At 45.9% G+C, this 72,089-nt stretch overlaps 1 pseudogene; it reads right to left on the bottom strand.

Moving 5' to 3' along the window:
• Positions 1-14,454: 14,454 nt before the first annotated feature.
• Positions 14,455-31,419, bottom strand: LOC123111419 (probable ATP-dependent DNA helicase CHR719; annotated as a pseudogene).
• Between the last annotated feature and the right edge of the window lie 40,670 nt (positions 31,420-72,089).

Below are 72,089 nucleotides of genomic sequence, written 5' to 3' on the forward strand. Positions count from 1 at the left end.
GGGGGAAGGAGGAAAGAGGGGGGAAGGAGGAAAGAGGGGGGAAGGAAAGGGGGCGCTGCCCCCCCCCCTCCTTGTCCAATTCAGACTAGAGGGGGAGGGGGCGCGCGGCCCTGCCTTGGCCGCCCCTCCTCTTCTCCACTAAGTCCCATATGGCCCATTATACTCCCCGGGGGGTTCCAGTAACCCCCCGGTACTCTGGTATATGCCCAAACTTGCCCGGAACACTTCCAAAGTCCAAACATAGTCATCCAATATATCGATCTTTATGTCTCGACCATTTCGAGACTCCTTGTCATGTCTGTGATCATATCCGGGACTCTGAACTACCTTCGTTACATCAAAACACGTAAACTCATAATACCGATCGTCGCTGAACGTTAATCGTGCGGACCCTACGGGTTCGAGAACTATGTAGACATGACCGAGACATGTCTCCAGTCAATAACCAATAGCAGAACCTGGATGCTCATATTGGATCCTACATATTCTACGAAGATCTTTATCGGTCAAACCGCATAACAACATACGTTGTTCCCTTTGTCATCGGTATGTTGCTTGCCTGAGATTCGATCGTCGGTATCTCAATACCTAGCTCAATCTCATTACCGGCAAGCCTCTTTACTCGTTCCATAATGCATCATCCCGCAATTAACTCATTAGTCACATTGCTTGCAAGGCTTATAGTGATGTGCATTATCGAGAGGGCCCAGAGATGCATTACCGAGAGGGCCCAGAGATACCTCTCCGACAATCAGAGTGACAAATCCTAATCTTGATCGATGCCAACTCAACAAACACCATCGGAGACACCTGTAGAGCACCTTTATAATCACCCATTTACGTTGTGACGTTTGGTAGCACACAAAGTGTTCCTCCGGTATTCGGGAGTTGTATAATCTCATAGTCACAAGAACATGTATAAGTCATGAAGAAAGCAATAGCAATAAACTAAAATGATCAAGTGCTAAGCTAACGGAATGGGTCAAGTCAATCACATCATTCTTCTAATGATGTGATCCCATTTATCAAATGACAACTCATGTCTATGGTTAGGAAACCTTAACCATCTTTGATCAACGAGCTAGTCAAGTAGAGGCATACTAGTGACACTATATTGTCTATGTATTCACACATGTATTATGTTTCCAGTTAATAAAATTCTAGCATGAATAATAAACATTTATCATGAAATAAGGAAATAAATAATAACTTTATTATTGCCTCTGGGGCATATTTCCTTCAGTCTCCCACCTGCACTAGAGTCAATAATCTAGATTACACAGTAATGATTCTAACACCCATGGAGTCTTGGTGCTGATCATGTTTTGCTCGTGAGAGAGGCTTAGTCAACGGGTCTGCAACATTCAGATCCGTATGTATCTTGCAAATCCATATGTCTCCCACCTGGACTTGGTCACGGGTGGAATTGAAGCATCTCTTGATGTGCTTGGTTCTCTTGTGAAACCTGGATTTTTTTTGCCAAGGCAATTGCACCAGTATTGTCACAAAAGATTTTTGTTGGACCCGATGCACTAGGTATGACACCTAGATCAGATATGAACTCCTTCATCTAGACTCCTTCATTTGCTGCTTCCGAAGCAGCTATGTACTCCGCTTCACACGTAGATCCCGCCATGACGCTTTGTTTAGAACTGCACCAACTGACAGCTCCACCGTTAAATATAAACACGTATCCAGTTTGCGATTTGGAATCGTCCGGATCAGTGTCAAATCTTGCATCGACGTAACCATTTACAACGAGCTCTTTGTCACCTCCATAAACGAGAAACATATCCTTAGTCCTTTTCAGGTATTTCAGGATGTTCTTGACCGCTGTCCAGTGATCCACTCTTGGATTACTTTGGTACCTCCCTGCTAAACTAATAGCAAGGCACACATCAGGTCTGGTACACAGTATTGCATACATGATAGAGCCTATGGCTGAAGCATAGGGAACATTTTTCATTTTCTCTCTATCTTCTGCAGTGGTCGGGCATTGAGTCTGACTCAACTTCACATCTTGTAACACAGGCAAGAACCCTTTCTTTGCTTGATCCATTTTGAACTTATTCAAAACTTTATCAAGGTATGTGCTTTGTGAAAGTCCAATTAAGCGTCTTGATCTATCTCTATAGATCTTGATGCCCAATATTAAGCAGCTTCATGAGGTCTTTCATTGAAAAACTCTTATTCAAGTATCCTTTTATGCTATCCAGAAATTCTATATCATTTGCAATCAACAATATGTCATCCACATATAATATTAGAAATGCTACAGAGCTCCCACTCACTTTCTTGTAAATACAGGCTTCTCCAAAAGTCTATATAAAACCATATGCTTTGATCACATTATCAAAACATTTATTCCAACTCCGAGAGGCTTGCACCAGTCCATAAATGGATCGTTGGAGCTTGCACACTTTGTTAGCACCTTTCGGATCGACAAAACCTTCTGGTTGCATCATATACAACTCTTCTTCCAGAAATCCATTCAGGAATGCAGTTTTGACATCCATTTGCCAAAACCCCAAGAAGGCGAAGATCTTGACGAGTTCACTGGAGCATCCCATTGATGTTGTTCCTCTCGCAAGCATGCCATCTAAGGAACTTGTTCCTCATGGCAAAGAATATCAGATTCCTGAAGAATCTGCAGAAGAAGATCCCTCTGCTGCTTCCACAGAGCAGATGGATGAAGAAATTGAGGTTGAAGCTTTCACCTCAACCCCTCAGGTATCTTCACCAATGCCTCAGTTTACAGCTGAAGAGGCTGGCGTTGAAGAAATGGAAAAGGATGTGGACATTGGCTGCACCACTCCCGTGCTGAATGATGATTTCTGGGACAGACAACACCCCAACTCGCCTCTGTTCACACCGATCCAACAAATTTCTCAGTCCCCGGCTCCAACTGAAGTTCTCATGGGTTCTGAAGCAATTCATGCCACCCCTTACATTCCTGAAGAGATTCTAGCCACTAGTGCTAATGAACATGTTGCTGAAAAATGGAGGCCCAGGCTGCCACTGAACCAGAAGCTGAAATTTCTCAGCCTGCGGCTCCTGAAATTGAAGTTCCGGAATTTATTTATCAGATCACTAACACTCCTCAGCCACAGCCGAAGAATCCATTCTCCAAGACTCCCAAGTTCAAGGCGGATGCCTTCTTCAATGAGCATGTATTCTTCACCGAATATAATCCATATGATTTTGCTCGTCTGAGGAGGAAGCGATTCTGGACTGCCGGCCAGGCAAACTTCTATTCTTCAGTGCTATTCAACAAAGACAAGGTCTTCGATCATGAGCATATTCCTCACCTGGATATAGAATCACTGCATTGCTTTGCGCCAGTCCTCACTGCCATTCATGATGCTGGCCTGCTCAATTTCTGCACTGACATATGCGATTGGAATGAAGAACTCATTCTTCAATTCTACGCGACGCTGCACATCACAGGAAATTCTGAAGATGTGAATTCATGGGTGTTGGACTGGATGACTGAGAACACACATTACAAGGCACTTTAACTAAATTGCTTCATGACATGCCAGTCAGTCCTTCCCCAGAAGGTGCGCGTCTGATATATTCTGAAACTGAGCTATCCGATCATTTCATGCCAGTGCTGATGAAGCCACTGAAGCCTGGACAAGCATCAAAGACCAAATTCCTTGTGAAGGAATTGCAGTATGTGTCGAGGACAGTCTATCGTATTCTGATGAAGACTTTGAGTCCAATCAAAGGCCACGACTCAAATGATGAGGAAGTCGTTGGCATCATGAAGAATCTGCTGTTCAACATCATGCACGGTATTCCCGTGAATTATCATGATTTATTCATGAGGACTCTAGCAAATGTCGCTATGTCCCCGTTTGAGCTGAAGCCTTATGCACCCTAGATCATGAGATTCCTCAGAACAAGGTCTTCACTCAACTACAAAGTTGATACGCTCAACCATGGCAGCTTCTTGCCCCCGATTGAAGTCCTCAAACGGACATTTTCCTCAGCTGATGAGAAGGGCAAGGCCACTGCTGTCATTGATGAGGGCATTCTTCCATTGGATGGACAGTTCCGCAAAGCTGCTTCATACTCCACCAATGATGATTCTTCCACTCATGATACTGCCGCAAATGCTTCAAAGCAAAGTCCTCAGGCAACAGCTCCAAGGGTAATGACTGATCATGAGCTTCTCCTCAGTCTTCATCAGAAGGTGGATCGCAATCACAAATGGGTGAAACGCCAGTTTGGTTCCATTCTTCACAATATGACTGCCATTTATAATTCAGTGAAGAAGAACCATTACTACCTCAATGAAATGTTCAATCGCACCTGGGTTGTATTGTCTCACCTTTACAGTGAAGAGGATCTCAAGCAGATGGGTTTCAAGCAGGACTTCGACTGGGCTAAGCCTCCACCGAAGAAATTCAAGAAGGTCGAAGTTCCTCCCTTGGTGCCCAGTTCATATTCCTCGTCCCGCGACACTGATGAAAATGAAGATCTGGACGACACTGTGGCAGGCCCTACTCTAACCGACGACCCCAACAACGCTGGCGCTCCTCCATCGACTTCGTGAAGAAATTCTTCAGTGGCGTTAGTCCTCACTTTTCGTCCCTTATGGTCATTTGATGACAAAGGGGGAGAAATTTGAGTTAGTCTTCAAGCGGGTCTCTATATATATGGGCATTTTTTTAAGTTGCAACTCTCGCTCTTTTGAAGCTTTTGTTTATCGAGTTGTAAACTTAAGTCCGATGGTGACCTGATACTTTTGCTCTATTTTTCTGCATGCTATTTCCTCCTTAATCCTACGCACGCATGCTGAATTACATCAGTCACCATATTTCATCATGCATTTCAAATTCGTCATTTTGTATATTTAATGCGCGTATGAATTACAAGATATAGGGGGAGATCTCCATGATTCTACTCTTCAAGTGTGCATTGCTTCAAAAGCAAAATCCTCACTATGCACATCTTCAGGGGAAATTCTTCTATATCTTGCAAGTAAATTCCTCAATTTTGAGTACTTTCAATTCATATGTCTATCCCCGTTGAAAACTTAACCTATATTGTCATCAATCACCAAAAAGGGGGAGATTGTAAGTGCATCTAGTGCCCCTTAGTGATTTTGGTGTACTGAAGACTTATAGGTTAAGGGACTAATATGTTTGTGAGTGTACACAGGCTCTATAAGTCAATGAGGAGTTTGATATTTACAGTGAAAGTCAACCCCTAAAAATGAATGTCTTTGGCTGAAGACTTTGGTTCTCCTGAAGACTTTGAAAGTGAAGAAATTGGTGTGACCATGAAGACTCGATATTCATGCGAGGAATCTGAAGCGTGAAGACTTTTGTTTTCGTAGTTTCATTTTCTCTTTCTTGAGTCATAGGAAACACCGTACTGTTCAAGGGGGTTGAGATAATACTAAGGAAACAGATTTCCAAGTGATGCTCATCTCAAAATCCTACACCTACCCAATCCTTCGAGTGAAGCCATTGGAAATCTCATATCAACTCAGTCAATTTCTTCAGTGACAGAGACGAAGATCTTCTGGTCTCTGAGGAATTTGTTCTGACTGAGGAGTTAGGAATTCGCCAGTGCGGATTGCCTACACAGTGAGGAACATGATAGCCCTGAGGAATTCGAACCTCAAAATATCCGACTGTTGTTGCGCGCCAGCTGTTCAAAATATCCTACCATCTAACGGTCATATCAGCTAAGGGCATTTATGTCTTATCATCTCGGGCTGCTCCCTAGGCTATAAATAGCCGCCCCCTACAACCACTAGCTGGTTGGCTGCTTCGAGAGAAACTCACACTTGTCATTTGAGAGCATCCCATCCTCCGAGGACTTTGAGAGAAAATCATCGAGTGAGGAAAACCCAAATCCCAAACCCAAACCTACAAACCCCAAAGTGATTGAGCATCACTGAAGAGATTGTTCCTGTGTGGAACCGACGCTTGTTACCTTTGAGGACTGTGTATCCTCCAGTCGGTTAGGCGTCATGGTCTGAGTATCCAAGAGGAATTGTGGATTGCTGAGTGACCGAGTCTGTGAAGGTTTGGAAGTCACTTGTGAAGACTTACCACTACTGTTAGGCGAGATTTGCGTGATCTTAGCTCAAGGAGATACGGTGAGGACTATGTGTCCGGGACTGTGTGTCCTCGAGTTTAAATACTCAGCCGCTCCAACCAGACGTACAACTGTCACAGCAGTTGGAACTGGTCCAACAAATCATTGTCTTCACCAAGCCTACTGGTTCTATTTCCTCAACTCTTTCATTTCCTCAGTTATGTGTTGATGTACCTGATCATTACTGTTTGAAGACATTGACTGAAGACTTTCTCTAATTCGTCAATCCTATTTCTTCAGTCTGTTTGTCTTCATCCTGCTTATCCAGTGTTTACGCTTTCTGTACTCAGTGCTTGTCTTTCATTTCATCATGATGACTATGTTGTTACTCTATTTTGCTTATACATGAGTACTTATTCCGCTGCAAGTAATTCTTCGCTTAGGAGTTTCCTCACCTTGAAATTCCTCAGTGAAGATTTCTTAAAAATCGCCTATTCGCCCCCCCCCCCCTCTAGTCGACGTAACACACTTTCAAAAGTGAATGCAGCCATCTCTAAAGCATAACCCCAAAACGATAACGGTAAATCAGTAAGATGCATCATAGATCGCACCATATCCAATAAAGTACGGTTAAGACGTTCGGACACACCATTTCACTGTGGTGTTCCAAGTGGTGTTAGTTGTGAAACTATCCCATGTTGTTTCAAATGAAGACCAAACTTGTAACTCAAATATTCTCCTCCACGATCAGATCATAGAAACTTTATTTTCTTGTTGCGGTGATTTTCCACTTCACTCTGAAATTCTTTGAACTTTTCAAATGTTTCAGACTTATGTTTCATCAAGTAGATATAACCATATCTGCTCAAATCATCTGTGAAGGTAAGAAAATAACGATACCTACCACGAGCCTCAACACTCATTGGACCGCATACATCGGTATGTATTATTTCCAATAAGTCAGTAGCTCGCTCCATTGTTCCGGAGAACGGAGTTTTAGTCATCTTGCCCATGAGGCACGGTTCGCAAGCACCAAGTGATTCATAATCGAGTGATTCCAAAAGTCCATCAGCATGGAGTTTCTTCATGCATTTTACACCCATATGACCCAAATGGCAGTGCCACAAATAAGTTGCACTATCATTATCAACTTTGCATCTTTTGGCTTCAAAATTATGAACATGTGTATCATCACGATCGAGATTCAACAAAAATAGACTACCCAGCAAGGGTGCATGGCCATAAAAGATATTACTCATACAAATAGAACAATCATTATTCTCTGATTTAAATGAATAGTCGTCTCGCATCAAACAAGATCCAGATATAATGTTCATGCTCAACGCTGGCACCAAATAACAATTATTCAGGTCTAAAACTAATCCCAAAGGTAGATGTAGAGGTAGCATGCCGACGGCAATCACATAGACCTTGGAACCATTTCCCATGCGCATCGTCACCTCGTCCTTAGCCAATCTTCATTTAATCCGTAGCCCCTGTTTCGAGTTGCAAATATGAGCAATAGAACTAGTATCAAATACCCAGGCGCTACTACGAGCATTAGTAAGGTACACATCAGTAACATGTATATCAAATATACCTTTCACTTTGCCATCCTTCTTTTCCGCCAAATACTTGGGGCAGTTCCGCTTCCAGTAAGTAGTCCCTTTGCAGTAGAAGCACTCAATTTCAGGCTTAGGTCCAGACTTGGGTTTCTTCTCTTGAGCAGCAACCTTTTTGTCGTTCTTCTTGAAGTTCCCCTTCTTCCCTTTGCCCTTTTTCTTGAAACTAGTGGTCTTATTGACCATCAATACTTGATGCTCCTTCTTGATTTCTACCTCCGCAGCTTTTAGCATCGCGAAGAGCTCGGGAATAGTCTTGTTCATACCTTGCATATTATAGTTCATCACGAAGCCTTTATAGCTTGGTGGCAGCGATTGAAGAACTCTGTCAATGACACTATCATCAGGAAGATTAACTCCCAGCTGAGTCAAGTGGTTATGGTACCCAGACTTTCTGAGTATGTGTTCACTGACAGAACTATTCTCCTCCATTTTGCAGCTGTAGAACTTGTTGGAGACTTCATATCTCTCAACTCAGGCATTTGCTTGAAATATTAACTTCAACTCTTGGAACATCTCATATGCTCCATGACGTTCAAAACGTCTTTGAAGTCCCGATTCTAAGTCGTAAAGCATGGCACGCTGAACCATCGAGTAGTCATCAGTTTTGCTCTGCCAAACGTTCTTAACGTCATTAGTAGCATCTGCAGCAGGCCTGGCACCCAGCGGTGCTTCCAGGACGTAATTATTCTGTGCAGCAATGACGATAATTCTCAAGTTACGGACCCAGTCTGTGTAGTTGCCGCCATCATCTTTCAACTTAGCTTTCTCTAGGAATGCATTAAAATTCAAAGGAACGGTAGCACGGGCCATTGATCTACAATAACATAGACATGCAAAATAACTATCAGGACTAAGTTCATGATAAACTAAAGTTCAATTAATCATATTATTTAAGAACTCCCACTTAGATAGACACCCCTCTAGTCATCTAAATGATCACGTGATCCAAATCAACTAAACCATGTCCGATCATCATGTGAGATGGAGTAGTTTTCAATGGTGAACATCACTATGTTGATCATATCTACTATATGATTCACGTTCGACCTTTCGGTCTCAGTGTTCCGAGGCCATATCTGCATATGCTAGGCTCGTCAAGTTTAACCTGAGTATTTTGCGTGTGCAAAACTGGCTCGCACCCGATTTATGTGAACGTAGAGCTTATCACACCTGATCATCACGTGGTGTCTCGGCACGACAAACTGTAGCAACGGTGCATACTCAGCGAGAAAACTTATAACTTGAAATTTAGTAAGGGGTCATCTTATAATGCTACTGCCGTACTAAGAAAAATAAGATGCATAAAAGATAAACATCACATGCAATCAAAATATGTGGCATGATATGGCCATCATCATCTTGTGCTCATGATCTCCATCACCGAAGCATCGTCATGATCTCCATCGTCACCAGCGCGACACCTTGATCTCCATCATAGCATCGTTGTCGTCTTGCCAACTATTCTTACTACGACTATTGCTACCGCTTAGTGATAAAGTAAAACAATTACATGGTGATTGCATTGCATACAATAAAGCGACAACCATATGGCTCATGCCTGTTGCCGATAACTTTGTTACAAAACATGATCATCTCATACAAAAATTTATATCACATCATGTCTTGACCATATCACATCACAACAATCCCTGCAAAAACAAGTTAGACGTCCTCTACTTTGTTGTTGCAAGTTTTACGTGGCTGCTACGGGCTTCTAGCAAGAACCGTTCTTACCTACGCATCAAAACCACAACGATTTTTCGTCAAGTGTGTTGTTTTAACCTTCAACAAGGACCGGCCATAGTCAAACTCGATTCAACTAGAGTTGGAGAAACAGACACCCGCCAGCCACCTTTGTGCAAAAGCACGTCGGTAGAACCAGTCTCATGAATGCGGTCATGTAATGTCGGTTTGGGCCGCTTCATCCAACAATACCGCCGAATCAAAGTAAGACGTTGGTGGTAAGCAGTATGACTATTATCGCCCACAACTCTTTGTGTTCTACTCGTGCATATAACATCTACGCATAGACTTGGCTCTGATGCCACTGTTGGGGAACGCAGTATTTTCAAAAAAAATCCTACGATCACGCAAGATCTATCTAGGTGATGCATGGCAACGAGAGGGGAGAGTGTGTCCACGTACCCTCGTAGACCGTAAGCGGAAGCGTTCGTTAACACAATTGATGTAGTCGAACGTCTTCACGATCCAACCAATCCAAGCACTAAACATACGGCACCTCCGTGTTCAGCACACGTTCAGCTCGATGACGTCCCTTGTACTCTTGATCCAGTTGAGGCCGAGGGAGAATTTCGTCAGCATGACGGCGTGGCAACGGTGATGATGAAGTTAGTGGCGCAGGGCTTCGCCTAAGCACTACGATGATATGACCGAGGTGTGTAACTGTGGAGGGGGGCACCGCACATGGCTAAAAGATCAACTTGTGTGTCTATGGGGTGCCCCTTGGCCACGTATATAAAGGAGGGGAGGAAAGAGGTGGCCATCCTAAGGGGGCGCACCAGGTGTGGGGAATCCTACTAGGACTCCTCAGTCCAAGTAGGATTCCCCTCCTCTTTCCTATTCCTAGTAGGAGAAGGAGGGAAGGAGGGGGAGGAGAGAAGGAAAGGGGGGCACCCCCCCCCCCCTAGTCCAATTCGGTTTGTGCTAGGGGGGCGCGTGCCACTCCTTGGCCTGCCTCCTCTCTTCCACCACTAGGCCCATGAGGCCCAATAACTACCCGGGGAGGGTTCCGATAACCCCCGGTACTCCGAAACTTATCCGAAACGACCCCAACCATTCTGGTGTTCTAATGTAGCCTTCCAATATATGAATCTTTATGTCTCGACCATTTAGAGACTCCTCGTCATGTCTGTGATCTCATCTGGGACTCCTAATAAACTTCGGTCATCAAAACATATAACTCTTAATACAAATCGTCATCGAACGTTAAGCGTGTAGACCCTACGGATTCGAGAACTATGTAACATGACCGAGACACATCTCTGGTCAATGACCAATAGCGGAACCTGGATGCTCATATTGGCTCCTACATATTCTACAAAGATCTTTATCGGTCAAACCGCATAACAACATACGTTGTTCCCTTTGTCATCGGTATGTTACTTGCCCGAGATTCAATCGTCGGTATCATCATACCTAGTTCAATCTCGTTACCGGCAAGTCTCTTTAGTCGTTACATAATACTTTTTTTTGAAAATTTGTTCCGTAATACTTCATCCCGCAACTAACTCATTAGTCACAATGCTTGCAAGGCTTATAGTGATGAGTATTACCGAGAGGGCCCAGAGATACCTCTCCGAAACACGGAGTGACAAATCCTAATCTCGATCTATGCCAACCCAACAAACACCTTCGGAGACACCTGTAGAGCACCTTTATAATCACCCATTTACGTTGTGACGTTTGGTAGCACACATAGTGTTCCTTCGGTATTCGGGAGTTGCATAATCTCATAGTCTGAGGAACATGTATAAGTCATAAAGAAAGCAGTAACAATAAAACTGTAACGATCATAATGCTAAGCTAACGGATGGGTCATGTCCATCACATCATTCTCCTAATGATGCGACCCCGTTCATCAAATGACAACACATGTCTATGGTTAGGAAACATAATCATCTTTGATTAACGAGCTAGTCAAGTAGAGGCATACTAGGGACAATATGTTTTGTCTATGTATTCACACATGTACTAAGTTTCCGGTTAATACAATTCTAGCATGAATAATAAACATTTATCATGAAATAATTAAATAAATAATAACTTTATTATTGCCTCTAGGGCATATTTCCTTCAAGGGGTGCCAGTGGTGACGGGTGCACCCGTGGCGGCGAGAGGGGTCGCGGCAGCGGCGGGGCCGGCCGAGCCGGCGGCGGAAGGGGTGACGGGCGAGGAGGACGTCGAGCCCATCGCAGGGGTGGCATTGCCAGCCGGGGTGGCGGGCGGGGTGCCCACCAGCTCAACCTCGGAGGCCCTGTCAGACTCGACCTCAGGGGAGGGAGTCGAGAAACCGGGTGGTGGCGGTAGAAGGCGTCGTGCCGGGGGGCGCTGGGGGTGGCCATCGCGCATCGCTCCAGGAAGGGGACGCGGGGGACGGCACCGAAGGAGCCGAAGCCGGAGGAACCTGAAAAAAAGGGAACACCATCTCGACAAAGTACACGTGCCTCGAGGTATACACATGATGAGTGACAGGATCATAGCACCGGTAACCTTTGGTAGGAGGGTAGCCAAGGAAGATGCACGGGACGGAACGTGGTGCGAGTTTGTGTGGCGTGGTGGACGTGGTGCTAGGATAACACGAGACACCCAAATATGCGAAGACTGTCCTAGGATGGTGGTGTACCGAAGAGAAGGTGGTGAGGAGCGTAGTTCCACCGAGGACGACACTGACGAATGTTAACTAAAAGAGTGGCGGTGGCGAGAGCATTGGGCCAAAACCGAGCGGGCACATCGGAGTGAAAGAGGAACGTGCGAATGTAGTCATTAAGAGTGCAAAGAATGCGCTTGGCATGGTCGTTCTGCTGTGAAGTGTAAGGGCAAGTTAGACGAAAGATGGTGTCGTGAGAGGCGAGAAGTGTGTGGAGAGCGACGTTGTCAAACTCTCTTCCGTTATCAGTTTGGAGTGCAAGCATGGGGCGACCGAACTGGGTGGTGACATAGGAATAAAATACGGTGAGTGTGGCTAAAGCATCGGATTTACGACGAAGAGGAAAAGTCCACACATAGTGAGAATAATCATCTAAAATCACTAAGTAGTATAGATAGTCTGTGTTACTCGCAACAGGAGACGTCCAAACATCACTTTGAAGCAACTAAAATGTAAAAGTGGAAACTTAAGTAGACGCACTAAAGGGAAGACGCACGTGCTTGCCCAAATGACAAGCCTCACAAGTATGCTCGTCGAGCTTATTACATGAGAAAGAAAAACTCCTAAGAATCTGATGCAAAACAGCGGGGTTGGGGTGGCCCAAGTGAGCATGCCAAAGGTCGACACCGGCGGCGAGAGCGACGGGTGTGGAAGTGGAGGCGTCAGCGTGCACGGGATAAAGCTCATCAGGGCTATCACATCGGTGAAGCACCATCCGGGTACGGGCGTCCTTCACAGAAAACCCAACACCGTCAATTCAACAGTAAGAGGATTCTCACGAGTAAGACGACGAACGGAGACTAAACTAGTGACTAAGTCAGGTGAAATAAGGACATTAAACATAGTGATAGGTGCGGAACTAGAAGGAAAACTAGTGCTACCGACATGTGTGATAGGTAAAGAAGAATCGTTGCCAATGGTGATACGAGTGGGAGTGTTAACTGGAGCAGAAGAGGATAGGCTATCGGGATGAGCTGTCATGTGCGCAGTAGCACCCGAGTCCATGTACCAGTCGCCTCCACCTCCGCAGTGACTCGGCGACGGCGCCGAGTGTAGGACGGCCGGGAGGGCGGCGTCCCACGGTGTAGGAACCGGCGACGCCAGCTGGCCTCCATAGGGTGGCGCCTGAGCGGGCGCGCCGTAGCCACCGAGAGGTGGCGGAGCGAGCGGAGCACGTAGGGCTGGTAGGGGGCGCCAAGGAACGCCTGGTGGCCCGCGGGACGAGGACCAAGGAGACCAGATGCGGGGGGCGCGGGGAAGTAGCCGGCCGGCGCGGGCGACGCGGGCTGACGAGGCGCAGCTGGGCCGGCGAACGGGTTCGACGAGCGGGTGGTGGAGGATCCCGGGGAAGACATGGCGGCGCGGCTAGGGTCTTTTTTGTAGTGGAGAAAGGAGACGGGGAGCCGCGGCAGGAGAAGGTGCGGCTGGCGGCGGCTAGCGCGAGGGAAGGGGCGCGAGCGGCGACGGCGGCTGGCGCGAGCGGTGGCTGGCGCGAGGGAAGGAGCGCGAGCTGCGGCAGCGGGAGATGAGGAGCGGTGGCGGCGCGCGCAACGGGAGGCGCAGGCAGCGGCGGCTGGCGCGAGGGGAGGGGTGCGAGCGGCGACGGCGGCGCCGGCGGCGGAGCGGAAGCGAGGAAAGTAACCTAAAAAACCGATACCATGTAGATGGAGAGATTTGCAATACAATGAAGGTTGTATTGATGGGGTGCTGGTGCACGTATATATAATACAGGGAAGGCCTCTACCTCAACTATACAAAATTAGGAGATGTGTCACAACTCCAATACACATGCAATACAAAATACATACTCAACCCGTTCGATGGGTCTTGCTCACACAAAAGTCTCATCTGCTGCGCATGTCAGGTGAAAAAAATGCGCGACTATACTGAATGATCTACATGGGCCTGAAATCATTATACGGCTCATACATATTTAAGTTGCACGAAACACGCAAGAACATGCTGTGTGGATTCCAGCCGCGCATAGCCGTATGTCCACTCGCGATTATTCAAGACGACTAGGACGTGAGCTTAACGGTGATTATTCAAGACGACTAGGAGGTGAGCTTAACGCGAGTTACAGAGAAACTCTAGCCCTACCCCCTAAAATTTAACTCCCTATTTCATCTTCCCAAATAAGTCCTCCAATTTTGAAGTCAAATTTCTGTGCACCTCCTTTCCGTAAATTTAACTCCCTAAATCCTCATATACACAATGACAACTGGCCCAAATCTTTCGCCTCCTTGGTTCAACTTTCTCTCCAACCACGACCTCGGCGGCTTGGTTTGGAGTTTCCTATCAGAATTGCCAACAAGCGCGACGAGAAATGACATGTATGTGCTACAAAGGCTGCTAGACATGCTAGCACAACACAAGGGGCAGCAATTATTTAACACGCCCCTACTTTCTTTTAGAACTAATTAACATACCTCTACCCTCATGACATGAGGAACATTGTTTCTATTTAAGCATCAAACATATCAGGAAACATTCTGAGTTCTGGTGGAGATACAGTTTAATACCAACTAATTCATAAAATATTGCACCAGTCCTAAAGTTGATGAGCTTAGATGCACTTCTGAAGAAACTGTATTAGTTTCTCTACCGGAGCACTTTTCCTCACAAGAAAGCAGACATGCATCTAAATGGCACTCCTATCAGATGGGCATTAAAATGCCGAGCGCCCTTTAGGGTCTGACGACGGATTAGTGGAGTGGCTTGACCTTTTCCTCCTGAGGGTATTCCAGGTGAAGCTACCACCCTGCTGCAAACCACCGGCGGTGACTTCATCTTCGTCGTTGTCGTCTTCATTCTCATCCTTGCTGTAGGAAGAAACTCCAGGTCTTCCTTTCTCTGGTGTCCAGGTTGAGTTGCCTGCGCCATCGGCGCTTTCAGAATATTTGAGCCTTTTTGCCCTATCATGTAAATCAACCTCCTGTATATCGGATAAATAAGCACTCCGTTTTGCTCTTGGAGTCATCTTTGGGATGTCTTCGTATACCTCGTCAGATTTCATCCATTGATCAACATAAGAGTCCGAATAGACAACCTCCTTTCTTCGCCTCTTTGTGTTTATCACAGGATTTTTGGCTTCTTCCGCAAGGAGCTTCTCAGCTAAGGTTTCACTGATATCAAAAACCCATTCTGGGACCTCAGGTCCCTGCATCAGCCTGGATTTATAGTTTTCTCGTCGTCGCCTCTCTTCATCCATCTTCTCAAATAACCAGAACTCCTCCTCAGTTCGAGCAGCCAAACGATTTATTTCACGCTCACTAGGGATGTCAGTTCCAAGTGTACTAGTTCCTCTCTTCAAGATCTCCTGCAGCAACGCTTTCCTATCCTGAGCTGCACGAGAGATCAATACAATATTTTTGTGAGTTCCAAATTTGAATACATCACGGAGAAAAGAGATACAGGAACAGGACAGCCAGCAATGGCATACAAACCTGTGGAGGTGTTGTTGAACAACCCAGCCTGGATAACTTTTGCATCAATACCCATCTTCTGTTTTGCACGATCCAAGATCTCTTCTTCAATTGATCCAACACTAACAAGAACAAATACACGCACTTCATTTTTCTGTCCTATACGATGAGCACGGTCTTCAGCTTGCTGATCCATCTGAGGATTCCAATCACTATCAAAAATAATAACTGTATCTGCAGTCTGCAAGTTCAATCCAAGGCCTCCAGCTCGTGTGCTGAGAAGAAAAATGAAGTACTCTGAGTCCTCTTATTAAAATCTGCCAATAATTTCCCTCGTTCTTCAGTTTTCGTTGATCCATCAAGCCTCATATACTTGAAATTGTACATCTGCAAATATACTTCCAAAATATTAAGCAATCTTGTCATCTGAGAAAAAAGCAGAACCCTGTGACCAGCCCTATGCAGTTTTGGAAGTAGCCGATCGAGCAATTCAAACTTCCCTGATGCTCTAACAATCTCCTCGCGCTGATACATGTTATATTGCTCTACAAATAAGTAAGGATGATTGCAGCACTTCCTAAGCTGCATCGATAGGTTTGCCACAGCCTTTGGTTTGAGTCCTGCACATGCACATATTTGACAATAAAGAAGTGCTTCTATTCAAGAAAGATACAAGGACAATTTAAATGCAAATATGCAATACAGGCAGGAATCCCTTGCTGGCTCTCAATGGTGGGCACGCATGGCTGTGTCACCAAGCACCTGATTAGGCTCCCACCTTCCACTTAAGAATATATCATCGGTCGGTTTATTATTATTTTCAAGATGCAGTGCAGGCACAAGGACAATACTATGCATTATATATGCCATCAATACAAAAGAAGACCAAGTTTGCATTGACACTATAGCATGAGTTTGAAATTTTATGCACAGCTTTCTCCAAGGATCGATCAAACATTACAAATTTATTCAGTCAGAAGTACTTCCTCGAGGGAAGAAAGAATTGGAAGTAAAACGTACCAGATCCTAGGGCAACCTTTCCCTTGCTTGCGACTTGCTCGTAGTATGCTTTTTGCCAAGCTGAAAAGTCACACTTCAGTATTACTTGTGTTTTTGAAGGGAGATACTTTTCCACTTCATCTTTTTTCCTACGGAGCAAAAATGGACGCAAAACCTGGGCAAATAGCAAGAGCAAATGAATAAATATAAAAATCCCAAATATCAGAAGTAATCTTAATTTCATGTGTCACACGTGCTTACACACCGGTTGGTTCCATTGAACCGAAAAGGTGTGAATGCCAGAGAAGTGGAGGTACAAATATCATTATATCAACATGTAAGCTTGTTAAAATCACTGAGTGACTGAGGGTGGATTGGGCAAGCATTACTCACTTGATGCAAACGATGTATGATCAATAGCTCTTCCTCATCATTAATGCTAACATCACATGCAAACGGTGCATTAAACCATTCCTCAAAATTCCCAGATGAATTAAAAATATTTGGCAGAATAAAGTTGAGCAATGACCACAGCTCCTGTAGGCTATTTTGGATTGGAGTGCCAGTCAAAAGTAGTCTGCGGCGGATCAAATATCTACAAGAAAGTATCAGCAATCTATAAGCAGATTCACAAAAGGTCGAGATAAAACTTAACACTTCAGCCAATAAGGACGAACAAAAAGGTTAAATCACAGAAAAGATGAAGGAAAATGAGGCTTCAACAGAAAATTGGGAAGTGGGAATAAGCAAGTAGCCATGAAGCAAAGAGACACTGAAATGTAATGGAAGTTATTCATCTTGATCAAGATATTCTCAAGAAAAACATATTTTTCATACAGAAAGATAAATATTTACTGGCCTACCTGGATAAAGAATATGGTGACTACTTTATCAATTATCAGTTGGGACCATACTGTTGATACAGATAACAGAGCTGTTAAGAAAAATAGACACTGGTTTTCATTTGGTGGGGTTCCGGGGGGGGGGGGGGGGGGGGGGGGTTGGATGCACTCCCATTCAATGTTATTTTCAGCCTTTAACTCACTTTGCTTAAAATATAAGGATAAATGCTTGTACCTTAAGTTTAAAAATCGGGTGCGTTTGGTTTGAGCCCAAGCTGCCCTACCAAAATTTGGCTAGCCAATATTGGTCAAGGAAGTTGCCCATGCTTTGATCAATGTTGGCAAGAAAAATGAACTAGAATTAGCTAGAGGGGATAGGCATGCCAAACTATTGGTACGGTTGGTTTTGGTGATCATCCAAACATACCCTTATACCCAAAGGAAATATGCCTGGTTTTTATGCGAACACGGAGAGAAGACATAATGCTTGTGTACAAAGTAACCTTTTATATTCTATAAAGAACACGGTCACAATTTCCTTAATTGTACTGTTAGCTACTCACGTAAGACTAATAAAACACATGTTTCGGTTGTGTGCACAGGTCTAACCTGCTAAATAGCCTGTCTGAAGACCACAAACTCCAGTATGTAAGTTCCACGAACTATGATATGAACTTATTTCTAAAATATGTACATTTCAAAAAGGCATGCCTATTAACTTCTGTTCTATACACATGATTATACTTTTTCACAAATTTGTGCACACGTACAACATGATTTTGTGAGAAACCTTTGAATAAGTTCAGGTCGTGTCCTAGTCATACTAAGTTTTAACTTTGCTCTTTCTTGCTGATGAAGGGAGAGATCCGTACTTATTTTAACAAACCAATTTATTGTTTGAAGAGTGTAATAACTGACAGGATAAGGTGCTTTTGAGGCTCAATTTGCCAATGCCACCTTATCGGAAGAGGAATGGAAGCTTCATACTGGTCAGCAGCACCAGCCTTGGTTTCTGAGACCTAATACTATAAACAAAGCTGAAAGGTTGGACTTTTTCAACGGCTGTGACTGATACAAACGTGAACTGAACAGAAGACAGGTTGAATAGAATGTATCGGTTGACTGGGGGAGGTTGTGGAAACAAAGTTGGGGCATGATCGGCAAAGAAGGAAAAAAAAAAGAGGAATACTGGAGGTTTATTGCTTGCATCCCTCAATAGAGTACAGGCCCTGCCTTTAATACGGCAGACTGAACATGCTGCACGAGTTCTATGTCTAATTCTATCTTGGGACTCTTTTAACCAGTTACTTTCCTAAACTAATCTAATCTTTCTTCTGGACTACAATATTATTCTTATTCAGACAATAATTCATCTCTTTTTTTTTTAGGGACGGACAATAATTCATCTTTAATGAACTCAAATTCGATCATCTTTCCGCTGTGGCTGTTCCGCAACAGATATTTTCAAGTTTTCTACTCCCTCTGTACCGAAATACATGTCGCTGGAGTAGCTAAACTTCAGCTACTCCAGCGACATGTATTTCGGTACAGAGGGAGTATATGACAATGAGTTATGGAGTCACTAGCGCACAGAGCCATCCTCCGACAGAGGTGCAAGTGATCACATAGAAGAAGCTTCACCAGAGTAAAGAAAAAAAAAGTAACTTATGACCAAAGTGTGTACCCGGAAACTAGTGTGCGAGCAAGAGCACATTCATGATTTTTCAAGCGATGTCCTTCATCAACTATCAAATAGTGCCAGTGAACCTTCTTCAGGAACTTCTTATCTTTCAGTATCAAATCATAGTGTGTGAGCAGAACATTAAATTGTCCTCCAAAATTTGTTTCCCTGAGAGATTTCCTCTCATCTGGACGACCATCATACAGAATTGTACCAATACTGCAAACGACGAGCATATCAGAGTTAGGTTACTTCAATTTATAGCAGGACAACATAGAAATACTGATCAAGCAAATTCCAGTGAAACAATACCTGGGAGCCCATGTTTTGAACTCATTAGACCAGTTTGGTAGTACTGCTTTGGGAGCTACTATTAAGTGAGGTCCTGTGACCTCCTTCTTTTCCAAAAGATAAGCGATCAAAGCTATGGTCTGAATTGTTTTCCCCAAACCCATTTCATCAGCCAGAATGCCATTCAAATTGTTGTTGAATAAAGAAAGCATCCATTGGAGACCCTCTAACTGATATGGTCTCAACTCCCCACCTACAAGGGCTGACGGTTGTTCTGTTACCTGTAAATCCAAAACAGTAGAAAGAAACATTAGTTGCCCCAGAAGTGGAAACATAACAAATTGTATTGTAAGAACAAAATGGCAAAAACAAATTAACAGAACACCATAATACTGAAAATTTTCATTCATGGACCACTGAGCAGCAAAATTAGATCCAAATAAACTGGGACCATCAGTTATTGCAAACAGGCAATAAATTCTTCTGCAGAAAAATCCCCACATTACATGATTATAACACACTAATTATGAGCAGATGATCTCGCAGAATCAAGAATTCACATAATTTATTTAAGCCAGTAGGCATCTAGTAGCAGTAGGGCGCTACCCACTGTATAGCAGTAGGGCTCTACCCACTGTATTATGGACAATAATATTATCTACCATCATCACGAATCCCAGGGGGGCATAACATGAGTGCAGCCAAAAGGTTAATTCGTATTTGATCACACAATCTTACTTGCCATGCTACCAGATTATACGACACTAGTTGCATAGCATATAGAAATCGATTAAAACTGTGAGACCGAGACAACATCTCAAGCAACAAGTTACTAAATACTCCCTCCGTCCCAAATTACTTGTCGCAGAAATGGATAGATATTGATGTATTTAGAACTTTAAATACGTCTAGATACATCCATTTCTCCGACAGGTAATTCCGGACGGAGGGAGTATATGGCTAAAAGTCGAGCTTCAATCTACCTTCTCTTCGATGGAATGGACAGTAGAATCAAGCCTACGGCCAGCAGCATTAAATTTACTAGTATTTGCAGAACCGTGTGTATCTGCATCATCATCTGAAGGAGACTCCTCAGGGGATTCATCAGATTCTGAGTCTTCAGACCCTTCAGGACGACTAACATGCTCAGCATCTTTTTGTCGCTGTACAGCTTTCCCAATTCCTTCTAGAAGCTCATTTGTCTTATCAAGGAGCATCGTCAGCCGTTCATTCTTGCTCTCCTCAACCATCCGCATATACGCTTCTTGATCACCTGCTTTCAAAACTTGTAACCTACTTTTTTCAAGTCGATTGATACGCTGGCGCGCCCGGACATGCCATGCCTACATTTAACAAGTAAAGAAAAAGAAGTTCACGCATCCTTAGATTAGCAAATCAAGGAAATATAATGGGCAGAATAAACACAATGGCGTTCTAATAAAAAAAACTTAAAGGGCAGAAGGGGGCGATAAACATCTTATCTTAAGGCTTGACCATAAACATCCACAAAAAGCATGATATCTCTTGGGCATTACAACATGCACAACACATTTCATCAGATATCTTTTTTATCTGTTGTAAATTCTAATGATTTCATGTATGCTACTACGATGTCCATCTTTCATGTTGCAACCAGCATCAAAAATATCATTCAAAATCATGGCATGGCTAACTGAAGCAAGACAATTGCAGATAGACCAATAGATACAGCATAAAAAAAATTGTAGAGTGATGCTAGAAAAAGCATTTATCCCTATGGGAGACTCATCACTCATGAAATGGTGTTGCAGACATATCAATGAATATTGGAGAAAATAGCTAAATTAAGAAAGCCCTCTAAATATAACAACTAGAAACTTTTGATGCATTGTTCACACCTACCAGAAACTGACAATATCGGGTTATTGCTATCAGCAAATAAGGCGTGTTTCAAATAAACATCACGAGATAAAAGAGAATCATCAGCAGAGCCGAGTTTGTAAACAAATAGGATGAGCTAATAAATCCAGTGAAGACACAAAATTAGGTGATACATTGACCATCTTGTTTGCTAATTCTGAAATAAGGAAACAAATCAAACCATACCTGAACTCCATCATTACGTTGCTTTCTTCGTTTGTAAGTAGCCGATGTTTGCACTTGATATTCCCTAGCAGCATTAAGAATTTCTGTAAAAAATCTTCTCTTCCTGGTCTCAGCCTGGTTCTTTTCCTCCTCTTCAAGCTTTGAGATCCTCTGAAGTTTGTGAACACAAAAAATGAAAATCAAGATTTCAGTTGTATAAAAATTGTCAAAACTGAATATCAAATATGTGAGAAAAAACCTCGGTGAATCTCTTTTTGCGATGGATATCATCGGTATCCATTGAAAAACCATCCCCTATTCCATACATGGTAAAAGGATATCGTATCCTCATCATCCCCCAGTCAAACAATTGCCTCTCAGGATGCGCACATTTCTTGTGTAGCCAGTATTCAGCATTGACATCAGACCGTACTTTCTTCTGCAAGTCTAGTAACTGCAAGTATACAATTAAGTTAATCAATGGTCATCAATACAATAACTCAGCGCCACTATTATACTTCTATATATAGATCTATAGATGCCATGCACATGTTATACTTCACTTCACTTCATAATCACAATGATGCATTATGAAATATATATATAAACAACATAATACACAGTTGATTGTTCATACTACTATTTAGCAAACAAGATATGGTGCAGAACAACTTGCCATATTACACTACTCATTCCTATAACTGGAATAGGTATTGAAAGTTATAGATGTCCTTTGTGCCAAACAACTCAAATATTGTTCATGTGCCCCGATCAATGAGGAAATAGACAATAAAAGATCACATCTGTAATTATCTTTCTCTGTGTTGGAGCATTATCATATTAGAACAACAATAGCTACCAGCCTCCCACAGTAATGAGTACATCAATCAAATGTTCCATTCAGAAGCATGAATACATTTACATTACCACCTGGGAAACACGGATACAGTTGGGAACCAGTGTGTCAGGGGTTGGATACGTCCTGATACCCCGAGATACATATCCTCATACATATCAGCCACTTCTCTATTTTTCAAATAATAAAGATAACCCAAACGCTAGAAAGCGAGCGAGCGCGATGGAGCGCCCGCCGTCCATCGTTTCGTGAGATCGCGCCACGTGGGGAGGGGTGGGCGAAGCGGTGGCTTCTTTTGCCGTTTCCGTTTCTTCTTTTTTTTTGCGAGACGCGCCGCTCACTGTTTTCTTTCCAGGTCACGCACTCGCCGGCGATTCCCCTTTCTCTTCCCTACTGAAATTCTAGGGTTGCCGGCACCTAGTCCCTGGCGCGACCCTGCGCAGCAGAGCGACACAGCCGCACCGTCCACCAGACGCGGCACTGCACAGTGGACCGACATCGAGCATGGTGGATCAGGGAGCGGAGGGATGAGCCCGCGAGCGTGCGTGAAGAAATTGGATGGCAGCCGGCTCCTGGGGGACCTGCGATTCATGCAGTACATCGCCATCCCAAGGTTAGTTTCGTTCTGTACCCTCCTTCTAATCGCAGTAGAAGATGAGTTCGTCGACTCGCGGTGCGGGAGTGACTACTCACACGGGGCATGAGGAAGGGTGTGGGGAGGGAGGGAGGTACCAGGCTCAGGGTAGGTGCTGCAAGGGGGATGGGGGGAGGCGAACAATGAGAACTCTCACAGTTTTTTGGATGATTCCGGGGGGATTGATTCGAGGTGCTGCTAGGGAAACTGCTGGGGACCACGTACTGGTGCGAGGTACAGGAGAGGTAGTGAATCCTCACGCACTGCTAGGAACTTTTGTCAACAATTTTTTTGCGAAGTTGCCACTACATAGATTTCTCACGTGCTGCTAGGAATTTTTCTGTCCATCATCTTGTTGTTAAGTTGCCTGCAACAAAGATTTATCACGCATTGCTAGGAATTTTTCCCAAATTTTTTGTATTAAATTGCCTGCAAATTTATACATGCAAAGAAGCTAAATTTAGGAACACTGGGTGCCAGAACGTACGAACTTGTGAGAGCTTTCTCCAAGTATTGCCTAGTTCGGGTTCTATGGTGCCTAACAGCACTCCTAATTCGCCCACGGATGCTCCTCCAAGTTGCCTAAAAATATGTAGTTTGTGAATCTGCATCGGTGCATCCCCTGGTGCCTGACAGCTGTACTTTTTGAGCCTTTTAGAAAAGTTTGAAGTAGAAAATCAGCAGTCATTATTCAGTGCCAAGTTAGAATCAACAACTTAAATCAATCCAAAATCTAGTTGTTTCTTTTTTCTTAGGAATCATTGATGAAGTAATTTAAAGTGAGCAGGGAATGGCTAATATGATGCCAGCATTTTGGGGTCATACCAGCATGTGGCACATTATTTTGTCATGTCGATTTTGGACTGAAAATCGATGAGCACAAACACCTGTAACCATTTTTGCGCACATGTTTGTTTTTTGAAGCAAAAAGAAGTGGACCTGGGCAAGGTTTCTGAACCATGGCTGGGCTCCCGTTTCCGGACCAGGACAATCTACTGTGTTAATTTCTCAGTTTATATTATTCTACCCCCCCCCCCCCAAAAAAAACTGACATAGCTATTGGTTTGTCCCCTGCCGGACACGGTTACAACCCCAGCAAACCAGTAATCGCCAAGCCCTCCAACTAAAGTCGCTAAATCAATGAACAGAGTTCCCTAACTCTACGTTCCCAAGCTGCTAACCCCCCTCACTAATTTGCCCACCACACGTACTAAGTTGCCTAAAACCAGCCAGCATATATAACTAAGTTGCCCGAACTCGGTTCGACTTAGCAGCTAACTTAGTCATGCCCTCACACACACAAGTCGTCTAAACCTGTGCAATAAGTCATGCTACCCTGCCAACCTAGCCGTTAGCCTTAGTCGCATCAGCATGCAAACTAAGTCGCCAAAACAGAAAACTAAAAGTCGGCTAACCTGCCAACCTAGCTACTTAGTCACGCTGCAATGCACACTCAGTAGCCAAAACTTAGAATCCTCACTCCTAATCAGCCTAACAATTTTGTGTTAAGTTGCCTGCCCATATTAATTCGCCTACCTACGCCCCTAATTCGCCTGCAACATAGAGTCCTCACTCCTAGTTCGCCTACTGAACGCTCCTAAATTCGCCTGTCGATGCTCCTAATTTGCCTGCAACATGGAGTCATCACTCCTAGTTCGCCTACTGAAAGCTCCTAATTCACCTGCAACATAGAGTCCTCACTCCTAATTCACCTACTGAACGCTCCTGATTCACCTACTGAACACTTCTTATTTGCCTACTGATCGCTCCTAATTCGCCTATTGAACGCTCTTAAATTGGCCTACTGATCGCTCCTAATTCGTCTACTGAACGCCCCTAATTCGCATACTGAACGCTACTAAATTCACCTACCCAACTCTCATAATTTGCCTGCAACAGAGTCCTCACTCCTAATTTGCCTACAACACAGCTCACCCCCAATTCGCCTACCGAACATTACTAATTTGCCTGCAACATAGAGTCCTCACTCCTAGTTCGCCTGCCAAACGCTCCCCAAGTTGCCTACATACTTTTTAGAATGCATCAACACATATTGAGTTGCCTACAAATATGCACCAACACATATTAATTTGCCTACCAACACCGCTAACTTGGGAACTCTCACATATTCAACGGGGAAGGGAACTTAGATCCCGTAGATATGAAGCAACCACACTAACACTTAATGACAATTTTTTTGCCCATGGGAACACGTTTAAATTGCTTCTTCAAATCCTGATCTTGTGCGTGCGACTTCTTTGAGTTTTTGCTTCACACCATCTACTTTTTTTTGTAGGGGCTAGGTGCAAGACATTAAGGGCATCTCCAACAGTTTGTATGTTAGCTTCTTGGTAAAATATGCCATGTCACAACCAACACCTTAACATACAACATCTCCAATGGGTTGTATCTAGTTTGCCCAATAGGATGTGAGATAATAAATAAAGTGCTCTCTCATTCTACATTGGAGCTTGTGCAAGGGCTGTTGGTTCATGTACATACAACCTTCCTCTCTTTCCTCATTTATTGCATGACACATCATCAAAAATCCTATGTGGCAAAGTCTACCAACAACTATCTTACAACCATTGAAGATGCCAATAGACAACAAGAATGGTCAGCAAGCTTTTGATTTTTTGGGAACTTGATGAAAATGTCCAGCAAAACATTAGGTTTTACAGGGACAGGAACATGAAAAAAAATTACCATATTCAAAGCAAGTTTTCTGTAGTCCGGATCATGTGACAAGTTAAGAGACAGCAACCGAATTGTTTTACCCTTCTATTTTGCCTGCTCCTTCCCCCTGGTGTATAATATTGTTGCCCAGTTCTCTTTTTTGCTTTATGTATTCTTGGATAGAATAGGTCAAGGCGACCAGGGTGGGCGAAAGTGGGTTTTTCCTGTAATGAGGGTCCCGTGGTGCGGGGACCAGTTTGTTTTTTCTTTTGCGGCAGCTTGTAAGTGCTATAGGCAAATAACTTCCCTTTTCTGGATCTGGGAGGAGGTCACACGTGCACTTACCCAAAATAGATAGGCCGCTCCATCGCGCTAGGCAGCAAGCAATTGCTGTCTAGCAGCGTCCCAAAAATAATTCTGATACAGCTGCGATGCACCCCGATACCCGTCTGATACAGGAAAACCCAACCGCTCGATTCATACCACAAACGCACCCTGCCCATTCTCGACTCGTTCTCACACTCCCATGCCTCCATCTGACCTTAGTGCCACATGGCTAGTTAGACGTGCTAATCCCATACGTGCACAGTCGACAGAAAATCTAGGGTTCCTCCTCACGCCGCCTTTCTCCCTCTTCCTCTGTCCCTTGCTGCACTGATGGGAACCAGCCAGTGAAGCTCGATTTCTCGCGAGAGAAGCTCGATCCATCGCCGAAATCAGTCGATTTGTCGTTGGAGGTTGAGTCCTCATCGGGGAGGATGAATCTTCACTGGGGAGGTTAAATCCTCGCCAGGGAGGTTGATTTCTCGCCTGTGAAACGGGATTCCTCACCGGAGAAGGCTGATTTCTCACCACAGCTCCCTCCAATGGTCGGAGGGCCGCCGCACTGGAGAAGAAGGATGGCTGCTGTCAGCCTCTCACCGCCAGATCCAAACCACCGCCGCAGATCCCTTCGCTGTCCGGAGCTGATCTGTCTCCGTCCAAGCCGCAGGTCAGTTTCCCCTTCTCCCTTCTCCTTCTCGAGTTGTTGTGTGCCGATTACTTCTTACCCCCCTTTTAAGGTCAGAAATGGCTATTCATTAAGCACTGGTAACGACTGGTGGTTCTGGAGTTGGAAGCTCAAACTCAAATGCAGGCAGTGGAAGAGCCAATGCAGTCCACGGGTTGAATGCTGCTTGTGCGATTTCTCTAAATGACGATGGCACCAGTGGGAGGAAGAGAAGGGGTTCATTGGCTATTGAAGCAAGCTTCAATCAGGAAACTCACAGCAAGCTTTGCTGCTCTGATTGCTAGGATGTTCTATACTGCAGGTGGGTAATTTACAATGCAAAGTATTTAGTTACCATTTTTGCTAGGATGCTTTTAATAGCTTTCTATTTCATTTGTAGGCATGCCTTTTTAATCTTGGGGCGTTTGGACACTGGAGTTGGAGAACCAATAGACTTCTAGTATAAAAATCAGTAAATCACTAATCTCTCTATATATACGGTGGCGCTAAACCAAGCGAGCGCGCAAAGCTCTTATTCTACGTGTCGGTCGCTAATCACCGTGCCACCAAACCAGTGCAGTCTCACTCGGCTAATTGTGTGAGAGTAAAAGGAAGTAGAAAATATAGTAATTTATTCAATTTCGGTTACCATTCCACACGCCCCACCTCCGTCCCGTGGCTCCGTACCAACCCGCTAATCATGATGGTAAAACCGCATGCAAGAAAAAGTAACGGAATTAAATTGGTTACTGCTAGTCACACACAACACTCTGCTCCGCAAACCAGTCGTTCTTCTAATCCCACTAAAATAGCCAGCAAAAATAGTAGTAGGGTTAAATATATTACTATGAGCCATGCACAACCCTCCGTCTCGCAAACAAGACATTCTTCTAACCCTGGTAAAATAGCTGGCAAATATGGTAATGGAATTACCACAAGTTGCAAATATAGTAATGGAATTACCACAAGATGCAACTAAAACTAAGATGGATACTGCTAGTCACACACAACACTCTGCTCCGCAAACCATCCCGGTAAAATAGCAAGCAAAAATAGTAATAGAGTTACATCTATTACTATGTGCCATGCACAACTCTCTGTCTTGCAAACCAGCCATTCTTCTAACCCTGGTAAAATAGCTGGTAAATATGGTAATGGAATCACCACAAGTTACAAATATAGTAATGGAATCACCACAAGATGCAACTAAAACTAAGATGCAAATCAAAACCACATGATTATTTAGATGGTAATGTATTAAAGTTGTAGGTGCTAATTAATGTGTAGTGGAGCATCTAGTAAATATAGAAGATTTGTAGTAAATGACGTTGTGATGTACAAGGCTCTAGTTTTGCAAGATGGTAAATGGAACTAGTTTATATCATAATACAAGTTCTTGTCCTCATTATTACTGGCGTTACTACCATATGTATGCATGATTACTGTTTACATGCAAAACTGTCCGCTCGAACATGTTCATTTTAGGTTACTATATATGGGCTAGGTGTGACGATCAGTTGTGACATGCGGTGGGGTACACTACAGGTTGGTTTGATCTTAACCAAACTGAGGGCGCCCGCATGATGGATCTGCACGCAGAATAAGTCAGTGTACGCGCTCACACAGTTTATATATGTTTTTTGGTATTAAGTATATATATACACACACACAAACATAGCACATATCTGTGTTTTTTATAAGGTGTTGTAGCATGGTATCGGTATTTGTATTTGTATGTTGGAGACCAATAGACTTCTAGTATAAACATGACTAACTTCTATAATAATAGAGAGAGAGACACACATACACACAAACATAACCCATATGTGTTTTTTAAAAGGTGCCAGAGCATAGTATCGGCATTTGTATCTGTATCGCTGTAACTTGGTACAGATTTTCCCTGCATGCTTACTCGTCAAGTGTATCACTAAACCAAACACTACAACTAGTTTACAGGTATTTACAGGTATATTCCATGAAGACGTGAGGCCTGATTCACTCAAATAAGACACCAGGCCTGCTTGGCTAGCTGCCAGTTTTTGGCTTGCCAATATGTTGGCATACCCAGAAAGTAGTCATCCAAATGGTTTGCTTCCAAAAGAATTGGGAAATTGGCAGCCACCTTGTCTTTGCAAAATTTTGGCATTGCCAAACATATGGACCAAGCAATTGACAGCAAACCAATCACTACAATTTTGCACCAAAATTTGGCAGCAGGCAGTGCCAAAATATCGACTTACCAACATAAATGCCTTGGCAAAGTCGTTCCTATCGACCAAACATGCCAATATTTTATGAATAATGAAGTTGTTCGGAAAAAAAAAGGGACAGCAGTGTATTATAAAACCAGCATACTTCAGCTTATAACATTTATCAATAACCATCAAGCAATTATCTACACAAATATTAGATGGTCGGGAGAAAAGAGAAACTATCACAAAGAAGAAAACCATGTAGTGGGAAGTGTAAGCATGTAAAGCAGAAAAATGCAATGCCTGGAAAATCATTGGTCCCAATAGACATTGCATTTACCTTGAGCCCATATAATTCGAGTAAACACTTCATTTGCAAATCTTCACCCCTAGTAGATGGTAACCCTGGCACATAACAAGAAACGAAACTGGCATTGGTGTACATAACTTATTAAATAACTAAATAAGTTTAGAAAAGTTGAGAAGTACTCTAAAAAGCAGCTGCAAAAAAATGCAAGTACAGGAAAATCGTGTTGTGGACATGCCCAATAGTAAGCATCCACTAGAAATCATGTTTGAGACGTGCAATTACAAGAGTGTGAACACAGAAATGGACATACAAGATTCTAAAAAAAACAAAAACATCAATCCTACCCTTTTGCACCGTCTTAGCCATTTTCAGAAGGTCAATTGCAGAACCAACTTTTTATATGCAAATTAAGATAAGCAAAGATACAGAACAGAAGATAAAACATAAAGATAAGTACTAAACCAAAATAACCAAGGACCTTCTTAATACAGAAAGACAAGGTGAAAGCAGGATAAGTACTAATGCTAAAAGCCTAATACAGTATTGATTTACTACAGAAAATGGAACTCAGAAAACTAATCAGGTAACAAGACACTGAAGGAGTTAATATCTGACCTTCGAGTTCAGATAACCGATGCTGGATGCAGGTATTGAAGCGTTCTTCTTTTAGAGCAGTCAACTTTGAGGACGACATGTGCGTCATTTGGTTTCTATATATAGAATCTTCAAGCTCTTGAATCAAGGTGGCTTCCTAAGAGGTAGAGGAAAAGGCCAGTTAAAGAATATTAACAAACCCTAAACCTCTAATAATAATAGAACAAAAGAGATAATATTTATGCCACTCGTTGTGTTCCTCCTTCTAGCATTACGTGTTTCTCTAGCCATTGTCATGTGGTCCAAGCCAAACAACCATCAACAGAAAGAATAAAAGAAAATTCAGAAGTGTATCAAGAAAATGCCAGATAATCAAGAAAAAAATCATGGATTGATCTGGACTGGAACTTCAGAAGAAGAAGATCAGTCTTAAACTTGTGTAGAAAAGTGACTCCAGAATTCTCCAGGTCATCCTGTATTTTTGTTTCTTATGAACTTCATGTGATTTTGTGGTGCTTTCCTTCATGGTAATTTCTTGTCAGGACAACAGAAAACTGGCATGGCTTTTTCCTAACCCAAGGTCGGGATCACAAACAGTGGCAGAAGGAGAAGTTTCTCGAAACAAGGGGGTGGGGGCAGAAGTATCTCAGATTAGTTATGACGGCAAACAACTTAACATATAAAGGAAGACAAGCAATTTATCCCATTTTCCATCTAACTCCCCTCATTAATGAGAATCAGTCTGATGGCAAGACAAAGTTCTCAAGGAAGTCCTAGATAAATATAGTGCATTTTGGAAATGAAGCTACATGTTTCTGATTCCATCGCGACATCAGAAGACCCTATCACCCAAACAAACAACATGATACCCAATCATCAAATGTCACTCAAGTTGTCCCAGCTGAGTGGCCAGCTAAATATATCTAGCACCAATCTTGTAGCCCCGGGATAATACAAGTTGATATGCCATAATCATGCGTTCGTCTTAAAGAGAATCAAGAGGGCGTCAGACAGAGAAATTTACTAACCCACACGCATTACAAAGCGCCAAAAGCTAACGCTCCCAATTGCACAAAGATGCAGCCCGAGTCGAACCCAAAATCCGTAGCACGAAGCCACGAACCACAGTAATTAATTATTTGGGACCACAGCTAAATCTCGCCAATTCCACAAACCCTAGCCAAACCACGCACCAGACCAAACCCCGGCACCAGAGTCCCCATCGAGCTACACGACGCCAGAGCATCCAACCGAAACGCGCCGCATAGTGGAGAAGCACCGGCACGCACCTCGGCCGCATCGACGGCGTCAGCGGGATCCCCCTCTCCGCCTTCATCCCCGACCAGCGACGGGCCCTCGGCCCCTTCCTCCTCCTCCTCCTGGTCCGCGTCTTCGCCGCCGTGGTAGATGGACGAGACCGCGCGCAGGACGGCGGGTGGAAGCGGGAGGTTGCGCGACAGAAGGTTGAGCGCCCCGATGAGGATCCTGGCCTGCTCCGCGTCGCCCCCGCCGGCCTCCTCGGGCGCGGCGACGGGCGGCGCGGGAGCTGGCGCGGCCACGGCCGCAGCCGCGTCCACGGACGCCGCCATCGCTAGGGTTTCCGCCTCCAGCCCGCGCGGAGCGGTGGAGGCAAGGCGGTGAGGCGGGGGCCTTCGTCCCCCACTTCCCGGTTCAAATCGGAGCGCGGCAACGGCCGCTCGAAGCCTTTGCGGGGGCTGCCTTTACGACTGGAGAGGGGGGCTGTGTTATGTTTTCGCGCGGTGTTGTCAGAGGGGAGGGGGAGCTTCTTCGGCTTCGATGGATCGATCGGGGTCGGGGAGGCAGGCGGGCGGGCGCCGGGGCGGGGTGGCTCTGCGCTTCGGATGGGGAATTTAGGTTTTCCTTTTCTCTTTCGCTTTTGTTTTACTACGTCGGGATAATATACGCCAGATCGGGTCGGTTCGGGCCGGGTTAGATTTGCGGGACCGAACTGCGGGCCTAAGCCGGGCTAAGCCCAGGTCCACACCAGCTTCGCCATTTTCTGCGTGTGCGCTAAGGAGAACGCACGTTATACTCAGAAAAACAAAATGGAGAACGCACGTGCTCCGCCGCCTGGTGAACGCCAAATGTACCGATTAAGTTGGACTGTGAATTCGTAAATCTTAAATGATATGCCGACTCAGTTTTTTGGAGGTGCTCATAGGGGGTAAGGTATGCGTGTGTCCGTTCATAGGGATGAGTGTATGCGTGTGTATATGAACGCTTGTGTCTGTACTGATGTTAAAAAAAATTCTGTTTACATAAAAATATAATCAAATAAAAAATGTTAGTACTATAAAGTTATAGAACTTGAGTGAAAATGGAGATAATCAGTGGCAGGTGGGTTTTTTTGTGTTGGTCATTTTTAGGGGGGGGGGGGGTTGTGTTGGGCGAATGGCAGGTTTTATTTATAACTTGATGATACAAAAATCAAATGCAACCAAGAAGTTAGGTGAACTTTTTGAAGGGCTTTTTTTAGAACTATATGCAAACCTGGGTAGAGAAACTATTTATTATTATCTACATTGCTCATAAATAGGATTGAATTGAATGTGATTGTATGGCAAATGTTAATCGTCCTATCTGACTTTTGAAGAAGGTGTGTCAAGTACACTTGATCGGGTTCGATAGACTTGGCATCCTGGTCGGTACAGAATTGCCCTCATGAACCTAAAGTTATCCTCGGACTTGAGGCAGAATAATGGCCCAGCCGACCTTTCCTAAGGAGTCGGTGCCGAGAAGGCGCATCGCAGCATGCAGTTTCACGTGTCAGTAAACTTGTACTCCTTGGGAAGCATGGGTGGCACGGCGTATCACCCTTGTTAATTCCCTGCTACACTCCCTTGCTGTCAAAACCCACATTATGTATCACGGTCCCTTCCTTGCCACATATGGCAGCCGATGCTCCACCACCCTAGTGCCCAATTCCATGCCCTCCCAGTAGTAGTTTCGCCATCGTTGGCTCGCTATCGTTACGATTGGGGATCACGACCTCTAGGAGACGCAAAAGATGCTCAAAGTTCCTTCTCGATTTGCTTCCAGCGGTAGTCGGACCGTAACGAACCATCATTGTTGTCGGGACGTCAACTGCACTAGCGGGGGCTTCAGCTGCTCACATGGCGGGGCCTTTGGCTACGTTTGGCCGCCCACCTCGTAGCTGCATCGAGGATTTTTAATGCTCACCCCATTTTTTTCTTTGCTCCGGCGGTATCCATTCTAGCCTCGCCGACATCCCTTCCACATCCGTCGGCAGCAGTCCAACCTTGACAGAACGATGTAAGTACAACTAACCTCGGCTTTGCTCCGCACATGTAAACCGATGGACGACTCGTCTGTCATAAGGGTATTTTGGGGTGGTTCACGGCTGCTGTGCCCCGGCAAAATGTTGTGTTTTTGGCTAGGGCACGATTGATGCGAGGAAGCGCGACCACATTGTTTGTTGAGTCGTAGATTAGATCAATTCGCCAATTGGATTGGATAGCATACATTTCAAATGTGCATTTTTTGGATCATAGCAATGTGCATGTCTGCCCACATTGGTAGACCGTGCACAAATAAAATTATTTATAACACACACCGTGCTTTGTTGTGTTGTTATTGTGCATCCGTAGAATCAACAATGTCTTCATAGGTATGTTGCAATGTGCATGTGTACGAACGCACACCGCCAATGCTTATGTCTCAATTATTCATTCCCTTGGGCTTTCATGTCCATGATCATATATTGTCAGTTGATGGCTCTGTATTTACGCATTTTAGAGCTCATTTGCTGCATGTTCTCCCCATATATCATGTCACATTGAGCCAATTACATGTCCATATGCATGATTTCTTATATTTACTCTTTTCACCACAAGCATTGCATAATCTTTATTCTTTGTTAGTTTTTATTAATTTCTTTGTCTTTGTGTGTTTTGTAGGTGATATGGAACTCCCATGCACTTAGCACCATGAAAGGACTTCCAGGCACCATACTTAGGCATTTCAGATAGTGAAGAAATTCATTTTCCCAAAGTGCTCTGTTGGGGATGTTCCCCACGATGAAGACCCGGCCAAAATTATGACCCGACTAGGACCATGGAGGCTCTATGGGTCACTCTATTTTATGGGTCATGGAAGGGAAACAAGAAAGGTCCAAAGGCCCAGTGTGAGACCCGGCAGGAGGCCGGCTCAAGAAAGGCCCAGAAGGAAAATTGTCCAAACTTAGAGGACACGCCTAATGAGAGTTAGAGTAGGATATGGGTTAGCATTGCGACCCGGAATAAACCTAGGGACTCAACCTGTTATATAAAGGGGAGCCCCTAGGACAAAAAGACTAAGTTGCAATTTCTCAAAAGTTAGGTTAGTGAATCTGCATCCTTGTAATCAAGATCATCGTTAATATCAATCAAGCAAGAGTAGGCTTTTACCTCCACCGTGAGGGGCCGAACCTGGGTAAACCCTTGTCTTTCAATCCCAATTAACCCTGTTCAAGCAACCACCTAGTTGTGATGGTCTCAAGACCTAGTCCTTTCACGAGGACATCTTCTGTGACAAAAACAATGACAGTTGGCGCCCACCATGGGGCCACCGCACGGTGGTGTTGAGCTCTTGGAGGGAGCTCTCCCAGGGATCGAGGGAAACATGATCGGCCGGATAACAAAGAATCATTGTGTCAAGCTCTACATCGACGACTCAGGTTGGGGTCCCAAGGCCAACTCAATCGAGTACGGGTACCGGGTCCCCTTTGGCAAGATCCACATCTTCGTCGGCATAATTGGCGAGTCTAGTCCCGAGTCGAACATCATCTCCAACCCCATGGAGTTGCCTCATCGAACTAGACCCGGCCAGGCAAGACCTGGACGAATACACACTTTCGTTGGTTTCACTCATGGAGTCGAGCCATCGGGCGATTCTCCAGTTGGGGATACCGAGTCAATTCTTCCGCTTTTCGATGATAGGTTGGGGGGCTACTCTGATGACGAAACCGATCTAGAGGTTTCTGAGCCGCCCCGCCGCACGGCTGTCTACTTGGCAGGGAATCAGAACCCGGTCGAGACTGGGCCGGGTCAACTCCATAGCAACTAGGGTCACAGTGGCGGCTTCTGCTGCGGACGGCTCAAGCTAGACGTCCTAGCTCAGGCGTTGGCAGAGTTGATGACTACTCTTGGCATGCTCTTGACAGATCCAGTAACCACAAAGAACGTGGCCGAGTGCAACGCGGAAGTTACAAGGGATTTTTACATCTTTGCCCCTGCACTACAAAAAAAACATATCTGTGACATTTTGGGCCGAACGAAAAAAATTCTATCATGCTTATGACACTTCTATGATGATAATTGTGACAAAACCCGGTATCATCATAGATGTGGTGGGCTCCTACTTCTATGACAAAAAATCATGATAGAAAATGGCTTTTCGTCCTGGGTGGGCCGGAGACGCACCTGCATGGCACTCTTTGGGTCGTCCATGACGGGAAAAACCGTGGTAGAAGCGAGGGCGAGGAAAATATCGGGGAGTTCTCGGTTACGGTGGGTGGTCGAGGGTCGAGCAATGCGCGTTTCTCTCGTACACGTACGCGCGTGGGTGCGAGGCATTGGGCTCTAACTGAACCCGAGCGAGGCGTTCGCCTACTGAACCTGAGCGATTGCACTACAGGCTACGCATTACTGAACCCGAGCGATCAATCGATCTGGTTGTTAACTGAACCCGACCGAGCGATTCCTTCGCTAGTGCTGCTAACTGAAGTCGATCGAACCTGCTGCCTCCTTCCCTTGATGAATAGTGAGCTTTGTTGGGGGTGGATGAACAGTTCCCGGTGTGGGGTTGGATGAACAGGACCCCGTGGTAGTAGAGGTTGTTGCCGCTGGATGAACAGGACCCCGATCGAGCCGGCTGGGGGTGGATGAACAGGTACCCGTGGAGGGCTGGATGAACAAGACCTCGTGGAGGGCTGGTTGAACATTAGTCGGTGGAGGGCTAGATGAACAGTAGCCCGTGGAGGGGTGGTTGAAGAGGACCCCGTGGAGAGGGCTGGTTGAACAGTAGCCGGTGAAGGAGCAGTGGAGGCTGGATGAACGGGAGCCCGTGGATGAATAGTCACAGGTGGAGGCTGGAGGAGGTCGATGGTGGACGAACAATAGCCTGTGAAGGCTAGAGGAGGTCGACGGTGGAGATGAACGGTAGCCCGTGGAGTCCCGTTTTGTGGTACGCCACACCCTCCCGATGAACAGGACCCCCGTTTCGATCGTAGCGCTCCAACACAAGTTCGTTTCCTCCGTTTTGCGGTACGCCACACCCCTCCCGATCAACAGGACCCCGTTTCAACCGTAGGCACTCAAAGACAAGTCGGTTTCCTCCGTTTTGCCGTACGCTAGACCCCTCCCGATGAACAGGATCTCGTTTGACCGTGGTCGGTCAAACAGAAGGCCATTTCCTCCGTTCCGCGGTACGCCAGGCCTCGTTTCGATCGGCTATTCCGTCCAAGCCGGTTGGCTCCCGATGAACATGACGATGCAGTTTCTCTGTTCCGACCCAGCTGGTTGGCTGCCGATGAACAGGACATCGTCGCTGCCTCTCCATGTACACGAGCCCTGACCGTACGTATGCACGAGTAGGCGTTTGAGACCCCGCCCGTATGTACATACGTTGTCATATTTACTTTCTTGCACCCTGGCTATACGTACGTGTACATGCTATGTGCGCGCCCCTACTACGATACGTGCCCTTCCTTACTCGGCCACGGTTCATCACTGCAGCCTGCAAACAGACCGATCGACTAGTATGTATATACACGTTTGCGACCAGAATGACAACGCTACGTACGCTTCGACCAGGTGGGTCTTGACTGTCAGACACTTCCTTGCATGCGAAGATGTAACATGTGGGCCCCAGCAGTTAGGGGGAAACATTTTTTTCAAGAAATACGGTGGCCCGTCAGGTGGGTTCCTGTTGTCAGGTGGAGGAATCATTATTTTGCACGTAATAAGGAGGCACTTCCTTGCTGCGGTCGTGGACCCAGCTGTCAGCCCCTCCACGTACAGTACTCTTCCGATGGAAGTCATTCCTTGACCACATTGACCACGCCGCGCCGAGAGCACCGGGGCGGTGGACGACAGTGAGGCCTAGTAAGCGAACGACGCGGATCTGGGGAAGACGTGGCAGTGGATGCCCACGCGGAGAGGAGTACGAGGGTTCACTGGTTCGGCTATGGTGTGAGGCTGCTGATACGTCTCCAACGTATCTATAATTTTTGATTGTTCCATGCTATTATATTACCCCTTTTTGATGTTTATGGGCTTTATTTTACACATTTATATCATTTTTGGGACTAACCTACTAACCGGAGGCCAGCCCGTATTGTTGTTTTTTTGCCTATTTCAGTATTTCGAAGAAAAGGAATATCAAACGGAGTCCAAACGGAATGAAACCTTCGGGAGCGTGATTTTTGGAATGAACGTGATCCACAGGACTTGGAGTGCAAGTCAAGAAGCAGCCGAGGCGGCCACGGGAGGGTAGGGCGCCCCCCCTATAGGGCGCGCCCCCTGTCTTGTGGGCCCCTCGGGCGGCCACCGACGTACTTCTTCCTCCTATATAAGCCTACGTACCCCGAAAACATCCAGGGAGCCAATGAAACACAATTTCCACCACCATAACCTTCTGCATCCACGAGATCCCATCTTGGAGCCTTCGCCGGTGCTCTGCCGGAGGGGGAATCGACCATGGAGGGCTTCTACATCAACACCATAGCCCCTCCGATGAGTTGTGAGTAGTTTACCACAGACCTTCGGGTCCATAGTTATTAGCTAGATGGCTTCTTCTCTCTTTTTGGATCTCAATACAATGTTCTCCCCCTCTCTTTTTGCGGTGTGTTTGTCGAGATCCAATGAATTGTGGGTTTATGATCAAGTTTATCTATGAGAAATATTTGAATCTCCTCTGAATTCTTTCATGTATGGTTGAGTTATCTTTGCAAGTCTCTTCGAATTATCAGTTTGGTTTGGCCTACTAGATTGATCTTTCTTGCCATGGGAGAAGTGCTTAGCTTTGGGTTCAATCTTGCGGTGTCCTTACCCAGTGACAGAAAGGGTTGCAAGGCACGTATTGTATTGTTGCCATCGAGGATAAAAACATGGGGTTTATATCATATTGCTTGAGTTTATCCCTATACATCATGTCATCTTTCTTAATGTGTTACTCTGTTCTTTATGAACTTAATACTCTAGATGCAGGCAGGAGTCGGTCGATGTGTGGATTAATAGTAGTAGATGCAGGCAGGAGTCGGTCTACTTGTCACGGACGTGATGCCTATATACATGATCATGCCTAGATACTCTCATAATTATTCGCTTTTCTATCAATTGCTTGACAGTAATTTGTTCACCCACCGTAATACTTATGCTATCTTGAGAGAAGCCACTAGTGAAACCTATGGCCCCCGGGTCTATCTCTTATCATATTTGCTTCCAATCTACTTTATTTGCATCTTTACTTTTTGCATATATATATTATAAAATACCAAAAATATATTTATCTTATCATACTATCTCTATTAGATCTCACTTTCGCAAGTGGCCGTGAAGGGATTGACAACCCCTTTATTGCGTTGGTTGTGAGTTCTTTGTTTGTTTGTGTAGGTGCATGGGACTTTTGAGGAGCCTCCTACTGGATTGATACCTTGGTTCTCAAAAACTGAGGGAAATACTTCCGCTACTATTGCTGCATCACCCTTTCCTCTTCAAGGAAAACCAACGCAAGCTCAAGACGTAGCAAGAAGGATTTCTGGCGCCGTTGCCGGGGAGGTCTTCGCTCAAGTCAAGACATACCAAGTACCCATCACAAACCCATCTCCCTCACATTTACATTTTTTGCCATTTGCCTCTGGTTTTCCTCTCCCCCACTTCACCCTTGCCGTTTTATTCGCCCTCTCTTTCCCAATCTCCTCTCTCTTTCGCTTGCCTTTTTCTGTTTGCTTGTGTGTTGGATTACTTGTTGCCGTGGCGCAAGATAATACCAAATTGTGTGATTTCTCGAATACCAATAATAATGATTTCCTTAGTACTCCGATTGCTCCTCTTAATGATGTTGAGTCTTGTGAAATCAATACTGCTTTGCTGAATCTTGTTATGAAAGATCAATTCGCCAGCCTTCCTAATGAAGATGCCGCTACTCATCTAAACAACTTTGTTGATTTGTGTGATATGCAAAAGAAGAAAGATACGGATAACAATATTGTTAAATTGAAGTTATTTCCGTTTTCACTTAGAGATCGTGCTAAAGTTTGGTTTTCATCTGAGGGAGTCCTGGATTAGGGGGTATCTGGACAACCGGACTATACACTTTGTCCGGACTATTGGAGCATGATGATACAAGACTCAAGACTCTGTCCCGTGTCCGGATGGGACTCTCCTTTGCGTGGAAGACAAGCTTAGTGATCCGGATAATAATTTTCCTTCTTTGTAACCGACTCTGTGTAAACCCTAGCCCCCTCCGATGTCTATATAAACCGGAGGGTTTAGTCCTTAGAGACACAATCATAATCATCATAGGCTAGCTTCTAGGGTTTAGCCTCTACGATCTCGTGGTAGATCAACTCTTGTAATACTCATATCATCAAGATCAATCAAGCAGGAAGTAGGGTTTTACCTCCATCGAGAGGGCCTGAACCTGGGTAAAACATCATGTCCCTTGCCTCCTGTTACCATTAGCCTTAGACGCACAGATCGGGACCCCCTACCCGAGATCCGCCGGTTTTGACACCGACATTGGTGCTTTCATTGAGAGTTCCTCTGTGTCATTGCTTCAAGGCTTGATGGCTCCTTCAATCATCAACAACAACGCAGTCCAGGGTGAGACTTTTCTCTCCAGACAGATCTTCGTGTTCGGCGGCTTCGCACTGCGGGCCAACTCGCTTGGCCATCTGGAGTAGATTGACAGCTACACCCCTGGCCATCAGGTCAGGTTCGGAAGCTTGAACTACACGGCCGACGTCCGCGGAGACTTGATCTTCGACGGATTCGGGCCTATGCCAGGAGTGCCGAACAGTCACGACGAGCATGGCTTAGACATGTTGTCTGACAATACTCGGGATATCGCACCTGCAGGAGCTCCGGGCCTAAATCCGGGGCAAATCGCGTCATCCGAAGACGGGTGGACGGACCCCGCCCCGGAAGCCATACACTCATCGGCGGTAGAGCCGAGCGCCGGCTTCACCCCCAAGGAAGCCTGTGACACCGGACCCCCGGACTCGTGTCCGGCTGTAGGTTCCAGTCTGCGCATCCCCGAGACTGCTGAAACTGGTTGGGCTCCGGTAATGGAGTTCACCGCTGTGGATATCTTCCAGCACTCGCCCTTTGGCGACATGCTGAACTCGTTAAAGTCTCTTTCTTTTTCAGGAGACTCTTGGCCGAACTATGTCCGGCTCGAGTGGGAAGCAGGCGACGAGGGAATTTGTTGCCCACCCACCACCCACTTCATTGCCACAGTCAATGATTTGATCGACGTGCTTGACTACGACTCTAAAGACATCGATGGTGTGGACGACGATGTAGGAGAGGAACAGGAACCACCGCCCACGGGGCGGTGGACAACCACCTCCTCATATGATATATATATATGGTGGACACTCTGAAAGAAACCAATGGCGATGAGGCAATGGAGGATAACCCCTCAAGGAAGAAAGCAAAGCATGGGCGTCAGCGGCGACTCTCCAAGCCCTACCACAGCAATACCGGCACAGGAGACGAAAACAATCCAGATGGTGCCGAAGATGAATACAACCCCGATCAGCCTGCCCTCGAGCAGGCCGAACAGGAAGACGGGCAGGTCAGCTCAGACAAACAAGCGACGGACGGATACCCGGAGGAGGACAACTACATGCCCCCCTCCGAAGACGAGATTAGCCTCAGCGACGAACGAGTTCGGCGTGCGACCCCGTAGAGTAGGAGCGCTTCAAGCGCCGGCTTATGGCCACTGCGAGGAGCCTGAAAAAGAAGCAGCAGCAGCTCCAAGCTGATCAAGACCTGCTCACAGACAGATGGACTGAAGTCCTGGCAGCCGAGGAATATGGACTCGAGCGCCACGCGGCTGACCGGCCACCTCGTGGCCGGGATAAAACGGCATATCAGCTCGAATACCAGCCCGCACCCCTACGCCAATACACTACGACCCAGGGCAATAGGCAGGACCTGCAAGATACACTGAAGGCAGGACAACCAAGATCGATCTACGGATCGCGGGGGCGCGCCCCAACACGTGACGATGATCGTCACGCCGGACACACTATTGACAAGTCCAGCCGGGCCGAACATAGCCAACCAGACTCATTCGAACTGCGTAGCCACATAGCCCGGCATAGAGGCGTCGCACACCCCCTCTGCTTCATTGACGAAGTGATGGATCATGAATTCCCAGAAGGGTTTAAGCCCGTAAACATCGAATCATACAATGGCACAACGGACCCCACAGTATGGATCGAAGATTTCCTTCTCCACATTCACATGGACCGCGGGGACGATCTACACGCCATCAAGTATCTTCCCCTTAAGCTCAAAGGACCCGCCCGGCACTGGCTAAATAGCCTACCGGCAAATTCAATCGATGGTTGGGAAAACCTGGAGGACGCATTTCTCGACAACTTCCAGGGCACGTACGTGCGACCACCGGATGCTGATGACTTGAGTCACATTACCCAACAGCCCGGAGAGTCGGCCAAGAAATTCTGGACTCGGTTCCTAACTAAAAAGAACCAAATTGTCGATTGTCCGGACGCCGAAGCTCTGGTGGCCTTTAAGCATAATATCCGCGATGAGTGGCTCGCTCGACACCTCGGCAAGGAAAAACCAAAGTCCATGGCGGCCCTCATGACACTCATGACCCGCTTTTGCAGTGGCGAGGACAGCTGGTTGGCTCGCAGTAGCACCACGCCGATGAATTACGGCACTTCAGACATCTGCGACAATAACAGCAAGCCACGGTGCAACAGACATAAGCGACGGAACAATGGCGACAACACTAAAGACACGGCAGTCAACGCCGGATTCAGTGGCTCAAAATCCGGTCAACGGAAAAAGGCGTTCAAAAGGAACAATCAGGGACCGTCCAGTCTGGACCGCATACTTGATCGCTCGTGCCAAATTCACGGCACCCCGGATAAGCCAGCAAACCACACTAACAAAGATTACTGGGTATTCAAACAAGCCGGTAAAATAAATGCCGAAAACAAGGACAAGGGGCTGCACAGCGACGATGACGAGGAGCCCCGGCGTCCGAACACGGGGGGACAAAAGAATTTTCCTCCCCGGGTGAAAACGGTCAATATGATCTACGCCACCCACATTCCCAAACGGGAATGGAAGCGAGCACTACGGGACGTCTATGCGATGGAGCCAGTCGCCCCAAAATTCAACCCATGGTCAGCCTATCCGATCACCTTTGATCATGCATAGGGATCACCCTACCAGCATCCGTCACGGCGGTTCAGCTGCATTGGTCCTAGACCCAATCATCGACGGATTCCACCTCACGCGAGTCCTTATGGATGGCGGCAGCAGCCTGAACCTGCTCTATCAGGACACAGTGCGCAAAATGGGCACCGACCCTTCGAGGATCAAGCCCACCAAAACCACCTTCAAAGGTGTAATTCCAGGAGTAGAGGCCCATTGCACGGGCTCCATAACATTGGAAGTGGTCTTCGGATCTCCGGATAACTTCCGAAGCGAGGAGTTAATCTTCGATATCGTCCCTTTCCGTAGTGGTTATCATGCACTACTTGGACGAACCGCATTTGCTCGGTTCAACGCAGTACCACACTATGCATACCTCAAGCTCAAGATGCCAGGACCTCGCGGGGTCATAACAGTTAATGGAAACATGGGTCGCTCTCTCCGTACAGAAGAGCATACTACAGCCCTCGCGGCAGAAGTACAAAGCAGCCTTCTCCGGCAAACCACCAATCCGGCGACACCCGAACACCGTCAAGCGAGTCCGGAGTACCCCGCAACAGGATCGCCAGGCATGCCAAGAGCACGACTAGTAGTCCGGCCTCCGCTCCAGCCCCATCAAGGCAACATTTGTGTTGCGCGTACACAATTACGCACTCAAAATACCATGGGCATAGGAGGAGGCGCAATAGTGACTCAGTCAACAGTACGGTACAGCCGCAACGTACTTTAAATAACCCCCTTTATCTTTCAGGACCCTGATTTCGGGCAGCCTCTTCAGAAGAGCCGGATTGTCGGACTTTCACAGAGAGAAAACCAAGGAGGCGAAAGGCTCTGCGCACAAAGGGAATACCCTGGTGGAATCTATTCACGATCATTATACTTGTTTCATATACCTACATGCGGCCCGCCCTTCGATAGGACATGTGTAGGACCTTGAAGTATGTCTAGAGGGGGGGTGTGATTAGACTACTTGACCAATAAAAACTTAACCTTTTCCCAATTTTAGAGTTTGGCAGATTTTAGCTACTTTAGGACAAGTCAAGCAATCATCACACAATTCAAGCAAGCATGCAAAGAGTATATAGGCAGCGGAAATTAAAGCATGCAACTTGCAAGAAAGTAAAGGGAAGTGTTTGGAGGATTCAAACGCAATTGGAGACATGGATGTTTTTGGCGTGGTTCCGATAGGTGGTGCTATCGTACATCCACGTTGATGGAGACTTCAACCCACGAAGTGTAACGGCTGCGCGAGTCCACGGAGGGCTCCACCCACGAAGGGTCTACGAAGAAGCAACCTTGTCTATCCCACCATGGCCGTCGCCCACGAAGGACTTGCCTCACTAGCGGTAGATCTTCACGAAGTAGGCGATCTCCTTGCCCTTACAAACTCCTTGGTTCAACTCCACAATCTTGTCGGAGGCTCCCAAGTGACACCTAGCCAATCTAGGAGACACCACTCTCCAAGAAGTAACAAATGGTGCGTTGATGATGAACTCCTTGCTCTTGTGCTTCAAATGATAGTCTCCCCAACACTCAACTCTCTCTCATAGGTTTTGATCTGGTGGAAAGAAGATTTGAGTGGAAAGCAACTTGGGGAAGGCTAGAGATCAAGATTCATATGGTAGGAATGGAATATCTTGGTCTCAACACATGAGTAGGTGGTTCTCTCTCAGAAATGGTAAGTTGGAAGTGTAGGTTCGTTCTGATGGTTCTCTCCATGAATGAAGAGGAGGTGGAGGGGTATATATAGCCTCCACACAAAATCTAACCGTTACACACAATTTACCAAACTCGGTGGGACCGAATTGTTAAACTCGGTCGAACCGATTTAGTAAACCTAGTGACCTTTAGTGATTTTCGGTGGGACTGACATGCATCTCGGTGAGACCGATTCGGTTAGGGTTAGGGCATAACGTAATTTCGGTAAGACCGATTACACAAACTCGGTGAGACCGATTTGGTAATAAGCTTTCTAGAGAGTTGGTCAGGTAAACTCGGTGGGACCGATTTGCTCTTTTCGGTGAGACCAAAATGTTACAAAAAGGAAACAAAGAGTTTACATTGCAATCTCGGTGGGACCGATCGCTCACTTCGGTTAGACCGAAACGTTACAAAGGGAAACAGAGAGATTGCAACCCCATCTCGGTGAGACCGAGATCCCTATCGGTAAGACCGATTTGCTTAGGGTTTGTGGCAGTGGCTATGACTTTTGGAATCAGTGGTGCCGGATAGGAAGAATCGGTGTGACCGATTTTGGCTTTGGGTTTAGGTCATTTGTGGATGTGGGAAAGTACTTGAGGGTTTTGGAGCATATCACTAAGCACATGAAGCAAGAGGCTCATTAAGCAACACCTCATCCCTCCTTGATAGTATTGGCTTTTCCTATAGACTCAATGTGATCTTGGATCACTAAAATGTAAAATGAAGAGTCTTGAGCTTTTGAGCTTGAGCCAATCCTTTGTCCTTAGTATTTTGAGGGATCCACTTTCATCATCCATGCCATGCCATTCATTGAGCTTTCCTGAAATAATAGTCTTGGAATAGTATTAGCTCAATGAGATATATGTTGTTATGAATTACCAAAACCACCTAGGGATAGTTGCACTTTCAATCTCCCCCTTTTTGGTAATTGATGACAACATATAGATCAAAGCTTCGACAAATGATAATAAGATTGGATAACATCATCGCTTTGAGAAGTATGTGATAAGCAAGAGCTCCCCCTAAATTTGTGAATAGTTTTTGATTTGCTTTGGACTACAAATGCACAATGAATTAGGCTCATGGGTTACTCTTCCATGTCACATACATCTTGGTGAAGCGCTCAAAATAATAAACAATGAATACATGCACTCATCACCAAGCATAGTGAGTGATCATATAAGATAGATAGGATATTAGCAAGCATGCATAAGTGTAGCTTATGATCAAACACATGATCATCAATGTCTCACAAGCATAGTATCTCAACCAAAAGCAAACAAAGTTTGAAAAGCCACCAAATAAAGCAAGAGAGATCAAAAGCAACACACACTCTCTCTCGAAGCCTATGATCTATACATTTTTCTCCCCCTTTGGCAACAAGTTACCAAAAAGTTCATAGAAAATGCATAGTGCTAGATCGACTCTCAGACTTGATCTTCTGGTGGTGGTGTAGAGATGGCTCCTTGGACGAAGGCTTCAGTTGAAGTGGATGGAGCTGGAGGAGTTGGTGTTGGAGCTGGTTGCACTGGAACTGAAGGTGATGTGGCTGGTGCTGAAGTTGTTGCTCTAGTGTCTGTCACTGGCACTGCAACTGACCTCTGGGCTCTGGGCACTCTGGCAAACACATTGGTGGTTGTCTTGCCCTTCCTCTCTTGCATGTCATCCTACAGCTGCTCCACAACTGACTGAATCTCAGTTACCTTGACATCTAGATCATAGAATTTTTGTTCCATGATTCTTTCCAGGCTCTCCTGGTTTTGAGTTAGGGTGGCCAACCCCTTCTCAATCCTCAGAGTTGATGCTATCAAGTAACCAAGCTGCTCTTGTTTGGTTTTCAAGAAATACTCAGATGCCTCCTCTTGAGTTGGCATCTTGGCAACCTTCTCCTTCTTTGCCTTCTCCTTCTTCTCCTGAGCTTGAACTGATTGTGGATCATCTTCATTCATGACAACCTCATTGTCCTCAAAGTCTGGATAAAGTGGAAAGTGTTCCTTATCCAACTGATATTTTCCTGTGCCCATCTTTGAGTTTATCAATTTTTGAATCTGAGGTGCATAACCACAGCTCCTCTTCTGATCTACTGTAGTCCTCTTGATTGTTTCAATGATCAGGCTCATGACTTTGAACTTCTGTGGCACATCAAACACATGCAACATGTTGATGGCATGCCCTCTAATCATGTTGTGGTCACCAGACTTGGGCAACAAAGTGTGCCTCAGAATCCAATTTATGGTTGGCAACCCTGACAGCAGAAAGTGAATTGATTCAAACTTGTGAGTCTCTACGGCTTTGTCTGGGATCTCCTTGTACATGTGAGCCATGGAGTTGTGACCCAACTTCTTCTTTGCATAAATGTCCAGGTCATCCTCATTTTCCTTGGGGGCATTGATCAGACTTGCCCATTCTTCAACAGTGGACTGGTACCTTGTACCTTCAGACATCCAAACAATTCTACCATCTGTGTAAAAATGTGCTGTGGAGTAGAACTGCATGATAAGCTCATCATTCCAGTTGGTAAACTTCTGTCCAACAAAATCTGCCACTCCACAAGCAATAAAGTTGTCTTGCACTCCAGGATAGTGCTGCTCATTCTCCTTGATGAATTTCCAGTCAACCCACCTCATGTCACAGACTATGGGCTTCTTGTCCAACAGAATTGTTTCATAGAAGTCCTGCTGTTCCTTTGTGTGGAACCTGTAGTCAACAGCAGTTCTTCTCCTTGAAGCATATGGATCTTCCATCCTCCATAGTCTCAGCCCTGAATCCTTCCTGATTCTCATGTCCTCAGCCAAAGGATGGGCATCATTGTGGTCTGGTATCTCGGGCTTGAGCTTTCTAAGGACCTGGCCTTCTTCATTTGAATCTTCAGCAACATTGGGCACTGGGGCCTTGTTCTTCTCAGCAGCTGGAATACTCCTAGTATTCCTCTTTGGAACTTGCTTGGCCTTGGAGGCAGCTTTGGGTGCTTCCTTGGGCTTGGATGTTGCAGCCCCTGATCTGATTGCATCTCCCATAAGCTTAGCTGCCTTAGGAGCTGGTGCAGCATCCTCTTCCTCTTCATCAGAATCCCTTCTCATTGAGGGCTTTCCAAGGACCTTGGCAGTTGTGGTTCTAGCTCTCTTCTTTTTCTTATCCTGATCACCATCATCCTCTGATTCAATTGTGAACTTCATAGTTTCACCAGTGGGGACTTTCTGAGGTTTGGATGATGTTTCTTTCCTTGCAGGTGCCACTTTGGGTTGAGCCTGAGCTGGCACTTGAGTGGACTTTCTGGCCTTTGGCATTGGAGTTCTCTTGGCAGGAACTTTCTTCTTCAGACCTAGTTTTGTGCTCTGTGCAGAGCCATACTCTTTCTTGAGCACCACTTTCTTGGAAGTGGCCTCATCTTCCTCAGCTTTGTAATCTTCATCCTCAGAATCTGATGTTCTTTTCCTCCTTTGCCTAGTTGCAGCCTTAGGCAAATTGCTAGGAGTACTTCTGCTCCCATCATCTGAAGTTGAGGGACTAGTGCCCTCACGCAAGTCCATCTGCTCTTCAGACCTGTTCTGGCTGTCATTCTGATCAGACATACTACAAAAGCTGACTGCTGACCCTGTGAAGAGTTATAGATGAGATAGAAAAGATGAGCATCACAAAATGCAGAGATTTTTGCAAAAGAATGATTCAAAAGTTCAGTTTTAGTTTTCCACATAAAGCATTTCGGATCAACCGATTTCCAAACTCGGTGATACCGAAGCAGTTTTGGAACCTAAACTGATGATCTCGGTTGGACCGAGTTTCAGTTCAGTGGCACCGATACTGCTAGGGTTTCACAGAATCCTCAAATCGGTCGCACGATTAGTAATTCTCGGTCAGACCGAGAGTCAATAGTGCAATGACATAAGCCAAATCGGTGAGACCGAATTTTTCAACTTGGTGGGTCCGAGATGGTTTCGGCGGAAACCTAACCCTAAAAGTTTGAATCGCATCTAATCTATGGACTATTTTGGCTGGATAGAAGAGTTTCAATCATGGCAAGAATCAATATGAAAACAATGTGCTAGGAATCAGACATGGATAGAACAAAGATCAAGTCCATACCCTAACTTGGCGGTGGACTTGCTACGGCGGCAACGGCGGGGACAAAATCCGTTGACAGCGGCAGAGACCAGCGACAGGAGGCTGCTGGCGACGAGGAGACGATCCAGAGACCACGATGGCAGAGCGAGCTGTTGCGCGGGCGAAGGGTTTCAGAGAAATTTCCAAACTTTTGCCCATGGCTATATATAGCCCGACCCTGTCGGTGTGACCGAGTGGAACAACTCGGTGGCACCGAGATGCATAACTGTGTTCAGTTACAGCAAATCGGTGAGACCGAAAAGTTCAAATCGGTTGCACCGAGATTGAAAACTCAGATCAACTTGATGATCTCGGTAGGACCGAAATGGTGGAATCGGTCAGACCGAGAAGCACAAAGAGGTTTTGGAAGTTTAAGTCTATGACGAATCGGGGACTCCGAGTGCTCCTCACACAGAGTGGTTCGAATCTGACTTTATCAAATTTTGTGATGTAGCATGATTAGAGTTTGAGATGAGAAAAGCATAGATAGCTAAAGAAGGTTCTTAGGCATTCTTGTCCATCCACTTGGAAAAAAGAAAAGAAACCAAACAACCAAAACAACAAGTGGATGTCCTTGAATGAGTAAAATATGCACCAACATGCTCACACAATAAGATGGCAAATGAAATATGTGGCAAAGCATGCACAACCAATTCTAGCATCTATCAAGCAATTGGCGATGACTAGGTCATCTATATATGAGTATATTGACTTAGGAGTCAAATGAGAACATTTGATCATAGGTCATACTCATCGTTTAAGATCAAGTGGGGTTACCACTTTTACATAATGCATTAATGTGTTCACACCATTAGAGTTGCTTTGACTCAATTCTTAGAGTTAAGCTCCCCCTAGATGTGAGATCCCCCTTAGAGGGATGAACTAACATTGGGTTTTGTCGATGATGACTTCATGTAGGTGTTGAAGATGTGGATGCTCAATGTTGGTGTAGATCATTTGGAGCAATCCTTTGGAGTGAGTTGCACTTTCAACTTACCTACATGGGTTAGTCCCACAAGGAACAAACAAGAATATCCATAGACATAGCGTGATGCACACACAAGATGATGTCCATGAAATCATTAGGTTACCGTGTCCCTTGCCTTACCAACATGAGGGTTTGTGACTCCTTGAACTAGTGCAAGATGTGGAAGTTGATTGCACTTGTTCTTGCCAAAATGATATGAGTGAAGAATGTTGGCGGAGTCACCCTCAAGAACTCTCTAGTTCTTCTTCTTCGGGATCCACATCATCCTCATGGGAATCCTTGGAGTTGTAGTTGTACATGATGAAGTAGAACTTGACGTAGTCTTGCGGACCCACTTGAACGAGGCTTTAGGTGCTTCTTCAAATGCATCAATCTCTTCTTGAAGCTTGTTGAGGGAGTCCTGGACTAGGGGGTGTCTGGATAGCCGAACTATCATCATCGGCCGGACTCCAAGACTATGAAGATACAAGATTGAAGACTTCGTCCTGTGTCCGGATGGGACTTTCCTTGGCATGGAAGGCAAGCTTGGCGATACGGATATGTAGATCTCCTACCATTGTAACCGACTCTGTGTAACCCTAGCCCTCTCCGGTGTCTATATAAACCGGATGGTTTTAGTCCATAGGACGAACAACAATCATACCATAGGCTAGCTTCTAGGGTTTAGCCTCCTTGATCTCGTGGTAGATCTACTCTTGTAATACCCACATCATCAATATTAATCAAGCAGGACATAGGGTTTTACCTCCATCAAGAGGGCCCGAACCTGGGTAAAACATCGTGTCCCTTGTCTCCTATTACCATCCGCCTAGATGCACAGTTCGGGACCCCCTACCCGAGATCCGACGGTTTTGACACCGACATTGGTGCTTTCATTGAGAGTTCCTCTGTGTCGTCACCAACAGGCTCGATGGCTCATTCGATCATCAACAACGCAGTCCAGGGTGAGACTTTTCTCCCTGGACAGATCTTCGTATTCGGCGGCTTTGTGCTGCGGGCCAACTCGCTTGGCCATCTGGAGCAGATCGAAAGCTACGCCCCTGGCCGTCAAGTCAGATCTGGAAGTCCGAACTTCACGGCTAACATCCGCGGAGACTTGATCTCTGATGGATTCGAGCCACAGCCGAGCGCGCCGCGCTGTCACGATGGGTATGATTTAGCTCTACCGCCGGACAGTGCCCTGGAGGCCGCACACGAGTCCGCTCCGACCCTCAATGCGGAGTCGGCTGCGCAGATCGAGGACGGGTGGCTAGACACCGCCTTGGGGGCTGCAACCTCTACGGCGATGGAGCCGAATACCGACCGTGTCCCTTGTGAAGCTCGTGACTCCAAGGCGCCGGACTCCTTGCCGGACTCTGAACCTCCCGCGCCCCCTCCAATCGAATCTGATTGGGCGTCGACCATGGAGTTCACCGCTGCAGACATCTTTCAACACTCACCTTTCGGCGACATCCTGAATTCGCTAAAGTATCTCTCATTATTAGGAGAGCCCTGGCCGGACTGCGGTCAGGATGGTTGGGATGCGGACGACGAAGAAATTCAATTCCCACCCACCACCCACTTAATAGCCACTGTCGACGATTTAACCGACATGCTAGACTTCGACTCCGAAGACATCGACGGTATGGACGACGATGCCGGAGACGACCAAGAACCAGCGCCTACTGGCACTGGAAAGCCACCTCAACTCACGACGTATACATGGTGGATACACCAAAGAAGCGATAACGAGGAACAACGGGACGTGGCGAAGGATAATTACCCCGAAAGACAACCAAAATGGCGACGCAAGCGCCGCCCGAAGTCCCGCCTCGATAACAACGGCACCCATACTGACCCAGCCGTAGAGCAGGGCGAACCAGTGGACGACGAACATGCCACCAAGCAACCAGCCGAACAGGATGAATTGGACGAGCAACCCATTCCCAGCAAAAACAATAGTCCAGACGATCTCACGCCGGACACATCACCGGAGCATAAGAACCTTCACAGAAGGCTCGTCGCCACTGCAAGAAGTTTGAAGAAGCAAAAGCGGAAGCTCAAAACAGCGAAAGACGTACTCAGAATGAGATGGAGCAAAGTACTCAAGACCACAAATAAATACGGTGATAGTCACCAAGCAAAGAGCTACCCGAAGCGCAAGCTGTTACCCGAATTTGACGAGGAGGCCGTAGAGCCCCCACAGTCAAAAAAGAAAAAGGCCGCCTGGCCGGATAGACGACCAGATAACAGGCTAAGAGCGGCAAGCGGCGCCGCACACAATCCGGCACACGATCCACATAAGGATCCTCGCAAAAAGGATGGCCTGGTCAGGTCCATCTATGGGCCAAAAAAGAAGGCTCCAGGAAGAAACACAATCTGCCGAATGTTCGAAGATAACGGCACACCCAAATACAGGGGCGCCGTACACCCACTATGTTTCACCGATGAGGTACTAGATCATGAATTTCCAGCGGGATTCAAGCCCGTAAACATAGAGGCATATGACGGAACAACAGACCCCGGAGTCTGGATTGAGGATTATATCCTACACATACATATGGCTAGAGGAGACGATCTCCACGCCATAAAATACTTACCCCTCAAGCTCAAAGGGCCAGCTCGGCATTGGCTCAAAAGCCTCCCAGAAAATACCATCGGAAGCTGGGAAGAGCTTGAGGATGCGTTTCGAGCAAATTTTCAGGGACTTATGTCCGCCCTCCGGATGCAGACGATTTAAGTCACATAACTCAACAGCCCGGGGAGTCAGCACGCAAATTCTGGAACAGGTTCCTCACCAAAAAGAACCAAATAGTCGACTATCCGGACGCCGAAGCCTTAGCAGCCTTTAAACATAACGTCCGAGACGAATGGCTCGCCAGACACCTCGGCCAAGAAAAACCAAGAACAATGGCCGCGCTAACAAGCCTCATGACCCGCTTTTGCGCGGGGGAAGATAGATGGCTAGCAAGATGCAGCACCAGCGACCCGAGTACATCCGAGGTCAGGGATGGAAATGGGAAATCACGACGCAGAAAAGATCAGCGTCGGAATAAGGAAAACGACCCAAATAGCACGGCGGTCAACACCAGGTTCAAAAGCTCTCGGCCGAATAACAAAACACTGCCCCTTAAGGACAACAGTGACGAGCTATCCAACCTAAACAAAATCTTGGATAGGATATGTCAAATCCACAGTACCCCCGGGAGGCCTGCAAACCATACCCACAGAGATTCTTGGGTCTTCAAGCAGTCCAGCCGACTTAACGCCGAACACAAGGGGCTCGACACACCAAGCGAAAACGATGACGAACCCCACAAGCAGTAGGCCGGAAAATAGAAGACTTTCCCACTAGAAGTCAAAACAGTGAACTCACTTCATGTGATAAACAATGCGGCAACTACTAAAACACGCACCGCATGATCCACCCAAGCGGAGCCCCGAAATTGGATGTCAAACCCAATTACTTTCGACCATCAGGATTACTCCAGAAGCATTTGAAACGCAGGAGGGACTGCTTTGATATTGGATCCCATAATCGACGGACTATAATTCATACAAGTCCTAATGGATGGCGGCAGCGATATAAACCTGCTATACCAGGACACCATCCACAGAATGGGATAGACCCTACCCAAATTCGTCATAGCAACACTTCCTTCAAAGGAGGGACGCCAGGCCTTTATGCCAATTGTACAGGCTCTGTACTACTAAAGGTCATGTTCGGTTCATCCGACAACTTCCATCGCGAAAAGCTAATCTTCCATATTGCCCCATTCAAAAGTAGCCATCAAGCACTACTGGGACGCGAAGCTTTCGCCCGCGTTAACATGATACCGCATTACGCGTCTTTTACACTCAAAATGCCCGGTCCACGCGTCATAATCTCACTAAAGGGTAACTTCGAGTGTTCCTCGCCCACGGAAAACGTGAGACTGCCTTGACAGCCACACACTAATCCAACCTTGCTGATCAAAGCCCCTAAAACAGGTCATTTAGACCTCGGACACGGTTAGGCGAGTCCGGCATAAATAAACAAGGGGCTTCCCAGCCGCATGCCTCTTTACAAGGGGCTGCACGTATAAACAATGAGAGCCAATAAAGCTCAATTTTATTCATCTTCCAAATCATACTCTGTTTTAAATACATTTTTTGCACGATATTTTTTCCAAACTAAGTTCTTCTCTTTTACAGATGAACCACGTGCTACACCCGTCCAGGATACAGCACAACAGAGACACAGGCGCAGACGTGCAGTAGGGACCCGTTGCAAGGATTCTTTTCAGATTAAGACCCTGTGTAAACCTTTCTTACTGTCTCTTGTTGATACTCATCCCCCGGTTTCCTACCATAACCGAGGTGGAGGCTGGCGTTTTGGCATCGGCCACGTTAGAAGTTCTCGCCTGTACCTGGACACTAGGGGCTTAGGGCATCGTTCCGCCCGTTATCATGAAGTCCGAATACCTTAGGGAGTGTTCGGCGTCTCGAGTTAGGCCTTATATGCATCAGCTCCGAATCATGTCTTTGGTCAAATGTTGGGTTTGCCCGGCTCCTGTGTTTTGCTGCCTTACGTTCCGCTTCATCGGCTAACGCGGCACTAGGAGAACTACTGCGATTGTGCCTCGGTTCGGCCGGGCGAGCACCTCAGTAGAGAAAGCCGAAAACTGACTGTCATGATATAGCGAGAGACTTGTCAACCACTCGATCGACTACTGGAATGTTTAGAATTCCTCCACTTTGACGAAGGACCGCTTCCCGGTCAGGCACACATGCGCCCCGAGTTCGGAGAGCGTGGTGCCTCTAGGGGCTATATAGTAGCCCCACCATCGAGCTCCTATGGCTAAGTGAAAGTGATAAAGCATTATAGTCCGGTTGCCTAGTTTTCTATGCTATCACCTCCTTCAAAGGACCAAGACGTTGGATTAAGTGTGAAAATGCGCTTTTTTGCAAACACCCCGCACCATGTGCGTGGGGGCTGAAGCCAAAGACTGCCATCTTTCAGGTTATAAATACATATATATTAACGGCCGCACAGGAGATACTTCAATACTTGAACGCACAAGTATAAAAAGCCGTTACATTATAAATATGATCTCACAAATCATACATGTCATTTGAACATGACATTTTTCGAGTACTGCGACTCTATTAAACGAGCGCCCTACAGGACTTCCTCAAAATAGTGCTCGGCGGGTAATCGACTCTCGTCCGAACCCCGGGATGCAACATCGGTGGCATTCATATCCACCCAGTATGTCTTAACACGGGCAAGAGCCATCCACGCACCCTCTATGCATGCCGACCGCTTCATCGCCTCGATATGCGGCACCGCCCCAAGGAATTGCTGCAATAAGCCAAAATAACTCTTTGGCTTGGGCCTTTCCGGCCACAGATGAGCCACCACATCCGTCATGGCAAGTCCGGACAATCTATTCATCTCAGCCCACTCAGCCAACCGATCGGTCAACGGAAGTGGACACTCCAGACTATGGAATTGAGACCAAAAAAGTCTTCCATTTCATGATCCTTCTGACTTTGGAAATGCACAACTGCGCCCGCCGCACTCGCCGCCAAATCCAGATAAGGATCCTCCGCACCCCACAACTGGCCCAACTGAGCATACTTCGGGTCCATGAACTTCCTACGCAACAGAAAGGGCTTTCCAGCCGCAATGTCTCCGGCCTGACGCAGTTCCTCCTTCATAGCCCGCATTGCAGAACGGGCATCCTTGGCTTCGGCAGTGGCCTTCTTCATGCCCTCCTGCTCCACTTGGCGTTCTCTTTCAAGAACCTCATAGCGGTCGGTAGCATCTTTTAATTTCATGGCCATTACGGCCATTTCCTCCCTGCTTCGGCAGTGAGCAGCCTTTTCGGCTTTTAGCTCCTCCGCTGCCTTCGAGGCAGCCGCATCACTTTTTCTGGCTTGGTCCTTGGCTCAAGCAAGCTCCGCCCGAAAGTTTTCCACAGCAGCGGCACCATCTGCATCAAGCATATATGTTGTAAGGAGTGGGCATCAGCTCCCTTACCAGGTGACCGCGGAAAAACCACCTACCTTGCAACTCGTCAAGTCGTTTATTGACCAGTGCGATGTCCGCATCCGCAACGTCGAGTTGCCGCTTTAGCTCGGCAACTCTATCAGTCCGGCCGGCCACCGAATGTTCCGCCACCTGCATAGGAAAGGCGACATTTTGTAACTGAGATTATGATCCTCGGCATGCTATCGCTTTCGACAACATACCGAGTCTCAGGGGCTACTATCTATACAGGGCGCACTCTATGTGCAAAACTGTCAAAAGGTATGTCATTTTTTACGTACCTCAAATCCTGTCAGTAAACTCCCAATGGCCTCATGCAACCCGCTCTTGGCGGATGAGATCCTTTCAATCACCATACTCATTAATGCACGGTGATCTTCTGAGAGAGACGCCCTCTCGAGCAAACCCTGCAGCTCCACCGACCATACTCTAGTGGGTGCCGAACTCCCCGGCCCCGCCGGACTCGGGGAGACCCTTTGTGACGACACCTCAGGGTCGTCCGCCCCGCCTGACGGGGCGGCAAATGGAGGCGTTTCGCTCTCCATCTTCTCCGGACGAAGGTCCCTCGAGGATGAGCTCTGCTGAGCAGGGCTGAGATCCAAACTACAAGGTAAAAACTTCTGTTATGCTTAGAAATAAAATAGGAATGTCCCTTATTACAAAGCTTCCCTTTTTTCTACTTACGGCTCGTTGGAGGGATGATTCCTTTGGGGAGACTGTGTGGCCGGGACTCCTCCCGGCCCAGGACCTTCCGGTGCAGATTTCTTTCCCCGCTTCGAGGCTTTGGCCTCCGGGTTTTTGGAAGCGGTCCTCTTCTCCCCCTGGAGGGAGGGATTCTTGATTCCCCCCTTATTGAGAGCCTCCTTGACAGAGGTGGTAGTTTCCCTGTTCCCCCCTTCGCCCTCCTCTAAAGGCGCTACCTCCAACATTTTGATTAACACGGGATCCGGCGTGGTCTCAGGGAGGGGGGCCGGACACCGTATCAGTTTTGCTTGTGCTATCCACTCCTATTCAAGGGATAGCCGGTTAAAAGGCAAATCCATGATAGATAAATGGATGATATGTCTGGACACAGGGCTACTTACTTGAGTATCCGGGCGATTGCAGCTTAGGCCAGCGTCCTCGGTCAAGTCCGGACACATTTCTTGTGATCCGAAGAACAGTTTGTACATCTCCACGGGTTTTGTACCCATGAAGTGTTAGAGAGCTCGTGGTCCCTCCGGATTGAATTCCCACAGGCGGAGGGGGCGACATTTGCAGGGCAGAAGACGCTGAATCAGCATAACCTGCGTCACTACGACCAGATTGACCTCCCTCTCTTGGAGGTCTCGAATCCGGCCCTGCAATAGGGGTACGTCCTTGGACGGCCCCCAGTCAAACCCTTTGTTGACCCACGACGTCAGCTGTTGTGGAGGGCCTGAGCGAAAGACGGGCGGCGGCCTCTGCCTGTTGCCCCTGGGAGCGGTGATATAGAACCACTCCTGTTGCCACAAGCTGAGCTCCTCCTGAAAAGAGCCCTTGGGCCATGGAGCATCGACCCTCTTGCTTATCACCGCCCCGCCGCACTCTGCCTGACGCCCCTCAATCATCTTCGACTCCACATCGAAAGTTTTGAGCCACAAACCGAAGTGAGGGGTAGTGCGGAGGAAGGCTTCGCAAACGACAATAAATGATGAGATGTGGAGGATGGACTCCGGAGCCAAGTCGTGGAATTCCAGCCCATAGTAAAACATGAGCCCCCTCACGAAGGGATCCATCGGGAAGCCTAAACCCCGACGGAGGTGAGACACGAACACGACACTCTCGCCAGGCTCAGGAGTAGGAATGACTTGCCCTTGGGCAGGCAACCTATGCGAAATCTCGTAGGTTAAGTACCTGACATCTCTCAGCTTTAGCACGTCCTCTTCCGTGATGGAGGAGGGCATCCACCGGCCCTGTAGGTCGGAGCCAGACATTGTCGAAGGTTCGAAGTGCCCGAATCTGGAGCCTTGGGTGTTGGAACTCGGGGCGAGGGGCGGATTCGATTGAGGATTGAAGAAAAGGAACGGGCCTTGGTCTCATTATAAAGAGGGAGAATACCAAGAGCCGTCCCCGTGACCGTTTGAAACTCGCCTTCGATGGAGGGGGCGTGGCAATGGGCGCGGTTGGGTTACCCATGTTCGTATTGATGAGAATCCCGATATAAGGGGAACACGATCTCTGCTTCGACAAGATGTGCCAAGGAAACCGCTTCGCTAAACGCGCTGAGGTGGTGTAATAAAAACGATTCAAGTAAAGGCTTGGTTGTGGTGTGACGTCACGCCATGGAATATGTCAGCAGATTAAACTTGTGTAAATATTATTCTCTCTATGGTGGAATGTGGAATTTATTTTGCAGAGCCGGACACTATCCTGGTGTTCACAATCTTCTATAAATTATTCGGAGAAGGAACCCTCCTTGCAATGCCAAAGACAATATGCGCGCCGGACTCGTCGTCATTGAAGCCTGGTTCAGGGGCTACTGAGGGAGTCCTGGACTAGGGGGTGTCCGGATAGCCGAACTATCATCATCGGCCGGACTCCAAGACTATGAAGATACAAGATTGAAGACTTCGTCCCGTGTCCGGATGGGACTTTCCTTGGCGTGGAAGGCAAGCTTGGCGATACGGATATGTAGATCTCCTACCATTGTAACCGACTCTGTGTAACCCTAGCCCTCTCCGGTGTCTATATAAACCGGATGGTTTTAGTCCATAGGAAGAACAACAATCATACCATAGGCTAGCTTCTAGGGTTTAGCCTCCTTGATCTCGTGGTAGATCTACTCTTGTACTACCCATATCATCAATATCAATCAAGCAGGAGTAGGGTTTTACCTCCATCGAGAGGGCCCGAACCTGGGTAAAACATCGTGTCCCTTGTCTCCTGTTACCATCCGCCTAGACGCATAGTTTGGGACCCCCTACCCGAGATCCGCCGGTTTTGACACCGACACTTGTCCTTGCCTTTATTCTTGTGGTCTTGTGGTGGAAGATCATCTTGAGCTTGTGTTCCCTTGAAGGAAGTAGGATCATACTTCTCTTGTTGAGGAACAAACTTCGTCTTGGGGTATTGATCTTCTTCCCACTCAACTCCATTGGCATTGAACTTTCGTTCAAAACCAACACCTTGATTCTTCCGGTGCCTTCCTTGCTTGCGTACAATTTCCTCGAATTGCTTACTCCCGGCAAGGCTCTTGTAAACACCTTTCTCTATAATTCCCTTCAATAAGCTATTTTCTTGCTCAAGTGTAACTTGGCTAAGAGAATCATTAGTGGAATCAAGAGAACTACTAGAAGCAACAATATTGGATTTGACATTATTATTGTTACTACTAGAGGAAGTATCTTTCTTGTACTTGTTACTAGACTTGACTTGAGGCATGTAAGTAGATAAGAGTAAACGCTTGGCAATGTAAGAAGAACTTTTCTTGCGGAGATCATCATTGATTACTTTTAAGAACTCATGCTCTTGCTCAAGATTGAGCTTTTCAAAGCGTAACTTCTCACGAGCCCTTAAAAGTTCTTGATGATCTTCGTAGATAGTTTCATGAGCTAACTTAAGAGAGTTTAGTTCTTTAGTTAGAAGCTCAATCTTCTCCTTATCATTGTCATTCGTTTTATCATGATTAGCATGATTAATTGACATTTCATCATAGTATTCATCACTAGAGTTGTCAACAAGTAAATCATCATCCACAAGCAAGTCATCTTCATCACTATTTAAATCAACATACTCGGGATGTGTTACCTTTGGACCTTTGGCCATGAAGCATCTTCCAACACCTTCATTTGGTGAGTCAAATATGTCGTAGGAGTTGGTTGACACAAGTGCTAGACTGGCAACACCTTCGTCTTGAGTATATTCGGAGTCGGAGTGATAGCTTCTCTCGGAGTGATTGTCGGAGTCGGAGCCAGAAACCCATTCACCAACATGAGCTTGATGTCTTCGTTTTGTGTAGCTCCTTGATGACTTGTCCTTCCTTTCCGAATCCTTGCTTCTCCGTGAGGGTCTTCGTTCATAACGATCATCTCTACTCCTCCTCTCTCTTGGTGGTGATTCTTCTCTTTTGCTCCTTCTTCTTGTAGAATCTTCTCTTCTTTTGTAGGGTGCCGTACACTCATTGGAATAGTGTCCGGGTCTCTCACAATTGTAGCAATTGCGCTCACGGCTAGAAGATCTCTTGTCGTTGTAAGACCTTGACTTGGAGCTTCTTTCTTTGCTTCTACTCTTGTAGAATTTGTTGAAGTTCTTCACCATTAAGCTCAATTCTTCATTGAAGGTTGGTTTCTCACTTGATAATGTGGGGGCTTCACTTGAGGCTTTGTAAGCACCACTTGACTTGTTGTGAAGTTCCTCCTTATCCTTGAGTGACATCTCATGAGCAACAATCCTTCCAATGACTTTCGTTGGCTTGAGATCTTTGTAGTTTGGCATCATTTGAATCAATGTGCACAAGGTATCATACTTTCCATCCAATGCTCTTAAGATCTTCTTGATGATGAATTTGTCGGTCATCTCTTCACTCCCTAAGCCGGCAATCTCATTTGTGATAAGAGCAAGCCTAGAGTACATTTCAGCGACACCTTCACCATCCTTCATTTTGAACTTGTCAAGCTGACTTTGGAGCACATCCAACTTGGATTCCTTGACGGACTCGGTACCTTCATGCATATCAATCAAAGTATCCAAATTTCCTTTGCATTCTCAAGACGGCTGAGTTTTTTGAATTCTTCGAGGCACAATCCATTGAAGACGATGTCACATGCTTGAGCATTGTATTGCAGCATCTTCAATTCTTCCGCATTAGCTTCACAGTTCGGTTCTCTCCCATCAAAGAATTCACCTTGCAAGCCAGTACAAATAATTGCCCAAACGACGGGGTTATGTCCAAGAATATGCATTTTCATCTTATGCTTCCAACTAGCAAAATTAGTACCATCAAAGTAAGGACCTCTACGGTGATAATTTCCCTCGCTAGACGCCATACTCTCCTAGGTTGTGAAACCAAGGCTATGACCACCAAAAGCTATGGAAATCAAAGCAAATGGAGACCAAAGCTCTAATACCACTTGTAGGACCTTGAAGTATGTCTAGAGGGGGGTGATTAGACTACTTGACCAATAAAAACTTAACCTTTTCCCAATTTTAGAGTTTGGGAGATTTTAGCTACTTTAGGACAAGTCAAGCAATCATCACACAATTCAAGCAAGCATGCAAAGAGTATATAGGCAGCGGAAATTAAAGCATGCAACTTGCAAGAAAGTAAAGGGAAGGGTTTGGAGGATTCAAACGCAATTGGAGACATGGATGTTTTTGGCGTGGTTCCGATAGGTGGTGCTATCATACATCCACGTTGATGGAGACTTCAACCCACGAAGGGTAACGGCTGCGCGAGTCCACGGAGGGCTCCACCCACGAAGGGTCCACGAAGAAGCAACCTTGTCTATCCCACCATGGCCGTCGCCCACGAAGGACTTGCCTCACTAGCGGTAGATCTTCACGAAGTAGGCGATCTCCTTGCCCTTACAAACTCCTTGGTTCAACTCCACAATCTTGTCGGAGGCTCCCAAGTGACACCTAGCCAATCTAGGAGACACCACTCTCCAAGAAGTAACAAATGGTGCGTTGATGATGAACTCCTTGCTCTTGTGCTTCAAATGATAGTCTCCCCAACACTCAACTCTCTCTCATAGGTTTTGGATCTGGTGGAAAGAAGATTTGAGTGGAAAGCAACTTGGGGAAGGCTAGAGATCAAGATTCATATGGTAGGAATGGAATATCTTGGTCTCAACACATGAGTAGGTGGTTCTCTCTCAGAAATGGTAAGTTGGAAGTGTAGGTTCGTTCTGATGGTTCTCTCCATGAATGAAGAGGAGGTGGAGGGGTATATATAGCCTCCACACAAAATCTAACCGTTACACACAATTTACCAAACTCGGTGGGACCGAATTGTTAAACTCGGTCGAACCGATTTAGTAAACCTAGTGACCTTTAGTGATTTTCGGTGGGACTGACATGCATCTCGGTGAGACCGATTCGGTTAGGGTTAGGGCATAACGTAATTTCGGTAAGACCGATTACACAAACTCGGTGAGACCGATTTGGTAATAAGCTTTCTAGAGAGTTGGTCAGGTAAACTCGGTGGGACCGATTTGCTCTTTTCGGTGAGACCGAAATGTTACAAAAAGGAAACAAAGAGTTTACATTGCAATCTCGGTGGGACCGATCGCTCACTTCGGTTAGACCGAAACGTTACAAAGGGAAACAGAGAGATTGCAACCCCATCTCGGTAAGACCGAGATCCCTATCGGTAAGACCGATTTGCTTAGGGTTTGTGGCAGTGGCTATGACTTTTGGAATCAGTGGTGCCGGATAGGAAGAATCGGTGTGACCGATTTTGGCTTTGGGTTTAGGTCATTTGTGGATGTGGGAAAGTAGTTGAGGGTTTTGGAGCATATCACTAAGCACATGAAGCAAGAGGCTCATTAAGCAACACCTCATCCCTCCTTGATAGTATTGGCTTTTCCTATAGACTCAATGTGATCTTGGATCACTAAAATGTAAAATGAAGAGTCTTGAGCTTTTGAGCTTGAGCCAATCCTTTGTCCTTAGTATTTTGAGGGATCCACTTTCATCATCCATGCCATGCCATTCATTGAGCTTTCCTGAAATAATAGTCTTGGAATAGTATTAGCTCAATGAGCTATATGTTGTTATGAATTACCAAAACCACCTAGGGATAGTTGCACTTTCAACATGTCAAATAGTCCTATTTGTTTCTGCTTAAACGCATTCATTGTAAACATACGCTTAGACGTATTATTTATCAATGGGAGATAATATATAGCGTCAGCTTATTATTCCTATCTGCACATTTTTCCTATAAATGTTTATTTAATATTGCATCCGCACACCTTGGTACGTTCAGTTTGCTAGGGGCTTCTTATGGCGCCCCATAAGACGGCAAGATAAGTCCGAACACTTTCAACAGTGCGACACCCTGAACTTATAGCATTATATGCATCAGCTCCGAATCATGTCTTGGGTCAATAGTTGGTTTTGCCCGGCTCCCTTGTTTTGGTACCTTATGTTCCGTTATATCGGCTAAGGTAGCGCAGGGAGAACTACTGCGGTTGTGTCCCGGTTCTTCCGGACAAGCACCTCAGTAGAGAAAGCCAAAAACTGACCGGCATGATGCGGTGAGAGCTGGTCGCTGTTCGAGAGGTCTTAAAATCCTTAAAGATTTTTTCCGCTTTAGGCAAGGAATCGACCTCGTCCGATTTAGGCGTATATAGCACCCCAATTAGGCTTTCCTGATTCTAGGGGCTTCGCCAAAATTTAAAATTGTAGACTTCTATGGCTAAGTGAAAGTTATAAAGCCGCATAGTCCGATTGCCTTGTTCGCTGCGCCAAACACCTCCTTCAGGGACCAAATATTTGGATAAAGAGTGTCTGGGTTTTTTCCATGAACACCCCGGTACTAGTTATGTGGGGGCTGAAGCCGCCGACTGGCCTACTTTCAGAATTTTATAAACAGTCGCACAAAAGGTAATATTTTAAATCAAAAAGCGCTATATAGAACAAATAACTTCGTCTTTATATTACAAAAAAGACAGAAGTACATTCACTCAAAGATCGTGTCCTTGGTACATTCATCGGCCACGAGACGAGCGCCTTTCATAATGCCATCATCATATTTTTCGGGAGAGCGATGCGCCTTGCCCTCCGGCGGGCCATCCTTCACCAGTCTCTCCGCATCCAGCTTGCCCCAATGCACCTTCGCACGGGCAAAAGCCCGGCGGGTACCCTCAATGCAAACGGATCGCTTGATCACTTCAAGCCGCGGACAGGCATTTACCATCCGCTTTATCAGGCCAAAGTAGCTGGCGAGCAGGGGCTCACTAGGCCACATCCGGACTATGAAATCTTTCATGGCCACTTCGGCCGCCCTGTGGAGTTCAACCAATTGCTTCAATTGGTCACTCAGAGGCATCGGGTGTTCGGCTCCAGCATACTGGGACCAGAACAGCTTCTCCGTTGAGCTCCCCTCCTCGGCACGGTAGAACTCCGCGACATCTGATATGCTGCGTGGCAGATCTGCGAATGCCCCTGGAGAGCTCCGAATTCAGGTAAGTAAAAGAAACGTCTCCTCCACATGCTTGCTTTGCATAAAGAATGTCTTACCCGCCACTATCTTCTTGGCCGCCTGGATTTACTGCTGGGCCTTTTCGGCTTCGGCCTTGGCGTCTTTCATGCTCAAAAGGGCCTTCGCAAGTTCAGACTCCTTCGCCTTGAAGTCACGCTCCAAGGACTCAAACTTCTTGCCGAGCTCCTGGAGCTCTTGCTGTACCTCGCCCACCCTCGCATTTTGCTTTTCACGCTCAATGCGCTCCATGGCCGCCTTGTTTCCGGCCTCGGATAGCGCTTTCTTTAGGGACGCCACTTCGGTCGTGGCCCCTATTACAATATCATGACGCTTCGTCGTTAGCATCACCAATTTTGCCTATTCTTTATGATATGTGAACGGGGTATCACTCACCTTTGTTCACTTCTAGCCGCCTCTTCGTGAAGCTGAGCTCTCCTTGGGCCTGCTCTAGGTCCCGTTTGAGTCCGATGACCTCCGCTATGCGGGCAGCAGCGGCAAGCAGCACCGCCTGCTCATTCATATAGACACCTACTATTAGACTCCTGCAGATTTTAATTGACCCTCAATTTGGCTTTTCCTTCCGAACACCAAACAGAGTATCAAGGGACACTGTCTATCGGGTGATAATTTCCCAAACTTTTAATTACTTACCTCAAATCCTATTAGGAGGCTGGTACAGGCTTCGATCAATCCGCTTTTGGCGGACCAAACCCTCTGAATCACCACACTCATAAGAGTATGGTGCTCTTCATCCATGGAAGCGCCGTGAAGCGCCTCCAGCAGACTATCCAATGCCTCTGGCGTATCGGAAGTTATTGGCACGGATGGCTCGCCCTCCTTGGCGAGGGGCTGCCTGCCCGAATCTGAAACCTTTGGGGGTTCCGGTATAGTGTCCGGTTGGGAGCCTGGCTTGCTGCGGCTCCTGTCGGCACAATCCGCGGGGATCTTACGCCCCGTGTGCCCGACGTCTGGAAATTCGCCTTGGGGCGTCTCCAGAGTCGCCTCCCCCTGCTCTGGGAGCCTTTGGGATAACACCTCCGTGTCATCCGCGGGCCGAGGGGAAGTGGCCGTTGAGAGTGAGTTCATCGCCGAATCGCTCAAAGACCCATCCGAAGAGGATCCTCGGGATGGACCCTGGCCGGACTGCATATACGTGTTTGGCGTTATAACAGACTATGAAGCGAAGTCGCACTAAAATATAACAGAGTGCAGATACTTACGATCTTACTAGGGGCTTCCCCCTGGGCAGCCACTCCTCCTCGTTGTAGGCGGCCGTGGTGGAGTAGTCTGGAAGGGACGCCTTTCCCTTCTTGGGTGTCCTAGCCTCCCCCTCTGAGGCAGCTTTCCTTTTCTTCTCCTCCCCAGTGCGGGGAGGCGGAGTTTCCACGTGTCCCCCCCGCCTCCGCGGGAGGAATCTGCCTCGTCGTCCGAATCTTCGGACGACGAGCTTATGATGGCCTTGCGCCGGGGACCCTTCCTGGTCCCCTGGGTCGCCCTCTTGGGCCCTTCGGCCTCCTCAGGTGGGGCGGCCCCTTCCTTTTCCTCCTCCCCTTCGGGGGAGGAGTGTTCCTTGTCGTCTTCGAACAAGGCGTTCGGTACGGCTTTACGCTGGAGACCCTTCCTGGTCCCCAGGGCCTTCTTTTCCGGCGCCTTGTAGGGCGCGGGGACTAGCATCTCCGTCAGGAGAGCGTTTGCTGGACCTTCTGGCAGTGGAGCTGGACAGTCAATCCGCTCCGCCATCACCACATACTCATGATTAAATACACACGGTGACTTAAGATCCTCCAATGAGTATGCTGGGAAAACTACATCTGGTGATGGTCAGAAGACTCACCGGACTGGGGAGCCGCGTGCCATGAAGTCCGCGGTCCTCGGATGTGGGAGGAGGTATTTCGGAGGCCGTGAATAGCACCTTCCATGCGTCCTTGTGTGTCGTGCCATAGAGCTCTTGAAGTGTCCGGTGTTCGGCCGGAACGAACTCCCACAGAGTAAATGCCCGTCTTTGGCACGGAAGAATGCGGCGGACGAGCATGACCTAGACCACATTGACAAGCTTGATTTTCTTGTCCTTCATACTCTTGATGCAGTTCTGAAGTCCTGTCAGCTCTTCAGGTTCGCCCCAGGCCAGGCCGTTCTTTTCCCAGGAGGTGAGCCACATGGGAATTCCGGATCAGAATTCGGGGGCTGTCGCCTAGTTAGCGTCGCGCGGCTCGGTGATGTAGAACCACCCTGACTGCCATCCCTTTACGGTCTCCGTGAAGGAGCCGTCGAGCCAGGTAACGTTGGGCATCCTGCCCACCATGGCGCCTCCGCACTCTGCTTGGTGGCCGCTCACGATCTTTGGCTTCACGTAGAAGATTCGTAGCCACAAGCCGAAGTGAGGCTTGGTGCGGAGGAAGGCCTTGCACATGACGATAAACACCGAGATATTGAGGACGAAATTTGGGGCTAGATCATGGAAGTCTAGCCCGTAGTAAAACATGAGCCCGCGGACGAAGGGATGAAGTGGAAATCCTAGTCCACGGACGAAGTGGGCGAGAAACACGACCCTCTTGTGGGGTCCCGGAGTTGGAATGATCTACCCTGCATCCGAAAGCTGGTGCGCGATATCTGCGGCCAAGTATCCGACCGCCCGGAGCTTCGTAATATGCTCCTCGTTCACGGTGGAGTCCACCCACTTGCCTCCTGCTCTGGACATGTTTGGCTGTGCGGAGAAGGCGTGAACTAGGGCGCTGGAGCTCAAGGGTGTGAGAATGGATAAGCAGAGGAGTAAGAAGGCGTGGGTAAAAAGGAGAAATTCTTATCCCTTTATAGAGGCGACGAAAATGGTGCGCCTCCCCACTTGCCCATTGAAAATTGTTTATTTCCCAAGCGCCATGATTGATGGCGCGGTTGGGCTACCCGTACCCGTATTGATGAGAATCCCGTGATAAGGGGACATGATCTCTCCTTCGACAAGACGTGCCGAGGAAACCGCCTCGATATGTGCGGTAGCTGGCTGTGGGAAGATGATTCAATAATGACTCGACCATTTTGTCATGTCACCTCATCTAAAAGTTGTCAGCAGAGTATATTTGTAAAATATCATTCTCTCTACGGTGGTATGTGAAGATCGTCTTACAGATCCGGACATGATTGAAGTGTTCGATAATTACTTTGGAGTATTCGGAGATGGAACCCGCCTTGTAATGCCGAAGACATTCTGCGCGCCGGGCTCATCGTCATTGAAGCCTGGTTCAGGGGCTACTGAGGGAGTCCTGGATTAGGGGGTATCTGGACAGCCAGACTATACACTTTGTCCGGACTATCGGAGTGTGAAGATACAAGACTCAAGACTCCGTCCCGTGTCCGGATGGGACTCTCCTTTGCGTGGAAGACAAGTTTGGCGATCCGGATAATAGATTTCCTTCTTTGTAACCGACTCTATGTAAACCCTAGCCCCCTCCGGTGTCTATATAAACTGGAGGGTTTAGTCCTTAGAGACACAATCATAATCATCATAGGCTAGCTTCTAGGGTTTAGCCTCTACGATCTCGTGGTAGATCAACTCTTGTAATACTCATATCATCAAGATCAATCAAGCAGGAAGTAGGGTTTTACCTCCATCAAGAGGGCCCGAACCTGGGTAAAACATCGTGTCCCTTGCCTCCTATTACCATTAGCCTTAGATGCACAGATCGGGACCCCCTACCCGAGATCCGCCGGTTTTGACACCGACATCGTCTTTGCCTAAAAATAGTATTGATTCTTGGAACAAGTGCAAAGATGCTTTTATGTCTAAATATTTTCCTCCCGCTAAGATCATCACTCTTAGGAACGATATTATGAATTTTAAACAACTTGATCATGAGCATGTTGCCCAATCTTGGGAAAGAATGAAATTGATGATTCGCAATTGCCCTACTCATGGTTTGAATTTATGGATGATCATACAAAATTTTTATGCCGGTTTGAACTTTGCTTCTAGAAATCTCTTAGATTCGGCCGCGGGAGGCACGTTTATGGAAATCACGTTAGGAGATGCTACAAAACTCCTTGATAATATTATGGCTAATTATTCTCAATGGCACACCAAAAGATCTTCTAGTAAAAAAGTGCATGCTATAGAAGAAATCAATGTTTTGAGTGGAAAGATGGATGAACTTATGAAATTGTTTGCTACTAAAAATACTCCTCTTGATCCCAATGGTATGCCTTTGTCTACTTTGATTGAGAATAATAATGAATCTATGGATGTGAATTTTGTTGTAGGAATAGTTTTGGAAACAATGCTTATAGAGGAAACTTTAATGCTAGACCGTACCCTAGTAATTCCTCTAATAATTATGGAAATTCCTACAATAATTCTTATGGTAATTTTAATAAGTTGCCCTCTGATTTTGAGAATAGTGTGAAAGAATTTATGATTTCTCAAAAGAATTTTAATGCTTTGCTTGAAGAAAAATTGCTCAAAGTTGATGATTTGGCTAGGAACGTTGATAGACTTTCGCTTGATGTTGATTCTCTTAAACTTAGATCTTCTTCTCCTAAGCATGATATCAATGAGTCTCTCAAAGCAATGAGAATTTCCATTGATGAGTGCAAAAAAAGAACCGCTAGATTGCGTGCAAAGAAAGATTGCTTTATAAAAGCGTGTTCTTCTAGTTTCCATGAAAATAATGATGAAGATCTTAAAGTTATTGATGTGTCTCCTATTAGATCTTTGTTTTGCAATATGAATCTTGATAATTATGGGACTGATGATGAGTCAACTTTACCTAGAAGGTGTCCCAGATTCAGAGTTTTTAGATCTTGATGCTAAATTTGGTAAAAGTGGGATTGGAGAGGTCATGACTTTAAATAGTATTGAACCGACTATCTCGGATTTTAAGGAATTTGATTATGATAATTGTTCTTTAGAAGGTTGTATTTCCTTGTTGCAATCCGTTGTTAATTCTCCTCATGCTTATAGTCAAAATAAAGCTTTTACCAAACATATCGTCGATGCCTTGATGCAATCTTATGATGAAAAACTCAATTTGGAAGTTTCTATACCTAGAAAACTTAATGATGAGTGGGAACCTACTATAAAGATTAGAATTAAAGATCATGAGTGTTTTGCTTTGTGTGATTTTGGTGCTAGTGTTTCTACGATTCCGAAAACTTTATGTGATATTCTAGGTTTCCATGATCTTGATGATTGCTCTTTAAATTTGCACCTTGCGGATTCCACCACTAAAAAGCCAATGGGAAGGATCAATGATGTTCTCATTGTTGCAAATAGAAATTTGGTGCCCGTAGATTTTATCGTTCTTGATATAGATTGCAATCTTTCTTACCCTATTATTCTTGGTAGACCTTTCCTTAGAACGATTGGCGTGATTATTGATATGAAGGAAGGGAATGTTAGATTTCAATTTCCATTAAAGAAAGGCATGGAGCACTTTCCAAGAAAGAAAGTCAAATTACCTTATGAATCTATCATGCGAGCTACTTATGAATTGAGTGCCAAAGATGGCACTACTTAGATCTATCTTCGCTTTTATGCCTAGTTAGGGGCGTTAAATGATAGCACTAGTTGGGAGGAAACCCAATTTTCTTTGTGTTTTTTGTTTTTGTTCCTGTTTAGTAATAAATCTTGCATCTACCTTCTGTTTAGATGTGTTTTTATCTTTTAATTAGTGTTTGTGCCAAGTATAACCTATAGGATAACCTTTGATGATAGTTGATTTGATTCTGCTGAAAAACAGAAACTTTGCACGCACGAATTTAGTTTTGTTAAATCACAGAAACGTGATTTTGCATTGATTCTTTTTTCTTCTGCTCAATAGATAAATTTTCCAGGACTTCCTATTTTGGTAGAATTTTTAGTGTTCCAGAAGTTTGCGTTAGTTACAGATTGCTACATACTGTTCTGTTTTTGACAGATTCTGTTTTTGTGTGTTGTTTGCTTATTTTGATGCATCTATGGCTAGTAAAATAGTTTATAAGCCATAGAGAAGTTGGAATACAGTAGGTTTAACACCAAAATAAATAAAGAATGAGTTCATTACAGTACCTTAGGTGGTGGTTTTGTTTTCTTTCACTAACGGAGCTTATAAGATTTCCTGTTGAGTTTTGTGTTATGAAGTTTTCAAGTTTTGGGTAAAGCTTTTATGGACTATGGAATAAGGAGTGTCAAGAGCCTAAGCTTGGGGATGCCCATGGCACCCCAAGATATTCATAGATAGCCAAAATCCTAAGCTTGGGGATGCCCCGGGAAGGCATCCCCTCTTTCGTCTTCGTTCATTGGTAACTTTACTTGGAGCTATATTTTTATTCGCCACATGATATGTGTTTTGGTTGGAGCGTCGTGTATTATATTAGTCTTTGCTTTTTAGTTTACCACAATCATCCTTGCTGTACACACCTTTTGGGAGAAGCCTACTTGATTAGGATTTGCTAGAATACTTTATGTGCTTCACTTATATCTTTTGAGCTTGATAGTTTTTGCTCTAGTGCTTCACTTATATTTTTTAGAGCACGGTGGTGACTTAATTTTGAAGAAATTGCTAGTCTCTCATGATTCACTTACATCTTTTTCAGAGTCTTTTAGAACAGCATGGTATTTGCTATGGTTACAAAGTTGGTCCTAGAATGATGAGCATCCAAGTTGGGTATAATAAAAACTATCATAGAAAAGAATTGGATGCTATGATCAATTTGATGCTTGATAATTGTTTTGAGATATGGAGGTAGTGATACTAAAGTCATGCTAGTTGAGGTGATTATGAAAAATACTTGTGTTGAGGTTCGTGATTCCCGTAGCATGCACGTATGGTGAACTGCTTTGTGATGAAGTTGGAGCACAATTTTATTTATTGAGTGTCTTCCTTATGAGTGGCGGTCGGGGACGAGCGATGGTCTTTTCCTACCAATCTATCCCCCTAGGAGCATGCGCGTAGTGCTTTTGTTTTTGATGATTTCTAGATTTTTGCAACAAGTACATGAGTTCTTTCGACTAATGTTGAGTCCATGGATTATACGCACCTCACCCTTCCACCATTGCTAGCCTCTCTTGTGTGGCGCAACTTTCGCCGGTACCATACACTCACCATATACCTTCCTCAAAACAGCCACCATACCTACCTATTATGGCATCTCCATAGCCATTCCGAGATATATTGCCATGCAACTTTCCACCGTTCCGTTCATGTGACACGCATTACTTTTGTCATATTGCTTTTTGCATGATCATGTAGTTGACATTGTATTTGTGGCAAGGCCACCTTCATAATTTTCATACATGTCGCTCTTGATTCATTGCATATCCCGGTGCACCGCCGGAGGCATTCATATAGAGTCATACCTTGTTCTAGCTTTGAGTTGTAATTCTTGAGTTGTAAATCTATAAAAGTGTGATGATCTTCATTATTAGAGCATTGTCCTAGTGAGGAAAGGATGATGAAGACTATGATTCCCCCACAAGTCGGGATGAGAATTCGGACTTTACAAAAAGAAAAGAAAAAGAAAGAAAGAAAAAAAGGGGAAAGGCCAAAAAAAAGAAAGGCCAAAGAAAAAAAAGAGAAAAAAAAGAAAAGAAAAGAAAAGGAAAAAAATAAAATGAGAGAAAAAGAAAGAAGGGACAATGCTACTATCTCTTTTTCCACACTTGTGCTTCAAAGTAGCACCATGATCTTCATGATAGAGAATCTCATATGTTGTCACTTTCATATACTAGTGGGAATTTTTCATTATAGAACTTGGCTTGTATATTCCAATGATGGGCTTCCTCAAAATGCCCTAGGTCTTCGTGAGCAAGCGAGTTGGATGCACACCCACTTAGTTTCTTTTGTTGAGCTTTCATATATTTATAGCTCTAGTGCATCCGTTGCACGGAAATCCCTACTCACTCACATTGATATCTATTAATGGGCATCTCCATAACCCGTTGATACGCCTAGTTGATGTGAGACTATCTTCTCCTTTTTTTGTCTTCTCCACAACCACCATTCTATTCCACATATAGTGCTATGTCCATGGCTCACGCTCATGTATTGCGTGAAAGTTGAAAGAGTTTGAGATTATTAAAGTATGAAACAATTGCTTGGCTTGTCATCGGGGTTATGCATGATTAATACTTTGTGTGATGAAGATAGAGCAATAGCCAGACTATATGATTTTGTAGGGATAACTTTCTTTGCCCATGTTATTTTGAGAAGACATGATTACTTTGATTAGTATGCTTGAAGTATCACCATTTTCATGTTAATATGAACTTTTATTTTGTATCATTTGGATCTGAACATTCATGCCACAATAAAGAAAATTACATTGAGAATTATGCTAGGTAGCATTCCACATCAAAAATTCCTTTTTTATCATTTACCTACTCGAGGATGAGCAGGAATAAAGCTTGGGGATGCTTGATACGTCTCCAACGTATCTATAATTTTTGATTGTTCCATGCTATTATATTACCCCTTTTGGATGTTTATGGGCTTTATTTTACATATTTACATCATTTTTGGGACTAACCTACTAACCGGAGGCCCAGCCCGTATTGTTGTTTTTTGCCTATTTCAGTATTTCGAAGAAAAGGAATATCAAACGGAGTCCAAACGGAATGAAACCTTCGGGAGCGTGATTTTTGGAACGAACGTGATCCAGAGGACTTGGAGTGCAAGTCAAGAAGCAGCCGAGGCGGCCACGAGAGGTTAGGATGCCCCCCTATAGGGCGCACCCCTGTCTTGTGGGCCCCTCGGGCGGCCACCGACGTACTTCTTCCTCCTATATAAGCCTACGTACCCCGAAAACATCTAGGGAGACAACGAAACACAATTTCCACCACTATAACCTTCTGTATCCGCGAGATCCCATCTTGGAGCCTTCGCCGGTGCTCTGCTGGAGGGGGAATCGACCACGAAGGGCTTCTACATCAACACCATAGCCCCTCCGATGAGTTGTGAGTAGTTTACCACAGACCTTCGGGTCCATAGTTATTAGCTAGATGTCTTCTTCTCTCTTTTTGGATCTCAATACAATGTTCTCCCCCTCTCTTGTGGAGATCTATTCGATGTAAACTCTTTTTGCGGTGTGT

Source organism: Triticum aestivum, chromosome 1B (assembly GCF_018294505.1).
Source record: "Triticum aestivum cultivar Chinese Spring chromosome 1B, IWGSC CS RefSeq v2.1, whole genome shotgun sequence".
NCBI classification, from domain to species: domain Eukaryota; kingdom Viridiplantae; phylum Streptophyta; class Magnoliopsida; order Poales; family Poaceae; genus Triticum; species Triticum aestivum.